The sequence below is a fragment of the Myotis lucifugus genome, unplaced genomic scaffold (assembly GCF_000147115.1).
Source record: "Myotis lucifugus unplaced genomic scaffold, Myoluc2.0 scaffold_444, whole genome shotgun sequence".
NCBI lineage: Eukaryota > Metazoa > Chordata > Mammalia > Chiroptera > Vespertilionidae > Myotis > Myotis lucifugus.
The window spans coordinates 120,501-179,157 of record NW_005871492.1 but is presented as its reverse complement, the minus strand read 5'-3'; the positions used below and the strand labels follow the sequence as shown (position 1 = coordinate 179,157).

Genomic DNA, 58,657 nt, shown 5'->3' with positions numbered 1-58,657 from the left:
AAGTTTTTCTGGCCTGGGTGCCTCGGCCTTTCCTAGCGCCGCCCCGGGAAGCCCACCCTAAAATTTTCGTGCAACAAAGTGGCTTTTTGGAGGGGCTCCCGCTTCCCGGGCCCGCCCCAATCAATGACGCGTACACGCCATTGGCTGCGCGGGGAGGGTGTGTGCGCCCCGGACCGCCCGCTGCCTCCGCTCAGCCAATTAGCGCGCAGAGCCCGTGGGCGCGGCCGCTCAGACACCCGAGCCTGCAAGCCAGAGGGGCGCGCCTGGGGGCGGGGGCGGGGCCGGCGCCCGGGATGCGACGTGTGGTCCGTGGCAAGAAGCTGGGCAGGAAAGGCGCATGAGCCGCCGCCAGGTCAGGCTCAACTGTGGGTGGGGGGCGCGTGATCACAGACCTGGTGTGTGAGGCGACTGGAAAGACGGGTCACCCGACCAGCACACGCCCTATAAGAGGAGAGAGATACAGTCTGGCATCTCCCAGTCATGTGAGGGGCCCCACTGGCAGGTCACCTTTCTGAAGCATCTGGGTTCTCACCTATTGTGGCTCAACCATCCTCGCCACGCTGATGCAAAATGAGCCACCGCAGCTGCTGCTTCCTTTATTCCAGGCATCGCAAAACCGATAGGATGTGGCTTTTACTAACCTCCTTTACAGGTGAGGAAACTGAGGCACAGGGCCCTTGGGAGATAGACTTACTTGCCTCGGGGCACACTGATACTAAGTGGCGGGTGGAGGAAGGAACCCGTGTGCGTCTGACTTGGAGGCCCTATTCTTTTCCAGATTACCCCATCCTGCCACTCTACCAGCCAGGAAAGTAGAAGGCAGGAGGAAATGAGCTTTTTCTGCAGCTGAGGGACTGATGCGTGGGTGAAACTGGGTGGGTGGCAAATGGGTAACCAAATGATCCTGGACATGTGTGGGGTGGGGTGGGGTGCGGTGGGGTGGCTTATGGGTGCTAAGAGGAATGGGAACCACAGCCACCACGGATGCCTAGCACCAGACTCCAAATTTATATACACTGTGGAAGCTGGTGTGAAATAATGACTGCAGCCGACAAGAGATTGGTGCTTGTGGAGAATAGCAAGCCTGCGGTTGGGGAGGTCACAGTGAAGGGAGGAAGATGAGGGTCTGCCATATTCTACTAGAAATTCATCCTTTTCTCATAAACAGTGAAGTGCCATCTGCAAAGTACCTATTAAACAAGTAATAAATGGTCGCTGTTGGGAAATAAGAATATACCAACAGGAAAAGCAAAAGCACCCATGATCCAGCCTCTCGGCAAAACGTCCTGAAAGCTGGGTACCCCCGCCAGCTACACATGCTCACCCCTCCTTCTCTGCACTCCAGTCAGGCTGGGGTCCCAAACCGCTTTGGTCATAGTCACCACAGTGACCTACAGGTTACCAGGTCCTGGGTTCTCATTACCTTTCTGCCTTTGTCTTACTACATATACCTCTGGGGATGTCAGGCACAGCTGACGGCAATCTCCATCTGGACACACCTTCCTCTGTTGGAGCCTGGGAAGCCCCGCCCTCCTGCTTTCCCTCTAACCTCAGTCTCCTGGCAATTCAGCCCTCGTTTTTTTTCTACTAGTGAGGAGGGCTGTCCTCCTCCCTCTTCTCTGATCTAGTTACATTCTCCGCTGGTATTCCCTCCCAGCCCCATGACTGTTATATCATCTACACGCTGATGACTCACACCTGTAATTTCACCGTGAAGACCTCTCCCAGAGCTCCAGACATATTTCTCCAGCTACCATGTGTCATGTCCACTGAAGTGACTGGCATATCTCACACTTAGCAGGTCCAAAGATGAACTCAACCTTTCTTCCCAAAACTATTTTCCCAGTTGTCTCAGCAAATGGCATCACCATCCACCCTAAGCCATCCTTGTTCCTTCCTGGCACTCACCCTCATATCTAGTCATTCCATCAGCAAGCAGTCATTTTGCTTTGTAATTGACCACTTTTCTCCATGTCCTTGGACACGTCCTAGTCGAGCCACCAACAACTCAGCCAGAGCCAATACCACACCATCCTACCTTGCCCCTTACATCTATTCATGCCTATCTCTACTCTGACCCCTATCTGCTCTCCTTCACTGAGAAGCCAAAGTGACCTGTTTACTATATATATACCATTCTACGTCTCTCTCTGGCTCAAAGCCACTTTTAATGGCTTCCAATCTTAGACGAAAATTCAAATCTCTGACAAGGACCACTAAGTCTATATAGACATTGCTCCTGCCTCCCCCTCCACTCTATCTTGTATTGCATCTTTCCCAGGACTCTGCTTGGCTCACATTGGCATGCGTTCCTCGGAAATAGCAAACTCTTTCTAACCCAAGGACCTTTACTCTTCCTTTTCCTTCTGTCTGGAATATTATTCTCCAACTCCGTGTGCAGCCAACTCTCCCTCCTCACTGAGGTTTAGCTTAAGTGTCACCTCCTCAGCGGACTTTCCCATGACCAGTTTATCTCAAGTCATTCCCCAAGTCACTATCACATGGCCCCGATTGATTTCCTATTGATTTTCTGTATATTGCTTTTCTTCTCACTGGACTGTGAGCTACAAGAGGACAGGATCCTTTATGTTGTCCCCTCATATCTGCAGTGCCTAGAATGGTGCTTGTCACATGGTAGGCTTGCAACAAATATTGGTTGGAAAAATTAATAGAAGAAATCTTAATATGTTTCACAGTTTAACAATACAGAGAGACACACACAGAGAGAGTTTATAGTTTTACATATTATTCCTCAAATCTTTTCCCACCTCTTCGTCTACCCTAGTTCACCCATCCAACATCTCTCACTTGATTACAAGAGCCTCATAACTGGGCTTCCCCCTTTAGATATAGAAACACTATGGATTTATAGATCTAGATATGCAACAGAGCTTAGAGGAGTGAAGTGATCAGCTTTGCTTTTTCAGAGCAGTAACTGCCTCCATGTGGATGGGGGAGGGGGGGAGGGAGCATGGAAGGTCAAAGACCAGACAGAGGCAGAAAGCAGCCGAAGCCCTGGGAGAGGATCAGGGCCTGAACCAAGGGGAGGGTGGGACAAGAGATGAGGTATGGGTTTAGATATTTTTTTAAATAGATTTTTATTGGTTTCAGAGAGGAAGGGAGAGGGAGAGAGAGATAGAAACATAAATGATGAAAGAGAATCATTGATGGGCTGCCTCCTGCATGGCCCCTACTGGGGATCAAACCGGTTTCGGCCGGGCATGTGCTCTTGACTGGAATCGAACCCAGGATCTTTCAGTCCACAGACAGACGCTCTAACCACTGAGACAAACCAGCTAGGGCGTGGGTTTAGATATTTTAAAGTCTGAGGTGGAATTGATGGCTGTGGTTAGGAGTGGTGGATGAAGAGGATTCCTACTCCCTAACCCAATAGGCAGGCCTGTGCTACAAAACCCGCTGGCCCCAGGCAGGTGGGACCAAACCCAATGAGTCATATCAGCTATGATCCCTTCTCCACACACTAATTTTGATTGTCTTCTCCACTTCCCTCTCTGGTCTTATTTTATGTGGACCAGATAATAATCACAATATACTTTAAGTGCATATTATCTCTTACAATGCTCCCAATCCTGGGAGGTGGTTGGAATAGGTTTATTTCAACCTCAATTTATACATGACAAACTAAAATGGGTTACTCACACAAGGCTGAGACTTGTGTCTTCAACTTTTCTGGCTCTAAACTTCATGCTTGGAGTTTATTATTTATTGATTCTCAGATCTCTCTCTCTCATTGAAGAGTGATGAGACATCCATGTAATTTAGATTCCATAGCCCCAAGAGAGAAATCAATCAGCAAATATTCATTAAACAAACCCTTACAATGTTTAGACAGTCTGCTCAGTGCTGTGAGAAATGCAAAAGAAACACAAGATGTGGTTCTTGCCCCTCAAGGATTATCTCTTTAATCAGAGGTATAAAATCCATACATAAAACAACGATTACGGAATGGAAAAGTCTATCATCGAGAGCCAAATGTGTGTGTTTCTTTATAGGTGATGGAGTTTGGGAGGAGGAAAAGACGAGCCCCAGCCAAGGGTGGTCTGATTCATACAAATGCCAGCCTGGGTCTGGCCTCACATAGGACTGACCTGAGCCTGGTGATTAGGCTTCAGGAAGCTGTTCTGGAAGATGTTTCTTTACTAAAGGACCATCATCTGCCATATATTCCTTTTTTAAATTAGGATTTATAAGTTTGCAGCGTCCTTTACATGTGGAATTATGTAGGGACTGAAGTGGGCCTGCCCTAAGTGTAAATACATAGGACTCCTCGCATCATTTTGTCTTTAATATTGGGTCCTAATTACCTGCATGGTTCAATTATAATGTATGAATTTGGAAGATTGGGAAAGAAAGGCATTGAAAAGCAGTTTAAATAAAAAAGTGGAAACCATGGGATATACAACAACCTCATATCAGCCACATGTGAAAACAGAACCCACTCAAGCTAGTTTAAGCAAAAAGGGAGTGTACAGAAGAATATTTAGTGCCTTTCAGGATCTTCAAGAGAGCCAGAGAATCAGGCTCAGAGGATAGCCATTCAAAAATGATATCTAAGTCGTACCATTGAACTCCACTAGTGGAAATGCTAGTGCTATGGCCACTGGGCTCAGGCATCTCTGCCCACACTACTGATGCTGGGCTCGGAGCCAGGACATGCCACAGCTAACTTTGACAAATATATTTTTATTGATTTCAGATAGGAAGGGAGAGGGAGAGAGATATAAACATCAATGATGAGAGAGAATCATTGAATGGTTGCCTCCTGCATGCCCCACACTGGGGATCAAGCCTGCAACCCGGGCATATGCCCTGACCGGGAATCGAACTGTGACCTCCTGGTTCATAGGTCGACACCCAACCAACTGAGCCATACCAGCCACGACAGCACCTCCTTCTTTACAGTATTTGCTTCCAAACTGACATCTTACAGTTAGTTGCCACACCCAGTAGTCACTGAATATGCTGCATCAGAAAATTTAAAGTGCCCTTAGACAAACTGGCTTCTTAAAATTCCAAAATATATCAAAAATATTAAAATATATAGCACATCTGTTCTCAATGGGAGGTATATTAGGGAGGAAGTGGTCAATAGGCTAAATGATGTAGTCGGTGTCACAGTAAATGAGGAAAAGGCCACTGTGAAATATTGCCAGGAGGCCCCCTCCAATACCATTCCAAATATTGAGGGCTATCATGTCTCAACCTGTCACTCTGAGAGCCACGGGGACATGTATCCCCCAAATCGTTTGCTTGAGAAGAGCATGCTGACGCTGGCATGGGAACACTGTGTGGTCTTGGGCCTTCCTGAGCCCCCATTTCCTCTTCTGCAAAGTGGAAATCATGAGATGGAATAGGCAAAGCCTCTAGTTCAGAGCCTGGTACATAGTAGACCCTGACTGCCAGTTTCCTAAATGCAACATTCATGTTATCAAGTCTTCTATGCAAAAAGAACTCGGCTGTTAAAGAAAATGTCAGCTGTCAGGAACAGCAAATGCAGAACCTCAAGAACATGGGAGAGATTGGTTTGTTGCCAATGGCCTGTGGTGCGCTTGTCTAGAGAGATGATTTCAGGAGGAAGGTTAGGCAGGTTGGCAGGGAAGGCACAGCCAAAAGAAAAGTAACAGAATCCCATCGGCACTCAAGACAGGCGCCTGGACTGGATGCAACATGGAGGACAGTTTGGTGGGGACTGAGACCGAGTCCTAGGGAAGGATGCCGAAGGTCTCTACTAGGCTTATGGCAGAAGGACAGAGAAGTGAAAGAAGTGAGAAAAGTAAGAGATGGCCCAAACACGTCCTAACCGGCTTGGCTCAGTGGATAGAGCGTCGACCTGCGGACTCAAGGGTCCCAGGTTCGATTCCGGTCAAGGGCATGTACCTTGGTTTCGGGCACATACCCAGTAGGGAGTGTGCAGGAGGCAGCTGATCGATGTTTCTCTCTCATCGATGTTTCTAACTCTATCCTTCTCTCTTCCTCTCTGTAAAAAATCAATAAAATATATTCTAAGAGAGAGAGAGAGAGAGAGAGAGAGAGAGAGAGCCCAAACAAGACAGGATAAATGATTGATGTGAGGGGTGGGGACAGAAAAGACTCCAAGACAGTGGTTCTCACCCTTGGCTGTTCTTTGAAAGAGTGGTGTGCCAAGGGGTGGGGGCAATGGACCTTGGGTATAGAGGCTGTAAGGGGTGCCTTACTGTAGAGAACTTAGAAACAATAATAAAACCTCCAGTTGGTCTGGTTTTGTATTAGCACATGGTCTGGCAATTCTAAACTACCAGTGACAAAATACAGCTTCCTGGACTACAGCTAATGCCTTCCCTGTATCGCGCCGTCCTGCCCTTACATATCTACTGCATTAGAATCAGCTGGGGAGCTTTTACAAATCCTGATGCCATATAAAGAATCAAGAAATTTGATTTCTTCTATTACAATAGTGAACAAAAAGACAAAATGTCTAGGAATTTAAAGGTACAAGGAAATCGGATGACTTAAGTAAGGAGGCTTAACAGTGTTTCACTGAATTTCATTTCCTCTTAAGTACGTCTTTAAATTGCAAATGCAATCCAACTAAATAATGCATTAAAAAAGGCTGATTCTAACATACAAAAAAGTAAAGAAGACTATCCCCCAAAATTCTGCAAACCATGAAAAAAACTTTGTTCATTTGCTAAGAAAGACTAAAAACACAAATGTCATAAATGACCCATACAAAAGTTTCTTTTAATCAAAGTCAAAAGACAACCTAGACAAAAACATATATCAGATACAAAAGGCTCATTTTCCTCCTAGATAAAGAGCTTCAAATTAATAAGAAAGAGAAATCAAGAACCCTTTGGTAAAGGACACAGAAAGTTCACAGGAAAAGAACAAATAGCTTGTTTGGTGTATGAAGATGATTAACATCACTCAGATAGTAAAATGAACATTTTAAATATACCATGTTTTACTCAGCAGCTTGCCAAAAATCAAATAATAATAATAATAATAATAATAATAATAATACACCTTACCTTACCCGTGGGAAAGAAATACTCTCTCTCCCAACACGTTGTTGATGGGAGAACACGGCCTCCATGAGATCAATTAGACACACTCCATCAGTTACAAGTACACCTGCCTGTTGACCCCGAGATCCCATTTTTCTCACCGGTATACCTGCATATGCTGTGTCAGATTATTCACTAGGGCATTGTTTGCCATAGCAAGGCTGGGACCAACCTAAATCCTATCATTTGGGGACTGGTTAAGTAGGGGAAAGCACATCCATACAATGGAATAACTTGGCTGCATATTTTTTTAAAGCTCTGTAAATATTAGTATGGAAGGATCTGCCAGATACAGTTCAGTCAAAAACACAAGATATTGAAGAGTATGCATATACAGTCATCATTAGTGTATAAAAGAAACTGAAGATAAAACAAGCAGCCCTAACCGGTTTGGCTCAGTGGATAGAGCGTCGGCTTGCGGACTCAAGGGTCCCAGGTTCGATTCCGGTCAAGGGCATGTACCTTGGGTGCGGGCACATTCCCAGTGGGGAGTATGCACGAAGCAGCTGATCAATGTTTCTCTCTCATCGATGTTTCTAACTCTCTATCCCTCTCCCTTCCTCTCTGTCAAAAATCAATAAAATATTTAAAAAAAACAAGCATATACTTGTGTATAGTCATAACCTTTCCTCTAGGTAGAGGAACTGGGTGACTGGGAGTCAGGCATGGGGAAGAGACTTGGTCATATAGTCTTTTTTTTACCAGGTGCAAGTATCATTTAGTCACACACAAAAATGCAATAAAATTAAGAAAAGCACCTACTCATGTAAAGACAACACAATAGATTGGAAAGGACATAGGGTTAGACACCTGAATCCACCAAAAATTTAAAGTTAAAAAAAGATGATGCCCAGGGTACACTCCAGTCTGATTACATCAGTGTGACCTAGGAGTCAGTATTTGTTAAAGCTCCCTGGTGACTCTAATGTGCACCCAATGATAAAAATCGCAGCTGTAGCATGACTGGGTGTTTTGACTTTAATCTTGGGGCTTAACCTGTGTCAGTCTTAGCATCTAAATCTGATTCTAACTCGGGCTAAGCACCTTGGCTTAATCCCCTTGCATGTGTCTGATTTTTTTTTTTTTCCTGTTCCTGACTCAGCAGCATCTGGTCCTTACCTTTGTAGTGGCCTCCTCCCTCCCCTCTCCAACAGCAGGAGCTGTTTTTATGAACTTGCCAAAAACCCAACTAAACTTCCTAACCGCCTGTCACTTCAATACTTCAATGATGGGAAATGTGTTACGGTATTTATGATAAAGAAGGCACTTGTCCTAGCAGAAATGACTGAGGGCCTTGTCTCTCTGTGCCACTCTGTCCTGGTGACTTCAGTTCGGATGGTTTCAGGTGCAAGGAGCAGAACACTTGAGCTCCAGCGATAAAGATATTTGTTGTTTCAAACAGAAAGCTTCCTGGGGGTGGGCCAGGCTGCAGGCTAGGTGAGTCAGGGCTCCAGCCCTTCTTTCCTAAGAATCTCCTGGCCCTGCCTTGCTCCTGAGTCAGCTTCATGTTCATGCTGACAGTGAGATGGCTGCAATGTGTCTAGATTTCATCCACAAACTACAAGATCCAGAGAAAGGAAAAGGAATTGTCTCCTCCTGGGTCTCTCCTTTATAAGGAAAAAACATTTTCTAAAACTCCTCAACAGCCTTCTTTCCCCCTGGATCTTATTGGCCAAATTGTCATATACCCATTCTAACACAGTTATCTAGAAAGAAGAATGGGATTCTCATGGCTGGTTACACTGTGATTCTCAACTGGGGTGATTTTCCCTCTCAGGAGACATCTGACAGTATCTAGAGACAATTGTGGTTGTTTCAACTGGAATCGGGGGTGCTACTGGCAGAGATGTGACTCACATCCTATAATGCATAAGACACCTCCACATAAAGAATTATCCAGCCCCAAATGTTGAGTGTCAAGATGGAGACATCCTGGCTTAGATTAATCAGGACCCACCCCTAGATTTGAGGACAGGGTCACTTTCCCCTAGTCATTTGGTAGATCCTAAACAATATCAGGGTTTTTTTAGGGAGAAGAAGAGATGACAGCCAACAATGTCCCCTATATTACTGTGTCATAGGTGCTGGGGTCTAGCATCTGCCTCCCACAGAGTAATCGAGGTGGGGAAGTTAAAAATTGATGGTCTAACCCGGCCGGTATGGCTCAGTGGTTGAGCATTGACCTATGCACCAAGAGGTCGCTGGTTCGATTCCTGGTCAGGGCACATGCCCAGGTTGTGGGTTTGATCCCCGGAAGTGGGGGAGGGGGACATGCAGGAGGCAGTCGATCAATGTTGATGTTTCTCTCATTGATGTTTCTTTCTCCCTCTCCCTCTCCATTCCTCTCTCTAAAAATCAATAAAAAATGTTTTTAAAAAAATTAATGGTCTAATCCAATAGATTACATGGATCTATAGTCCCAGAACTCAATGAGGCTAATATTCTTAATTTAATACTTATATTTCTGCAGAACTAGAAGGCTGGCACTCAAAATGACCATAGGACGCTTGTTCATTGGTCAGCAAGAGCATAACAAATTTGCTTCTCTAAATCTTAAGAGAGAGAGAGAGAAGTGTGATATTACTATTGGTAGGATTTTAGCCATTGGGGAAAATGCGAAGTTTTCTGCTCCCACTTGCAACATTGGTGGGTATCTCCAGGAGACATGGGGGTTCAAGGAGTCAAGATTAAAGTATCAGCTGAAACATCCAGGAGAATAATATATCCCTGTTCTTTGTTTTTTGCTGATACAATTATTTATTTAATATCTCTCTGAGCTAAAAACAAAACCATTAATTACAAATACCAACTTTTATGGCAAAGTGCAGGGTTGACATGCCATCCTAGGAATTGTGTACCTGTGTAGATTTCTGGTTACTAGGCCTCCGAAAATACCTTAAAAACATGCCCACAGAACAGGCACAGACTTTGGTGTCATCAGGACTCAGCCTCCCACCTCCTGTGAATGGCAGCTGGTTTCAATGCCAACATGACCCTGCCCCAGAGTTCTGTTCTAAAACTTAAAGTAGGGTTAATTCATTCTATGGCTCACATCCTTATACGTTATGGTTATTACCTATGGTAATAATTAGTTCTCGCCACTTAATATTTCTAGTTTTCCCTCTGCGTTCATATATGATTATATAACCCTGTCCCTTTAAATTTAGATGTGACTTGCTTTGGTCAATGAAAACCCCAGCAAGTGTACACAAAGTGTTGGGCTTTGAACACATGGAAGCACAGACACAGAGCCTCTGTCAACCTGTAGTGGACAAATAGTATAAGCAAGAAAAACCTTTGTAGCTTTAAGCCCCTAAGATTTAAGGTCATTTATTGCAGTAATGTATCCTGACAATTCCCAACATGTTGGCTTCCCTCCAGTCTTTTGTTTCTTCCTACATCTCCCTGTGTTGCTCCAAGTTTGCTCTCCTCCATCTAATTTTGGACTTCATTCACATCCCAATATCTACAGTGTGCTTTCTGGAGCCCCAATTTTGAGCCCAAGAACTTCCCCTGCATCCTCAGCTTCTCCACAGAACCTGGACTTTATTCCTGGGTCTCACCTGCCTCTCTTCTAGAGGTTTCTCCTCCCACAAAGTCCACCCTGAGTGTTGGGAGGTGAGATTGGTATTTCCAGATCAACGCTGCTTCTGCCCCTGAGTAAGAGTCCTTTAAGACTCACGACCTCGCCCTCACTGGTTTGGCTCAGTGGAATGTCAGCCTAAAGGGTCCCGGGTTCGATTCTGGTCAAGGGCACATGCCTGGGTTGCGGGCTCGATCCCCAGTAGTGGGCATGCAGGAGGCAGCTTATCAATGATTCTCTCTCATCATTGATGTTTCTATCTCTCTCTCCCTCTCTCTGAAATCAATAAAAATGTATTAAAAATTTTTTTTAAAAAGACTCAAGACCTCCAGCTGGATCACCCCAGATCTTTTCTCATTTTACTGATATCTGGTCGCATCTTCTCTTTCACTGCCCCCTGGGGCACCTGGATCATAGTTGCCTCTCTTCTACAAGTCCTGCCAAACCCCGGGTGACTTCAGTGACCTATGGACAACTCTCAAACACCCTGGCCTTATAGCTTCTTGACCTTTCCAAACCCAGTGGCCTTCACTCTTTGTACTCTGGTCACTCTGAGGCTACATCCTAAACCTTGTCACCGCTCAGAACTGCTTCCCTTCTGCAGTCAAAGCTGTGATGAGCACTGTGGAGGGACAATGAGATGACTGAGTAGGTTGAGCTACACTGGATCCTAAGCAACCTTCCACTTCCCAGAATACATATGTCAAAGAGCAGAGGTTCTCAAATTTTAATGATTTATTGTAATCACCTGGGGATCTTGTTAAAAGACAGACTCTGGTTAAGTAGGTCTGGAGTGCCCTGGCTAGTTTTGCTCAGTGGATAGAGCATTGGCCTGCGGACTGCAGGGTCCCAGGTTTGATTCCTAGTCAGGGCACATGCCTGAGTTGTAGGCTCAATCACCAGTTGGGGGTGTGTAGGAGGCAGCCGACTGATGACTCTCTTATCATTGATGTTTCTATCTCTCTCTCCCTCTTCCTTCCTCTCTGAAATCAATAAAAATATATATTTTTTTAAAAAGTAGGTCTGGCGTGACATTTGAGACTCTGCATTTCTCATAAGCTCTGAGGTGATGGCCATACCTCTAATCCATGGACCTTATTTTGAATGATAAGGAACTAAGTGTCCCTGAGACCCTAGCTGCCCTGTGCTTTCTGTTCGTCCTATGAGAAGAGCCCATGGCTACCTCTGTAAGTGCTAATCAGTCCCCATGGAACCTGCCCAACAACTAGAGACCTAACTCAAGGAGTCAGTGAACTGTGGGTTCTGCCTGGCCTCTTACATTTGACCTTTAATTTTTTAAAGGACCTCAGATATAAATTGCTATTCTTCAATGCATAGCACACTGTCATCCACCCATGAAAGGTCCCTCTATTTGTACTTTATTTCTTTTCATTTTCTTAAACCATTCAACCCTAATACCTGAAACTTTTTTCTGCCCAGCCCTTGTTATAGGCCAACACTATAATACATTTGATATAAGTTCTTAAATATGCAGGTTTTCACCCTTGTAAAATGAGTTTTGTATGCTTATGTTTTTAAATTATCTAAGTGATGTGCAATTTAAAAAAAAAAAAAAGCATGAGACCTTCCTATGTGGGCTTGTGTGGCTTCTCCTACAAGGTGGCTGGGATTCCTCTCTCTCTCTCTCTCTCTCTCTCTCTCTCTCTCCCTATATATATATATATATATATATATATATATATATATATATATCCCTTATTATTTGAACCAGCCCCAATGAGTCTCTGTTTCTTATGACCAAAATAACCTGAGGAACTCACTACCCTATGGGGTGGTTGTGAGATTTAACTGAGAACAGGATGTGGTGTCTAGACTTCCCGGGCCCATTGCCCCTTAACTGTTAGATTGTTGTGATTGGCAAAGGGCTGAATGAAGACTGATTGGGCCAGGATTAAGGGTTCAGTCTCCATAGGGCCAGTTCATTTTGCCAGATATCAAGAGCATCCCTAACACTAGCCTAAAATCTTTTTATCACCCCTTTAACATAATGATAGAAGTTAAAGAGTTTAAAACATGCAGCCAGGCTTTGTTAGACAGACAGACCAGTGGGCAGAGTAAAAAGCCCAGAAACAGACCCAGAGACACATAAGGGTTTAGTACTATTACATGCTTAACTTAGTTCTTCAAAGAGGCAAGGAAAAGACAGATTGACTAATAAATGGTATTGGAATATCAGGGTGGCCATCTGGGAAGAAAAGTTATTTTGGATTCTTATCTTACTGCTTATAACAAAATAAATTCCAAATAAGGCAAAAATGTATATGTAAAAACATTAAATTATATGAAAAAGTCATGGGAGAATTTTGGCATCACACAAAAACCCAGATGACGCCAAAGAAAGAGGAATTTAGCTACATTAAAATATTTTTAATTCCTCAAGATAAACCCACCATAAATAAATTTCCTTAAAATATAAGTAATTTTTATAAATCACTAAGAAAAAGACCATTGTCCCATTTGAAATAAAAAGGGGGGGAGGGCAAGACTATGAAGAATTCATAGAAAAGAAAATATAAATGTTCTAAATGAATAAAAATATACTCAGGATCCCTTATAATAAGAAAAATTAAAATTACAATGGCAATGCATTGTTCAGCTCACAGATGGGCAACATTGAAAGATTTTGGAAACTATACTGACAAAAATGTATGTAAACAAGCACTCTCATAAATTTCTCCAGTGTGCAATTGACAATCTTTATTAAATTAAAAATAAGCATGACCTTTGATTTCTAAGAATGTATTCACAAATGTATTTAAATATGTGTGAAATTACATATATCATTTTATTAATGTGAATTGTGATATGTCCAAGTAATGCAAAACTGTGCAGCTATAAAAAGCTGTAAAGCTTTTGGATTATTGATGCAGAACACATTCAGAGAAAAGAGCAACACACAGAACAATGTAAGAGGGGGGCGGGGAAGAAGCGTGAAAATACTAGTATATGCAGGTTTGTAAGTGCTAGACATCTCAGGAAGGTTACACAAGAAACTGACAGAGGGGAAGTGGGGACAGTGTGGGCATTGGAGGGAGACCTACCATTTCGTGTTCACCTTTTAATACCCATTGAATATTCTAGCATGTGCATCATTATAAAATGAAATAAAATTTTAAATAACAATAATAAATATTATCAAATGCTACCAGTTTTCCCAGCAGAAACTTTGGTATCCACTGAGTTATGGTCCTAATTTCTGTTGACTATATACGTGAACAAGCAAAAAAGGGGAAATTTAAAAAGGAAGTAGAAAAAGACTAGAGAGAGAAGGTCTGTTTTTATTCTGGGGTTTGGTTTTTTTGAGGCGCTTGGTGATGAAGTAATGCCTGCTTTCTCAAACAGGAACATGAGAAATGGATCTCCCTCTTGAGAGAGGCTACATGTAGCCTCAGAGAGTGGGTGCCAGGTCTCAAATAGGACATATGATTAGTGAGAGCCAGTGGAGGTTGGGGGTAGGGGCTCTTCAGCCAAGACAGTCAGCAAGACCAGGGGAAAGACATGAGCACAGGGGTTGTTGGTTCCGCAGTCATGACCCAGGTCAAGGGCCTGAGACCCCTCTGGAACGCAGTGACCAAAAGAAATGGCAACCTTCTGGCATGGAGAAGGGAGTACCCAAAACATAAATAAGTAGCAGAGGCAGAACACATAGGCTTGGAAGGGCAAAGAATATCAGGGTATGGAGTAGGAAAAGAAGAGGAGAGAAAAAGGCAGAGTTTCAGCGTGGCTGAGGTAGAGACTACCAATCTCTATTTTGTGTGTCTGGTGATCATATCAAGAGATAATGTCTTCAACTAATATTGCGCAGGTTGAGTTCACATTCAGGGTAATGATAGTGTGTTAATATTTATCCCCACTTAGAGAACGCTCAGCACACAGTTCTAAGAGCTTTGACAGATGGGACTCTCAGAGAAACACCCAGCATGTCAAGCTCCAAGTTTTCTCAATATTGATACCAGGCAGCTGTTTAATTCTTCCTTACCCAGCCCTGTAGGACCCTGTCCCCCTTACCCTTGAGACATTCATTCATTCATTCATTCATTCATTCATTCATTCTATGAGAATTCATTAACTGCCTATTATGCCAAGCACTATATCAAACCCAGAAAGACAGTAGTTAATGTGATAGATATGATCCTACCTCCATGGAGCCTATGGTTTAGGGAAGACACAGACAGTTAAAAAGTATAAACCCAAATAAATGTATAATACAAATTATATTACATGCTATGAGGGGGGAAATGTGCCCTGAGAGTGAGAAGCTGGCAGTCCATTTTAGATTATGTGGTCAGGAACAAGGGGTTCCTCGATGCACAGCTCCAGACACAGACATTGCGCACAGAACAGTGTGCATGGCAGAGTGGGGCCACAGTGACTTCCAGGAGAGGGAAAGGCATGTCCAAAGGCACCAGAATAGTAAACATTTCGGCACAGAGAAGCCACTGCTAGAAATACAAAATAGAGGCATCATAGAGGAAGCGGGTGGGGGGTGGGGGGGGGGAGCGTGGCAGGTGGGGAATGAGGCTCAGATTCATGGAGAATGTGGAAGGCCATGAAAGGAAGGTGGGATTTTTATTCTAAATTCAATTGGAAGGTTCAAGGCTACTAAGCAGGTGAGTAACATGGTTCAATGTATACATATATTTAAGACACTTTGGCTGCTGTCTGGAGCATGGATTAGAAGACAGCAGAATAAGAAGTGGTGCCCTAACCAGTTTGGCTCAGTGGATAGAGCATTGGCCTGTGGACCAAAGGGTCCCAGTTTCAATTCCAGTTAAGGGCACATACCTTGGTTGCAGGTTCCTCCCTGGCCTGGGGCCCTGGTCAGGGCTTGTGCAGGAGGCAACCAATCGATGTGTTTCTCTCTGTCTTTCCCTCTCTCTTCAACTCTCCCTAAACTTCACCGCAACATATCCTCAGCTGAGAATTGCCTGAAGAAGAAGAAGAAGCAGAAGAAGATGAAGAAGAAGAAGACGAAGAAGAAGAAGAAGAAGAAGAAGAAGAAGAAGGAGGAGGAGGAGGAGGAGGAGGAGGAGGTAGTGGAGGAGGAGGAGGTGGAGGAGGAGGAGGAGGAGAGGAAGGAGGAGGGGAGGAAGGAAGAGGAGAAGAAGAGGTAACCAGTTAAGAGGTCACAGAGCCAACCAGGCTAAAGATGAAGGTGTCTTGGCAAATGACAGTGGCTGCAGAAAGAGAGAACAATGGATGGAATTAAGACATGTTTACAGATTGAGCTGACAATAATTGCTGGTAGATTGGGTGTGAGAGATGAAGAATGACTCCAAGTTTCTGGCTTAAGCCAATGGGTAGTACCACTTATTGAGGCAGGGGAATGTGGGGAGATCAGATTTAGTGGTTAGGCCCAGAGTTACATTTTCCACATGCTAAACTAGAATGCTCATGATCATTTAAGTGGCGATGACAAGTAGACAGCTGACTCTATGAGTTTTTCCTTGTATCAGAGATCTGACTGAAGATAAAGTATGGGAGTTGTCAGCATAAGGTTGCATTTAAATCCTGGGTAAGGATGAACTCCAAGTCGGGGGTAGGAGAAGTGTGGACAAAGAAGCTTTATTTTCAAACCTGCTTAAAATTTTCAGTCTCCCACATATGTGGACCACACCACAGGAAGTTTTCCCAGAGCAGCTGGGAGCAAGTCCTCACCTTCATCTTTAACAGAACAAGACAGTGAAGCTAACTTCTCTCCTTACCAGCAGGTGTTGCACCAACTTGGTGTTGGTGGTGTCCTGGGCTGGAGTAGAATGAAGGCCTTGTTTCCCAGCATCTCGGCTCTCCTGTGTGAATCCTCAATTTATTCTCTACTCCTGATTCTGGGTCTAGTCACACCTTGATTCAAAGACCCTTTAATTGTCTCAGGGCATAATAATCTTACACTCTAAGATTTCAGGATGGATGCAAAACAAGGAACATGAAAGCACGCCAGATCTGTTTATACTTTTTAACTCTTCAGTTTCTCTGGTTGCAACATATCCTAGACTCAAGGAGAACTGAACTTACTAAGGGTATGCCAAATCTCTGTGGATCTGACATTTGTATTTTTTCTTCAATAGAGAGGATTTGGTTGAGCTTGTTTGTCCCATCCAATATGGCTCCCCTGTACTGAGTTAGGTTTTTCTCCTAGCCACCTCTCAATGGGTTGAGCTCCATGATGTCCAATCTGTATCTAGTTGCCTTTGGTATCGATAATGGGTGCAGTCAGTCATCCTGTATAATAAAGAGGTGACATGCAAATTGACTGTCACACCCTCACACAAGATGGCTGCCACAAGATGGCCAGCAGGGGAGGGCAGTCATGGGCAACCAGGGGAGGGCAGTCATGGGCAACCAGGGCAGCAGGGGAGGGCAGTTGGGGGCGACCAGGCCAGCAGGAGAGGGCAGTTGGGGGTGACCGGGCCTGCAGGGGAGGGCAGTTAGGGGCGACCAGACCGGCAGGGAAGCAGTTAGGCATCAATCAGGGGATTGGTTAGGGGGTGATCAGGCTGGCAGGCAGAAGCAGTTAGGGGCAATCAGGCAGGCAGGCAGGCGAACGGTTGGGAGCCAGTAGTCCCAGATTGTGAGAGGGATGTCCAATTGCCGGTCCCACAGGGATCAGGCCTAAACCGGCAGTCGGACATCCCCCAAGGGGTCCCAGATTGGAGAGGGTGCAGGCTGGGCTGAGGGACAACCCCCACCAGTGCACAAATTTTGTGCACTGGGTCTCTAGTTGTAATAGAAACAAGGTAAATTTCACTCAGTGTACAGGCCTGAGCCACTGTAATAGGTTGCAGTCCCTATTTGAGTGTTCTCATATCAGAAAAAGCTGAGGATACAGCCCCATGTAGAGCATTGACTTTGCCTGGTTCTACCTTTGAGGCTGTTACTACAACTCATCCTCATCTGAAGGTGCCAGGATGTGAATCTCCAGTCTGGTCAGATTGTAAAGTAACAAGACTGGCGACTTAGAAAGACCTTCAAGATGTGGGAAATTACTCTCTTTAACTGCCTCATAAAATCTTCCATTGGGGTGTCAGCTGCTCTATTTTACAACTCCTATCTGAAAAGCTCTATATGCATTTTATTTCTCTCAAACTTGAGAAAAAATTCTAGGAGAATTTCTGAACATTTTTTATATTTCTCTTAATTTTGAGTTGGGCATTTGGGTCCAAGTAAATAAGATTGATTCCGTTTTATAAAATTTCAAGTTAGTGCCCTAGCTGGTTTTCTCGGTGGTTAGAGCTTTGGCCAGAGGATTGAAGGGTCCCAGGTTTGATTCCAGTCAAGGGCATGTACCTTGGTTGCAGGCTGGATCCCCAGCACCGGTTGGGGCACATTCGAGAGGCAACCAATCAATGTGCCTCTCTCACATCAATGCTGCTCTCTCTCTCTCTCTGCCCCTCCCTTCACTCTCTCTAAAAATCAATGGGAGAAATATCCTCAGGTGGCGATTAACAAAAAATAAATAAATAAATTTCAAGTTAGTAAGGGAGCTGAGAATTTTGAGGTAAAACAAATCAAAGTAGCTTGAAGAGCCGATCAGTGACGAATCATTAAACTAACCGTATGCAAACAAGTTGAACTTCCCTTTAGAACTTCAAATAGCTAGCAGTCAGATCTTTGCGACATTGTAAAGAATGTCAGTGTAATAGAGGTTTGACCTTTTCTGTTCACTGGAAAAGTCACCTGTGCATTACAGATCCAATGGAGAATAGAGGAATGAAGGAAATTGTCATCATGATCAGAGCCATGTCATTAAGAGGCAATTTTCCACAGTTCTCAGGCATTTCTTCATATCTTGGGGGCAGACACCACTGTGCCTTTATTCCACACTATCTTTTTAAAAATGTCAGTATAGCAAACAGTCTTGGAAGATAGAAATAGTGCATCCCTCAAAGCACAGGCAAATTTGTTTACTGTTTGGTATAATAAAGATAGTGTGTCCCTTCAGGCCAAAGTTCAGGTAGGCTTACTGCCCATCAAAAAAGACCCTGAACTTGGGATTCTTCTCTTATAATGTAACCAACTACTTGTGTATACGTTACCTGGCTCTTTCATGTTACCCTGTGGAATACTCATACACATGCTTAGTACCTGGAATTAGCAGATTCCCAGTAAATACATGTTGCTTTATGGAACTCAAGAATCATTCCTTCTGTTTTCCCTGCCTTTCCACTCAATATTATAAATTCCTGATGTACCACATTATCTCTGGTTCTTAACTCATGCTATTTTAAGAAGTATTGAAATAAACATTTTCTAACTATTTCATGTACATACGACTTTGTATCTGAAGACAATATATTGTCTTTTCTAAAACATTTATCTCTCTCAGCTTTGCACAGTGGCAGTATCGAAGCCAATGAGGTTTATCCGAGGCGTGACTGTTGCTAATTGAAAACTTTTCCCAATACCCCGCCATGATGACTTGAAAAAATAAAATAAGATAAATATAAAACAATTATCTCTGGACTGTGGATCAATCAAATGAACATTGAAAATGCAGGGTGTGATCCCAGGTCTTAGAGTGGAGAGGAAGCCTGTGGCTCTATAAAGCTTTTCTTCTTTCTTCCACATTCTTTCTCCCACATTCTTTCTCTTGACTTGTCATGTGTTTAATTTACTATTGAATGTCATTCTGAGTACAGGAAATTAAAATTTTAAATTATTATCATGAATTTTACTGTTTACATTGTGCGATGTCAGTTATAAATGCACATAAAGACATTTAACACATACATGGAATCACTGAAATCACAGAATTTATATTTTGTAACTGGTACGTGCATATGTATGTCATTCTTACCAAGACAAAACTAACTCACCTGCTTGTATTTCACTTCCCAATGTATACATATTTCTACCAACCCTCTACCTTAGTAAGGGATGATGAGTAAGGGAGAACTGAAAGGAAAAGGAACAATGGGTTGCCCAATCTTATCCTTTCCTTCCATGTCATCATTTTTAGAGTAAGTGGTTGGCTGACACAGAAAGGATTTGATAGGGTTCCTTGATTGTTGTTGTTGTTTTCAATGCCTTCTTTCTGCACTTGCTACCTGTTGTGGTTGATCAGAAAAGTGTAGCTTCTGGGGCTATAAATGCCCTCACTTGCTCAGTTATTGACGTAACCCACTTACCTTGTACTCACTTTAAGTCTCACTGAACTCTTACTCATCATGAACCTGCCAGAATTCTGTGCTCATGGGGCATCATAAATGCAATACAATTGAAGCAGCAAGGAATGGTGGGCACACATGTTGCATGTATCTCCTCTGTTCACATGCATGCTCCATTTGTCCCATTGGATTTCATTTATTAAACCCAAGTTCAAACACAGAATTATTAAGAATTTCAAGATGCCAAGAGCAGAGCATTAAAGCAAGTGTAAGGTGCTTCTGAGTGTGGGCCCCTGTGTGACTATCCAGGTCACATGCCCATGAACCATAGATGTCAGTGATGAGACAAAGGGGCGTCATCAGATGGCATGGTCCTCAAAAGAGTTGGTTTCTGAAAAACAAAGGAGACAGTAGAAAAGTGATGTGTTAGGAACGAGTTTGGAGAATAGTGATAACTTCTGCTTCCTGGTAAATATCCCAGGAGTGCTGGGAAATATAGTGTATTCTCTGTTTGTAGAATACAAAATTTAATACAGATTTATTAAGTCAACCATGGGATCAGGGAACTTTGAATCCAGATATAGGGTGGATCAACCTCCTGATCGGGGTCCTTTGGACATCAAGGATTAGGAAGAAGACCCACAGAGCTCATTGGTAGGACAAGCTAGTACTGCTCCAAAGGAGAAAGGGCTTTAAAAGAGGGCAGAGGAAATTTTTGGAGGAAGAACAAGTGTTGAATGTGTTTCCCTCCACGTCCTGCATGGTTCAGGGTTCAGGACCTGGAAGAGGAGCTGCACACAAATGAAAGAGAAGAGACAAGAGATAATTTGGAAATATTGGGGGACCAGGCAGGCAAGTCCAACTCAAGGAGAAGGACTTCCACTGGTGCTCAGGCCTCACCAAGCTTTTATTGATCTGGGATATACCCATAGCATAGCCCATAGGCAGGCGACCCCCCAGCAACAGGCAGACTAGCTCATCAGCAAGGATTTACATAATAATAAATGGGGAAGTTGCTTCAGCTACCACTGTCTGGACAAACAGAGGTGGCGCCTAGCTCTGACCTTTGCTAGGGCTTCAAAGGCACCCAGCCTTGGGGGGGGGGGGGGTCTCTGTCTACGCTTATCAGCTAGTGAAGACAATAAACGGTTTCCCACAAACAAGATGCTAGAAGAATTCTGACAACCTTCCCCCAACTCCCTAGATGGGAGCTGGTGAATAAACAGCCTCATGCTCTCCAGAGAGAACCAAATTCTGTTTGCTTGTCTGGAACCTGTTACTATAACCAGGTTCCAGAGATATATTGAAATGGGACTTGAATTTGGAGTTTAGCAGACATTTGAATTTTTAAATTATAAGCAAGGCCCTGGTCAGGTTGCTTAATTGGTTGGAGTGCCGTCCTGTACACCAAAAGCTGGTGGGTTCAATTCCTGGTCAGGGCGTATATCCAGGTTGTGGATCCCCAGTCAGGACATGTATGGGAGACAACCGATAGATGTCTCTCTCTCTCTCTCTCTCTCTCTCTCTCCCTCTCTCAAAAGCAATTAAAATTTAATTAATTAACTAATTAATTAATAGCATGAATTTTACTATACTTTTACTTGAAGTTTGGTGGGACTAGCTGGGCTCAGGTCCAGAAGGAAATCTTGCTGTTAGAATTGCTTTGGGACCAGCACAAACTTGAGACTTGGAGATGCTCTGTTGAGACTCTTGTGGTTGTCACCTGTATTATTACATGTGCCTCTTAACCAGTCTCCCTGATGTCAGTCCCACTTCATATCCATGTACCAACTACTCTGTTATTATCTTTCTAAAATACAACCCCCAGTACCTTTGCATGGCTCATAAGGTCCCTCCCAATACAACCTACATCCTTCACTCCAGCCTTAGTCCTTACCACTATCCAGTTAGCTCCTCTCTAGGACAGCAGAGAGATGGCTTTCCCAAACAAGCCAGCCCCTTTGTGTCAACCTGCCTCATGTCTTAAAATCTTCTCTGCCTAGAATGTTCTTCTTCCCTCTCTCTTCTCTGACAGGTAAGAATCCACTGATGTACTAGTAAATTTGGTCTTCTAAAAATTATTAAATAAGTCCTGATTTGTAGCATGTGCCAATTTCTATAGAGTAAACACTTCCAACATGACTGATTTCAAGCTACCAACATTGTTTGTTGTAGGTAGCAAAAGTTTGGGTGATTTATTCTTCTGTTTACTGTCCTATAGTGACTTGAATAGTGCCCTCCCAAAATTCATGTCCACTTGGAACCTCAGAATATGACCTTATTTGGAGAAAGAATCTTTGCAGATGTAATTAAAGATCTTGAGATAAAATCATCTTGAATTTAAGGTGAGTCCAAAATCCAATGACTGATTGTCAGCAACTAGGAAGCTAGGAGAGAGACATCAGATGGTTTTCCCTCAGAGACTCCAGAACGGTGGTTCTCAACCTTCTGGCCCTTTAAATACAGCTCCTCATGTTGTGACCCAACCATAAAATTATTTTCGTTGCTACTTCATAACTGTAATGTTGCTACTGTTATGAATCGTCATGTAAATATCTGATATGCAGGATGGTCTTAGGTGACCCCTGTGAAAGGGTTGTTTGACCGCCAAAGGGGTCGCGACCCACAGGTTGAGAACCGCTGCTCCAGAAGGAACCAAGCCTGTAACACCTTGATTTGGGATGTCTGGCCTCCTAAACTACGAGAGAATAAATGTCTGTTGCTTTAGGCCAGTTTTGTGGTTATTTGTTACAGCAGCTCTAGGACTAATACAGTTGCATATTTCAAAATTTTCTATATAAACTATGTACTTTAACATAAATAAGTCTATAGCTTTTCTTTTCCCTATCTGTTAAATATTATGTCCTTATCTGCCTTCCCAACCTCAGTGCCTGTCCCTCCTCATCTCAGTATTCACTCTTCTCTAGTTCAATTCCACTGACATGCCACATCTTTACATATTCTGTCCCACAGATCTGGCTTCATGAGCATGTGACCATTGCAGTCACACAGGGCTTCACACTCAGAGGGCCCCATGCTTACAATTTAATACTCTGATCGCTGACTTGACATTCTTAATAATTATGTCTTTGAACCTGTAAGTAAAGTCCAATGGGATGTGCACCAGGAGCTTGAAGCCTCAGCCCATGTGTTGTCCCACTCCCACCACTTCCCTGGGATGAGTTCTTGGCCACCTGGTCCCTGACCTGGGAGTCCAATATCACCCTTCCCATGCCATGGGACACAGATCAAGGAGACCAAGGGTGCACTGAGTTGCTGTGAGTTCCTCAGGCTAGAATTGACACCTCTGACTCTCCATGACAGCTTCTGCCCTCTGCCTGGGCAACAACTGGGTCACTCCTCCATTGCCTTCCAGCCCTAGCCAGGGCCTGCATGAGTGGGGAGGGTCAAGATGGGCATGCTCCCTATAGGATGTGGTGGCAGCCATCCCTGCCCTGGCTAGCAGTGCCCTGGTGATGGTCTTTGGCAAGTGACTAGGTGGGGGCCTCTCACCCACCCCTGATCCAGGTTCCACGCATGTCCCTGCACAGAGGTTGCAATCTCTTGGAGTCACCCATCAGACATGGGTTGGGACATTGGGCCTCACAGTTTCGCTTTGTACCGGGCCCCACAAATTATGTAGCTGACTCTCCTGTTTCCTCTACCTAAGATGCCCTTGATCTCTTCTCCATTGTTCAGCACAAAACAATGTAGTAACTATCATTTATTGAGCTTATATGCTGAGCACTTCATTTTTTTTTATGTTGAGCACTTTAAACTGTAAGGAAGATGAGACATACAGAGATGGCTGTAATTCCAGGTAGTGTGGTGCAGAGTAAATGCAGGTAAAGTGGGGATGGCATCCGGGTGAGGGATCTGAAGGTCAGAGGTGTAAGATCTGGCCCCGAGGTAACTCACAGCAATTCAATGCACCCTTGGTCTCCTGTTCTGTGGGAGGCCCAGGTGGGAGGCTCTGTCCTTGGATAATGGGAACAAGCAGGGACAGCCACAGGGTCTGGAGAACCAGCAGAGAACACATTGTAACACTTAGAACTAGATGACTCAGTGCCTTCTGAGGACCTCTTTTGGGTTATTTCCAGATCTTTTTAGCCCAAAATGAGAAGCAACTAGATTTGAGCAAGCACTGTGAAGGCGGTCCCTCATAGCCACTTCTCTGGTATAAAGAAAATCCCAACTAATCATTCAGAGGCAAGTCCTCACCTCACTGCCACTATGTCAGAGAAGAGGACTTCTGGGACTTCGAGAACCAACCTGGTGGACCAGCCACCAGAGGATGGGCCAATAGATAATCACGGGCACTGTCTCTGTTTTGCGAGCTCACTGGGGGCAGAGAGCATTGTCCCTACTTGGGAACACTTTAGATCAGTGGTTTTCGGGCTTTAACATGCATCAAAATCACCTGGCAGGCTTATTAAAATAGAGCTGGGCTCTACCCCAGATTTTCTTTTTTTTTTAATATATTTTTATTGATTTTTTACAGAGAAGAAGGGAGAGGGATAGAGAGCTAGAAACATCGATGAGAGAGAAACATCGATCAGCTGCCTCCTGCACACTCCCCACTGGGGATGCGCCCGCAACCAAGGTACATGCCCTTGACCGGAATCGAACCCGGGACCCTTGAGTCCACAGGCCGACGCTCTATCCACTGAGCCAAACCGGTTTGGCCCAGAATTTCTTAAAAAAAAAAAAAAAATATATATATATATATATATATATACACACACACACATGTATATGTGTATATATATATATAAAATTTATTTCAGAAAGGAAGGGAGAAGAGATAGAAACATCAATGATGAGAGAGAATCATTGATTGGCTGCCTCCTGCACACCCCACACTGGGAGTCGAGCCCGCAACTCAGGTACGTGCCCTGACTGGGAATCAAACCATGACCTCCTGGTTCATAGGTCAACACTCAACCACTGAGCCATGCCTGGCCAGGCTACCCCAGATTTCCTAATACAATACATCAAGGATTGATTCTGAAATTTTGCATTTCTAACAAGTTCCCAGGTGAGGTCAATGCTGCATTTCTAACAGGTTCCCAGGTGAGGTCAATGCTTCCAGTCTGGTCAACACACTTTGAGAGCCCAGGCTTTAAACCCAGAGCAGAGCAGCTAAATAGCCTTTTATCAAAGGACTCCACAAACAACACTCCATTACTGCTGGCATTGGGCATCGAACTCCTGCCCCATCTACCACTTGCCCACATACCCCACCTTCCAGCCACATCTGACCTCCTGTGGTCTCCCCAAACCTTCCCCACTATGTCACATGTCCATGACTTTGTTATTTTTTAATGCAGAACCCTATAAAAATAAAATAAGAATCAACTCTAATTATAACCTATCCAAAGATAGCCGTCACTGACATTTGGGTGTGCCTGGTAAGAACTGAATGAGTTGCCTGCAAGTTACGTTGGAGGAAAGCTTGCAAATAAATCTCTCAAGTACCTGCTTTTAAATGTTGGAGTGTGAAGCAGCAGCCGAGCCTCAGGAAGGCTTTCTCTCGTGTACAAGGATTGCCCTCTTAATGAAAGTTTCCCAATTTGGGGAATAATGTCTTGTTTTTGTATAGCAATTTACAAAGCACTTTGGCATATGTTATCTTATTTGGGTTAAGTGTTTGCTGAATGAGGGCCCAGGACTTGCTCAAGTTCTAATCAACAGAATCAAGACTGGAATCCTGGTCTCTGGCTCCAGGCTCTGCCTTCCCACGGGGTGAGGTTTTCCTACCAAGGCCTCATCATTGTTACCACAACATGGTTGACCACTTCCTGAGATGGTCTCTTGACAAAAGCAAGCACACTGTCTGCCGCTTCCAGCAGCTTTTTCTTTTGTAGTGGTGTACCCTCCCCCACTCTGTCCCCACTAACCCCTGCAAGTGCCTAGGTCAGGGAGCTGGATGAGCTAGAAAACCAGGGCTCTAAATCTCACTGCAGTGACTACATGCATGTCCTCTAATTCCAGCTCAGGTCACCTCTCATCTGTCTGCCCACAGAATCGATTTCAACCTGACCCGCCTAGGACCCCCTACTTGAGCTTTCCCTGACATGCCCTTGGATGGTATCAGGTAGTAACGATCAGATCCTCAGACCTGTTATAGTTCTGGCTGAACTGGCTCCCAGACCTCTGAGCACTGGCTCTCTGGCTCTCTTACCAGCCTCTTCAACAGCCTCAGCTACATTCCTACTTCATTCTTCCTCCCTTCCTTTTCTTTCCTTCCTTCCCCTACTCATTCTTTTTTAGTCACTGGAGTCCTGCCTTCATCACTTACGTGGGTTTGCCCAACAGGCGCTTTGGGTCCATAGCTAGTTCAAGTCCAAAAAGCAAGTACAAGATTCACTGGTCTCAAACAGCAGCAGTGAGCTCTATCCCAGCCCCACTAAAGAATAGGAAGCTGGATGGAGGCCAATGGGCAGCATCTTCCCAGGGCCCAGTGTGAGCAGAGTCCTGAAGGTTCTGCAGTAGGAGAAGCAGGGAGTGGAGGAAGTGCATGTAAGGAGAGAACTGGAATAGGAAGTGTAATGGGGCAAGATCAGGCTAGCCCTGGCTGGTTTGCTCAGTGGTTGGAGTGTTGGCCCTGAAGGGTCGAGGGGCACATACCTCAGTTGCAGGCTTAATCCCCAGCCCCAGTCGTGGTTCGTGCAGGAGGCAACCAGAGGATGTGTCTCTCTCACATCAATGTTTCTCTCTCTCTGTCTCTCCCCTTCCCTTCTACTCTCTCTAAAAATCAATGGGGGAAAAATATCCTCAGTGAGGATTAACAAAAAAAGATCAGGCTAGATTTGGGCAGAGGCTAGATCACTCAGGGTCTTGAAGGTTCTGTTAAAGAGCCTGGATTATATTCTGTTCAAATTTCCTCTTTAATGAACTAGGAGGCAGAGAGATATTCTATACTATCAGCATGCATGACTTTCAGCAAAGCCACTCTGTGATTGCCAGTTGTAGTAGCAGTACTAGTAGTAGTAGTAATCTATATATATAAAAGCTTAAGCAACTGTTACAACCGCTCTACTGGAACAACCAGAACGACCAGTCAACCAGTTGCTATGATGCACACTGACCACCAGGGGGCAGACGCTCAAAGCAGAAGCTGCCCCCTGGTGGTCAGTGAGCTCCCACAGCCAACCTTCTAGGGTCCCTCCCCGCAGCTGGCCAGCCCCCCAATAGGCCTCAATTGCCTGCCAGGCCAAGGGAACCCACCCGTGCACAAAGCTGTGCACTGAGCCTCTAGTAATAATAATAACAGCAATAATAATGACAAAGATAACTAGTATTTATTATCTATTTTGTTTCCACCATCACACTTAGAAATGGATTCATTTTCAGCCTTTATTTGACCACATCTTTGCCTCTGAGACTGAAACCAGAAAATAGTAAAGATCAGAGGCTCTGAGCAATACTCCTGTATTTAGAACTTGTGACTTACAGCCACCTTCAGGGTGAGGAACAATCAGGCAGATTGGAGACTAGTTTCAAGAAAGTTAATTCTGGCATATTTTAGCCCCAATACTGTAGGCTTTATTTTATTTACTTTAAATATATTGACACGGAACCACTTTGGGATATGTAGCTAAATACTCTCCTGCTATTGAGAATTGAAAGGAATGCACTAAAGGCAGCCATTCTGGTCTATGCTGCTGATGGAATGCTATCATCTTTTACCAAGAGATGTCTTAACAGATGTCTTAACAGACAATTCCTAATTTTCAGAAAGCATGACCCAAGACCAACCACTCTAGAATCAGCATAGTCATTCATGGCTTTAGTCCTACAACGTTTGATTGGCTCATTTTCAACAATTTTATTCGGTAAGTTTTATCATTTAGTTATTCAATATTTCTCAACTGGGAGAAATTTTGCCCCCCAGGGGACACTTAACAATGTCAAGTAACATTTTTGGCTGTCACAACTAGAGGAGTGAGGGGTGGCAGGGTGTGCAGAGGATGCAACAGGCGCCTAGTATGTAGAAGCTGGCTGGAGAAGCTACTAACATCCTGTAATGCACTGGACAGCCTCCATGCCAAAGAGTTATCTGGCCCAAAATAGGAAGAGTGCCAAGGCTGAGAATCCCTGAGTCACACGGAAATACTATTTTAAGGTGACTATATTTTTGGCCCTAGCTGGAGCGACAGCCCACAGATTGAAGATTCCGATCAAGGGCACGTAACTCAGTTGCAGGCTCGATCCCCAACCCAGGTCTGGGCGCGTGCAGGAGGCAACCAATCAGTGTGTCTTTCTCACATCAATGATTCTCTCTCTGTCTCTTCCACTCTCTCAAAAAATCAATGGAAAAATATCCTCAGTGAGGATTTAAAAACAAGCAAACAAAAAAGATGACTATATTTTTTGGAAGATTCCGTGGGAGACTATATTGCTTAATACTCTAAATTCCCTGGATTCTTGGTTGATGATTTTTTATGGCCATGTTGAGAAATTGGTCACAACTCTTTGAAGTTTTTCCAGAAAAAAAAAATATGTTACAATCATGCTTTTGAATGAAGAACGTTTGAAGCTTCTACCTGCAGGTTGGAGCTTGTACTGGACACACCCAGAGTAGTTTTCAGGGCAGACTCTTAGCTCTCTGTGTATTCTGGTTGGTGGCTTTAACTTTCATAGAAGAATGTCCGCTCTACACCCTGTGTGGTTCAAGAACCACCCTTCGTCAGCATCACTATCTACACTCAAGTTCTTGCCCAAGAACATCACTGTAGCAGGGAGAGCTAGCAACCCAACACAGACGAACACTCCGTTTCACAGGCGAGCATCATTATCAGGCAGTGGCCGGCTTCTTTCTCAGCACAACCCCCACCAACCCCCTGGCATATAAACCCCTTTGTGTGTCACTTCTGGGCTGATATGGTTGAGAAGCAGGCTCACCATCACCTCGTCTTCCCACATCTGCTAATGGGAGTGGAACCGCAAGGTGAATGGAGCCCAGGTCCCCGAGTTACCCTCTGGAGGTGAGCAGCCCACCCATCAAGGAGACCTGCTTGGATGTTACATGAGCAGAAATACACTCAGGCTAAGCCACTGAGATTTTGAGGTTTGTCTGTTACAATAGTTAATGTTACCCAACCTAACCTCAAACACTTTACCACCCACTTTCTTAATCGGTTATAAAAATCACTGTTTATAGAAGATCATCTGAAGCTAGGGTCAGCAAACCATGGTGTGTGGGCCAAACCCCGCCTGCTGCCTGTTTCTGTATGGCTGCAGTCCACAGCGAGGAATGGTTTTCACAGCTTTAAATAGCTGGAGAAAAAAGACTAGAGAGACTAACATTGTGTGACACATGAACATTATGAAAATTCTAATTTTAGTGTTCCTTAAAAAAGTTTTATTGGACCCCAGCTACACTGGTTGCAGGCACATCCCCAGTAGGGGGTGTGAAGGAGGCAGCTGATCAATCTTTCTGTCATTGATGTTTCTAACTCTCTATCCCTCTCCCTTCCTCTCTGTAAAAAAAATCAATAATATATATATATATTTTAAAAGACACCATAATAATAGCAAACCACTATATAGCTCTTAATATGTGCCAGAGACTGTTCTGGGCACATCACAGATATTAATCCATCTAAACCACCAGACAATCCTTTGAGGGAGTTACTTTTACTATCATTCCCTTTTTCAGATGCCCAAACCAAGGCACCGAATGGTTAGTGAGCCTACACAGGGTCTCCCAGCTAGTCCATATCAGAATATGAACACCAGCACCTGGTTTGGAGTCTTTTTTTAACCAATACATTTTACTATATCTCTGCAGAGATAAATGGCTTTGGCTTGATTTTATTTATTCATTTACTAAGTCAATAAATATTTATTGAGTATCTACTATGTGCTGGATAGTTGGCTGGGCCCTGTGGATTTGGTGGTGAATGTATCCCCACTGTCCCTGCCTCCATGGATATGGTCCCTGCTACCATAGATTCATTTGCATTCTCATATCTAATAACATTTATATTGTCTGGGATTTTCAATATACAGAATGCTTTGAAAAACAATAGTGTACAAGTAGTGTAATAACTACCATTTATTAAGTGCATACCATATGCCAGGCTTTGAGCTTGTTTCTGCAAGTTCCTCACTTTCTAGTTCCCCACACAGCAACACCAACCTACCCCACCCCGCCAAGCCTCAGCCAGCCTTCCACAGCTCACCGCTGGGGCCCTTTAACCACCTTCCTGCTCAGGACCAGCTCAGATCCACCGTAATTTCTGTGTTCATTATTGTTTGGAAAAAGTAGAGGTTTTGGGGTAGGTCCCCTATTGGTCCCAGAAGTTGGAAGCTGTCATTATACTAGCAGTAAGTTGAATGATCCTTTCCTTTATCTGAAAAAAGACTGGAATTTATTAAAGAAGGGTTTTTTTAAGTATTTACTAACCAATTTTATGAAGAGACTTTAAAAATCTTATTGCTGTTATTACTAGTTACCTACACCACACCAAAAAAAAAAAAAAATGTTTACAGAAATCAAAACAAAAGAACAGTTTTTATCTCAAATTAGCCCTTCACCAAACTCTTTAGAACTGAGGTCATGATGTCTTCCCCCAAATGCATTATTCCTCCTCTATTCTCTATCTTGTTTAATGGCCTCTTCATCAAACTGGATCCCAAGGAGTATCCTCCCCTCCTCCCCTCCTTAGTCCACCCTTCTCTCCACACTCAGTTAATCCTTGTCTTCTCCTGTCAGTTTGGGGCACCATATCAATGGCCAGAGCCTGCTGTGTCCACATCAAGCTCCAGGATGACCCCATCTGAGACCAGCTCCAAAAGCTAATGCTGAGATTGTAAAAGGAAAAAAGTGATTCTTAAGGAACGAATTCTTCCTTCTGCTTTATCTTCAGCCAATCAGGATCCTGGGAGAATCTTGTTCAAAATGCTTTGGGGAAGAAAGGTGTGTAATTAAGTCTTATCTGTCATCTTAGCTAAATGTTTACAAAGCTCAAATTAAAATTCTGAGGTGGAACACATTCATTTTCCAAACAGGGGGAGGCCAGGCTGCTCACACAGCATGCTTCTCCCTCTCTCCCCAGAGCCAAGTCTTCTTCTGGGTGGTTAATCCCCAGAGGGCTGAGACTGCCCTGTAAAAGCCACTTGGCAACAGGTGCAACCACCAGTCTCTGGGAAGACTGGAGGCAACTAAGGACCTGACCTGGGGTTGGATGAGTAGAGGATGTGGGATAGGATTGCATTAAAGGCAGAGAACTGTTTTTGTTGTTGTTAATCCTCACCTGAGGATATTTTTTCCCATTGATTTTTAGAGACAGTGGAAGGGAAGGGGAGAGACAAAGAGAGAGAAACATAGATGTCAGAGAGACCCCAATTGGTTGTCTCCTGTGTTCGCCCCCACCAGGGATCGAGCCTGCAACCAAGCTACATGCCCTTGATTGCAATCAAACCCTTGACCCTTCAGTCCGCAGGCTGATGCTCTAACCACTTAGCAACTGGCTGGGGCCAGAGAATTTATTTTTTTAATAATTAACTTCATAGATAAATTCCCAGAAGTGGAATTGCTGGGTCATAAGGAGGTGGGTGGAGCTGGAAGAGGGTATAGAAAGGATAAATGGTAATGGGGGAAAAATAAAATAAAGAAAAAAATAATAAATCTTCTATGTGGATAATTATATCACCTACATGTTATGCTAGTTTGTCTTTTCCCTATTGCTGATGTGCCAAATCCATTGTGGTGCTTTTGAAAATAAAGTTTTATTGATACAAAAATAAACAAACTAACAAATAAGTAAATAAATAATTTCACTTCCTCTTTAACCTCCTGTGATGACTTCTGTTCTCACCACTCTCCAAAATTACCCTCACCAAGTCACAACTGACCACTTGCTTACCTCCTCCCAACTTGGGCTCCTGAGCTTTCAGGCCCCCTTTTTCTTGAACTTTTCTTCTTAATTGGTTCTCCTAGAGATGCCCTTTCACCTCTCATTCCCTCCTCTAGATCTGTTGGAGGCTCCACCTTCTCCTCTCATCCTCTAAATGCCAATATTTGCCAAGGATCAGTCCCTGGGTCTTCACTTGTCTCTCTCCACACCTGCTCCCTCAAAGAGACCACCACCTCTACCCTAATTGACCCCAACACTGTCTCCTCCAGGTGAACCATTCCCAGATACTGTCAGCACCTCTACCTGTAAAAACTCTCCTCAGTTTCTGTGCCTTTCTCAAGAGCTGTGCTACTGTTTTACCATCCAAGATCAAAACTGAAGGGTCCTCTCTGTCTCTTCGCTCTTCCTTGTCCTCCTTATTCATCAGACCCCAAGTTTGTCCACTTGCCTAGCTAAAACCCATCACTGTTTCCATTGCCACCCCTCTAAAATGAGACTTCAACATATGCCTACGTGAAGACCTTAGCCTCCTAACTGGTCTCTTTCATCACAATTCTGAGAGCTGTTTCTGGGCTCTATGAAAGGGCCATATTTGGCTTGAGTTCCAAATGAGTCATTTAGAGTCATTCTTATCACTTCAAACTTTGGATTCACAGCCTTTTAAGTCATATGCAAAGAATGAACTCACCTTTCATCCATTCCTGTCCCAGTGATATATTTGGATATTGGATTAATCTTCTTGTTGATAATTTAAAGTTCTAGACAAAACTTTTTAAAAAAAATTTTGAAGACACTGGAGGACATTGATGAACAGGCAGAGACTGTAGAGGATTTGACCTTTAAAGAAGAAAAAAGTGTTGAATAAGATCCATATTTATCCTATGTGTCCCCTAAGGATTGTACTGTGTGGTGTATGGGAATAGAGTTCATGTAGAAAGCATCAGTCTTGCTGGGCTAAGGAGTCAGAGGTCAGAGTTTTGAAAAGCAGTTGAGCATTGAAGGTGAAAATCCTGGAAAGAAGGGAGTCATAGAGGAGGAACCCCAAAATCTATGTGCAAAACCCCCTCATATCCTTGTATGACTTTGAACTAACCATGTTCAGGGAAAGAATCCAAGCAAACCAGCAGAAAGCAATGACTGCGTGGCTAAATGTCTATGCAGATATTTTAAGAGTTGTCTAATATTGAGGAGACTGAATTTTAAGTTCAAGTTTGAACTTCAAACAAACTTAGAGCGCCTTACTTTTCCAGTAAAATCCCATAAGCACCATATTTTAGGAATAAGAAATATATCCCAAGACTAAGGGCTAACCCTTAGGATTAGGGGGAAAATAGCCCTGTCATAATAGGACCAAAATGAAGCTTTTATAATAACTGAGTGTTCCACCAGTAATTTAACTGCTATCTAGGACAAAACTCAACTCTCTTTGGAGTAAGATAGCTAAATCTAGCACTTCTGCAATATAATATCCAATATTGAGTATATTACAAAAAATTATCAGACTAATGAAGAAGCAGGAGATTGTGACCAATAGTCAAGAGAAAACAGTAAATGGACACAGATATATTGGCAACCCATATGTTGGAATTAAAAGACAGGATTCTAAAATAACAATGATAACTATAATAAAGCACCTCTGGGTAGATATGATGGATGAAAGAATGGGAAGTTTCAGGAGAGAGATGAAAATTATTAAAAAACTAGAGGCCCAGTGCATGAAAACTCATGCACTCAGGGGGGTCCCTCAGTCCTGCCTGCACCCTCTCACAGTCCAGGACACCTCAGGGGATGTCCACCTGCCGGCTTAGGCCAGGCCTAAGCCATTAGTTGGACATTCTGGCAGTCAGACATCCCTCTGGCAGCCAGGAGCCCTCAGGAGATGTCCAACTTAGGCCAGGTCTAAGCCATTAGTCGGACATCCTTAGCACTGCCACAGAGGTGAGAGAGGTTCCCACCACCACCACTGTCCTGGCCAGCCATGAGCTGGCTTCTGGCTGAACGTTGCTCCCCCTGTGGAAGCGCACTGACCACCAGGGGGCAGCTCCTGCATTGAGCCTCTGCCCCGTGGTGGTCAGTGCGTGTCATAGCGACTGGTCGTTCCACCATTAGGGTCAATTTGCATATTATCCTTTTATTATATAGGAGGATAACTAAAGTTTTCTTTCTTTGTGAGATAGTAAGAAGTCTAACACATAGGCAATTGAAAACCCAGAAAGATATGAGAGAGAATTAAGCAGAAAGGTTTGAAAAAATATGGACAAAATTTTTTCTAAGTTTTACTAAAAACATCAATTTACAGGCCCAAGAAGCTCAGCAAACCTTAAGTATGTTAAATACAAAAGAAAAAACAACTATATTATCAGTTAAATTTCTAAAAACCACAGAGAAAGAGAAAATCTTAAAAGCTGCAAAAGGGGAGAAAACATTACATCAGAGAGAATCAATGATAAGAATGACAACTACTTTCTTTCCAGAAATGATAAGAGGCCAGAAGTTCATAGAACGATATCTGTAAAGTATTGAAAGAATAACACTGTCAAACTAGAATTCTATTTCCAGTGACAATATCCTTCAAAATTTAAGGTGGAATAAAGATATTTCAGGTAGCCCTAACCGGTTTGGCTTAGTGGATAGAGCGTCGGCCTGTGGACTGAAGGGTCCCAGGTTCGATTCCAGTCAAGGGCATGTACCTTGGTTGCGGGCACATCCCCAGTCGGGGGCGTGCAGGAGGCAGCTGAATCAATGTTTCTCTCTCATTGATGTTTCTAACTCTCTATCCCTCTCCCTTCCTCTCTGTAAAAAAATCAATAAAATATATTTTTAAAAAAGATATTTCAGGTAAATAAAAACTGAATTTATCATCAGTAAATTCACACATGAGAAATGTTAAAGGAAGTTCTTCAGGCAATAGGGAAATGATACCATATGAAAATTCAGATCTACAGGAAGTTATGAAGATCACCAAAAATGGTAAATATATATAAAAAAATTAAATCTTTTTTTCTTTTATTAAATTATTAAAAGATAATCAACTGTTTAAAACAAAAATAACAATCTGTTATGAGGTACCTACCTTTGTGGAAGTAAAATATATAATTATATCCAAGTACCTACTGTTTTTCTTTCCTGCTACCTAGCTATCCCTAAAGGATGAAGAAGGGCCCTTCAAATTGGCCACCTCGCCCACCAGCGTGGTTCAGTGATTGAGCATCAACCTATGAACCATGAGGTCACTATTGGATTCTCGGTCAGGGCACATGCGCAGGTTGCGGGCTTGATCACTAGTGTGGGACATGCAGGAGCAGCCAATCCATGATTCTCTCTCATCATTGATGTGTCTATCTCTCTCTCTCCCTCTCCCTTACTCTCTGAAATCAATAAAAATATTTTTTAAATAATAAAAATTTAAAAGTTGGCCACCTCAAGAACCTCAAATCAACTGCACAATTACTATTAATACTCTCTTTGGTTAAGAAGTAACTTCCTTCCCAAATTCTGTCCCCTTTGCAGGCCTCCTGATGTCTCCCAGGGCCTAGCCCACCCCGCAGTTATGTAAGGTTCCTAAGCTTTTGTTCGTTCTCCATAGAAGAAGAGCTCGTTGATTCTATTCGGAAACCAGGCAATGAAAGCCTCTTCTTTACAAGGCCTCCACATTTTGCTGCTTCTTTTTGAATAATTCCCTCTTCTCTTTTCTAGTTAATCCTTATTCATCCTTTGGATCTCAGCTCAACTATCATTTCCTCAGGGAAGCTCTCACTGATCTCTCCTCCATTCCCTTCACGCCACATGTCTGTGTCCATGCCTGCATGTCATGTACGGTCTCTCAGTTCCTCTGGGCAAGGCATCACCGTAGTCATTCCCCCAGAACCCAGAGGCTGAGCCCACAGAACCACTGCTGGGTTCATGGAATACATACCTACCTGCCTTTCAGGATGTTCATCTCTTCCGAGCTCTTTGGACCTTCTTGATGTTGATTGACCTCCAGTCTGAACTTCTCATCACCAACTGTGAGATTCTTCCTGCCAGGGCCACCTTCTTTCCCTCATGCTGGTCATAGCCAACCTATTCTGCTGCACCCTTTTGCCAATAAATGCCATGTTATGTCCATGTAAAACTGAGCCTTGGGGAAGGCCCATACTTAGAGGCAGGAGAAAGGCAAGAAGGTTTTCAGGCCAGGCAGGGTTAAGAACCCATCCTAGGTATTAACATGGTACTTTCATAGCATTCATGACATTATATTATCTTTGGCCTATAACCCTGTTCTTCATTGTATCCAGTGCCTAGCACAGAGTCTGGCTGCATATATGCATTCAATCAATATCTGTTGAATAAATGAGTAGTAAAAATTTGAAGAGTTCAAAAAGACCCAGAGGAAATGGACTTACTAAAGTGAAGGAAAGAAAGTTTTGAGAAAGTATTAGGAATTCTATTCTCCCCCTCCCCCCAAACCCCCACCCCCACCTCTGCAGCACTGGTGTGGCAGTTGGTTGGTCAGTCACCCTGGAAAGGCTGGATGAGTGCCTGTCCATTCCTGATGCCAAAGTACACCCTTGAAGGCATGCCTGCCCAAGAGCGTTTCAATGATGGTCCATTTTTCTTGTACTAAACGACATTACATAATGAGGCAAGTGGCATGACGGCCATTAAGGCCTGGGATTAATCAGATAACATACTCTTAGAATATTCTCTGCAATTATCTGAGTGTACTTGCCATTTACCTCTAATTCAGTGGTTCACAGTCCTGGTGTGACTGCTCTCACGGTGTCTCTAATTATTGCAAGTATATCACCAGACTCTCCAAATGATTCACCTTAATGCAGATTCCCAGTCCCACCCCAGGCATCTTTAATAGGACTCCCTGGAGTTGAGCCTAGAAACCTGCCTTTTTCCTAAAGATTCTCAGATGACTCCGACACAACACTTTGGAATCATTGCTCTATTTCAGTCTTCTTGTTTTCTGGATGAGCAAGCCGAGCCAGGAGGATGAAAATGACTTGCCTAAGTCACGCTGTGCCAGGATTAGGACGAGGATCCGGGCTTCCTGGCTCCAATTCCAATGCTCTTGCAACGACAGTGCACAGCCTCGGAGTCCCCAGACTCCTGCTCCCGCTTCTGGGAAACTGAGCAAGGCTTAATTACAGGAACCCTGCTTTTTCTGGCCTTGCTCCTAAATACCATGCAGCCTGAGGGGGCAGGGAGAGGGGTGGGCAGTGGGTGTGGTGTAATGTGATCAGCTCTGAGGGCCTTTTTCAGCCACAGAGGCAGAGGCTGGGAGCTGGGACCTGAGCCGCTGTCGCCCTGGTCTGCTGGGAGCCCCACCTCCCACCAGCTGTTTTCCTATCCAGGCTCCACTCAACCCCTCCCCACCCCATTTGTCAACAACTCGCAGAGATGAGAAAAAGGAAACAGCTATGCACGTGTGTCCTTGGAACAAATGGCACAGAGAAAGCAACCTAGAGGTTGTTACTGGAAAGGCTGCCTGAGCTGTTTCCATAGCAACGCGGACATCCCTGCCCTAGCAGCTACGTGCTGCCCGGCATGTGCACTTCCCAGGTCCTTGGAAAACACTGGACTCTCTCTCTCTCTCTCTCTCTCTCTCTCTCTCTCTCGCTCAGGGTTCAGGAATGAGTTGTTAATCCTGGTATTTAGATAATGATATCCGAGACATCCGTGGGACCTTGAGCCAGTGGGAGCTGAGGAAACACGTCTGCAGACCGTCCGGGGAGAGACCCAGAACTTGGGCACCTTCACATTCCTTCTGCGACAGGTGCTGGCACGCAGCCGGAGCTTAAATACTGTTGGATGAATGGCTGGGCACGGGAGTCTCTCGAAGTTCCTTTGCTCCTGGAGGTGCGAGAAAACCAGAGCAGAGCCTGCAGTAGGCCCTTCCCAAGGATGGAGGACGCATATCGATCTCCAAATCGCTCCTGGGAGCCTCCCCTCTGCGCTCCTCACACACCAAGTGTCTGCTGGCCTCTCTGAGCTGCAAGCCACCCTGCTAAATGGATGCAGGGCGGAGGAGGTCACTGTTGGGGGAAAGGGGACATCTGTAATACTTTCAGCAATAGAGATACATTTTTTAGAAAAAGAGTCAGTAACAGCCCAGCAGGGCGGGGCTCAGTGGTTGGATGGTGACCTATGAAGCAGGAGGTCACAGTTGGATTCCCCGTCAGGACACATGCCTGGGTTCCCGGCTCCATCCCCAGTGTCGGGGGCTGGGTCCCCAGCGTGGGGCAGAGGCAGCAGATCAATGATTCTGTCTCATCATTGATGTTTCTAGCTCTCTCTCCTCCCTACCTCTCTAAAAATAAAAACATATTTACAAAAAAAAAAGAAAAAGAAAAACAGTCAGTAACAAAGTGTTACCCCGCCCAGGGGCACGCTCCCCTCCCTCTTCAGAACCCTCCCCCCACAGCCCCTGCCCCTGAAGCACACACACTTTGGGAGGGAGGTATGCAGCAAAGGGTCGCCAAGAGTGGAATTTCAAGCACCAGCCATGAAGCTGTTTTTAGAAAAGGGGAGGGGATGCGTACAGTCCTGAAAATTATTGGCCTTCATAATCATAGCCTGGAGCATATTGAAAAACATAGATCGTCTTTATCTTCCTTTGAAAGTGGATTTCACATCATTAAGGGGGTATTTTATTGCTGTATGTTTCTCAGGGAACGCACTGAATGCAAGCTAGTTCCTTGGAAGCCCACAGCATTGCATTACGGCATGCAGTCAATGCATTTTCTTAAGTGGCTTTCATGTTTGGAAATAGCAAACAAGTCTGATGAGCAAGTCGGGTAAATAAGCCGGATAATGCCATTAGGGACAGAAGAGTCCTTGCAGCTTTAATCAAATGATAAAGACTTGGGGTTGGTTGGTTTGTGCGGTTAATGTTTTTATAGGGCCAATGAGTAATTCAGGAAACCATTTCAGGTGTGTCCCCGATCAAGCAGGGTCTCAGGCCCTGGGGATGGTGAGAAGGAGGCCTGGGAAGGGATGGGGCTCCCTGCCCTGGAGGTGAAAGGGGGTGTAGTCCACTGGGGAGACAAACAGGCAACCACAGGACATAACTACTTCCCCTCTCCCCACTTGGCCTCAGACCTCATCCCTTCTGAAACCCCCAATCTGCCAGCTCCTCCCCTTCTTCACTCAGTGTCCTTGGGCCCTGGAAACTGCTAGAGCAAACTCAGCCTCACAGCCTGCCATCCCTTGGGGTTCCTGGGGACCTCAAATCTGCCCACTGCTACCTTCAGAGCCTCCCCAGTGCTTGCTCTCACACAGCAGCTGCGGTAAATTTTAACCGCTGGTGTTTGCCCCGCCCCCACCACCCTCCGGGGCCACCATCTCCTCCCTCACTAGCAGCAGATAACTTATCATTTCCTCAGAAAATAAAGGCTGAGCAGCTGGAGCTTCCGGCTCCCACCCCAGTCAAGCCCTGGCCAAGGCAGCGCTCCAGGGCAGTTAGACAGAACTTCCTCCTTCAGAGGTGAAGGGCCTGACGGAGGCTTTGAAACCACAACTCCTCCCAAATGCCTTTCTGAAGATCCTGGTGCAGATGTTGCCCCCAGTCTGCTAGCAGACCCAGACAGACCTGGAAAGGCTCTGGGTGGGCGGCCGCCACCGAAGTTAAAAGCTGTGAGATTGCGGCAAAAAGTAGCCACAGGATATCCGACGACTCAAAAGCCATGGACCAGCTGAGTCCACACGACCGCTGCTGGATTCCAGGAATGCATACCTACCTGTCTAGTTTTCACCTGCCTGACAGGATGTTCATCTCTTCGGAGCTCTTTGGACATTCTCGCCCCCAGTTGTGTGTTCCAAGGACCGGTCCTCCCCTTACCTCGGGGAAGGAGATCTGCCCAAAGCTAAGGCTTCCCTGGTGATCCTGCTTTCCCTCCCCAAACAACTTTCTTCTGCCTCACATAAACATACCCGAGTCTTCCCCCAGCTGTTTAAAAAGGTGAGGGGATTAGCCCAGGAACATATATGCATAACCCATGGACAGACAACAGTGTGCTGATGGTCAGAGGGAGGGGGTTGGGGCTGGGTGGAGGGTGGGCAAAGGGGTAGAAGGCGGGGAACACCTGTAATAGTGTCAGCAATAAATAAAAATAATAATAAAAATAAAATAAAAACAAAGGCAGACAACAACAAACTCTTAACCCTCTGTTCCACCAGAGTCCATTTTATAGTGCTCTTTTCCTCCCCAGTGAAAGTTTATTTAGAGAATAAAGAATTATTTGGGAAAGGTTAAACATTCACAAGGTTTTCTTTTTAAAAATCAATATTAAGAAAGCACAACCCTAGCTGGTTTGGCTCAGTGGATAGAGCATCCGCCTGTAAACTGAAGGGTCCCAGGTTCAATTCCGGTCAAGGGCACATGCCCGGGTTGTGGGCTTGGTCCCAAGTAGGGGGCGTGCAGGAGGCAGCCAATCAATGATTCTCTTTCACCATTGATGTTTCTATCTCTCTCTCCCTCTCCCTTCCTCTCTAAAATCAATAAAAATATAATTTTTAAAGAAAGCACAGAGTGAAAAATGTCATTTTCACATTCCAGTCCTCTTCCTAGAGGCCACTTTTCTTACCATTTTCTTACATGCATAGAATTATGTCTATTTTATATCCTTTTTCTGTTTGGTTTTATTTTTTTGGTTGGTTGGTTGGTTTTTGGTGTTTTTTTGTTGTTGTTAATCTTCACCCAAGAATATTTTTTTCATTGATTTTTAGAGAGAGTGTAAGGGAAGGGGAGAGAGAGAGAGAGAGAAACTTCAATGTGACAGAGACACATCCATTGGTTGCCTCCCACACTCACCCCAAATGGGGCTGAGGATCTAACCTGCACCCCAGTCCATGCTCTTGACTGGAAATCGAACCTGGCCGAAGCTCCAGTCACTGAGTGACACTGGCCAGGGCTCCTTTCTCTGTTTTAAATTTGCTAAATAGCATAAATAGATCTGCCTTATTTATTATACATCTCCCAATGTACTCCAAAGTACACATAATAAACATATCAAAATTTATTTGACAATTCTTCTATTAACAGGTATTTGGATCTATCTTATACTATTTCAAAAACATTGTAGTTAATAATTTTATACACATGTCAATTTTTTTAAAAATATGTTTTTATTGATTCTAGAGAGAGAGGAAGGGATAGGGATCGAAAGGTAGAAGCATCCATGAGAGGGACCTTGATTGGCTGCCTCCTGCATGCCCCCTACTGGGGATCCTGCACCCCCAGCATGTCCCCTGACCCAGAATTGAACTGGGGACCTCTTGGTTCATGGGTCGATGCTCAACTACTGAGCAACACGGGCCGGGCTCCTTTCTAAATTCTAAAGTGGAAAGTGCTCTCATATAGTTGGCACCTGTCATATGTAGTTTGTGTTAGATAGACCTATTCTATGTTACTATAGAGTACTCATTCATTCAAGTAATCACGACTCAGCTCTTTGAAGTATAGATTTATTACCTGCCAGTTTATAGCAGTCATTTATGCATTAGAAAAGAATAGATCTGCCCTAGCTGGTTTGGCTCAGTGGATAGAGTGTTGGCCTGCAGACTGAAGGGTCCTGGGTTTGATTCCAGTCAAGGACATAGGCCCAGGTTGCAGACTCGATCCCCAGTGCAGGAGGCAGCCAATCAATGATTCTTTCTCATCATTGATGTTTCTATCTCTCTCTCTCTCCCTCCTTTCCTCTCTGAAATCAATTAAAAATATACTAATTAAAAAAAGAATAGATCTACCTTAATTTTCAGATTTGATTTTATTTTAAAAATAAACATTTTCAGTGGTAATTGGAAGTTCATACTTGCAAAGAATTTGAGTGAGTTGGGAGAGATTTTCTTTAGCACTTTAAAAATGCCTGGAATCCCCTTGACCTTCTCTCACATTGAGGCCAAGATAAGGGAAGTCTTTCCAGGATTTTGCTGCTTTCATTGAGTTCTAGATTCCAGGTACTAAGAAGTTATACCCCAGGTCCTGGAAGGTTTGCAGGATAAAGGACTGGTCCCAGTGGTGCTCTCTGAGCCATTTTAGGGAGAGACAGAGCAGCTGATCGATGTTTCTCTCTCAGTGGATGTTTTATCCACTGAGCAAAACCAGCTGGAGCTAAATAGATAATTCTTTTTTTTTTTTTTTTGTTTTACTTGTTGATAGATATGTATTTGTTGTCACTTGGTTCATAATTTTTATGTTTACCTTTTTCTTCTTCCTTGTTAAGGGCTGTTAGAATACACTTGGCTTAATTTACATCAGCTGGGACTCAGGGGGAAGGCAGAGCCATGCCCTGAAGGCGGGACCAGCCAAAGACTGGACACCACTCAGTAAATAGATAATTCTTAAATAAATTCCCCAGGTGGTTCTGAAGCTCAGCCAGCATTGAGAACCAGTTTTTGCATATTTAAGATTTTATCTTTTATATTTAAGTTTCTGATTCATCTGGAATTTGTACTAAGGTAAAGTGTGATATGAAACTCAACCTAGTTTTTTTCCTGAAGGCTATTCAATTATCCTAATACCATGTAATAAATCTAAACTACCAAAACTGACTTCAGAAGAGAGAAAAATTCCTGCTCCCACCACTTAATATCTGGGTGATTTGGAGCAAGTTATTTAAACTCTCTATGCCTCCGTTTTTTCATCTGTAAAATAAGGATAATAATACCTCATAGAGTTATTTTGAGAATTAAAAAGCTTCACAAATTTAAAGCCCTCAGAACAGTATTGGGCCTTAGTAAAATGCCATATTAATATTTGCTACTATATTTGCTACTATATTGGCACAGCAAATGAACATGTGCAGAGCCAAACCAGATATGATAAAATGTTATGTAATCGTTACACTTTTAAAAAGTTTAAGTGAAAAGAGATATAAAATTAACTTATCTAGATTTTTAAAAAATGTATATGGTAAACAAACACTAAAAAATACTAACATGTTAACAGTGGTTATATTTGAGTGAAGAGAGATCATGAATTCTCTTTCTTTTCTTTCTTAATGTTTCCTATATTTCTCCATTTGCCTACAATAAGCAGGTACTGCTTATATTCAGGGAGGAATGAAAAGTTTAAAAATTGCTAAGTAAAGGGTGTTAATCTGGATTCCATCCCTCAACATATATGTTGCCCTGCCCAGCACTATTCGCAGAGCTCGTTCTCTATGTTACATCCATGTCATGGAGTTTTCTGGGGAGTGAGGGCCCAGCATTAGGACTCTGCCTCCCGGCTGGTATGCAGGGAATTTTCTGGGCTATTCTAATCCAGCTAATTGCCCCTCCATCCAGCCTGCATTGTGCTATCACTGTATCAACCAGGTCATTAAAGACCTTATCAAAAGCCTTACAAATGTCTCCATTTGTTGGGTAAACAAATATGGATTGAATCTCTATTATGCTCCAGACTTTGAGTCTATCATGTTTCCTTAATAGGTGACTCTAGAAACAATATTAAGAAGAGAAAAAGGTCAGGCTGACATATTTTGTTTTTTAAAATCTCAGGCTGAATGCCAAAGACGGATGCTTTTTCAAAAGTCTCCCAAACTGTACTATTATTTTTTTTTTCCAAAAGCACTGGTTTTATTTATAGAGTCCTAACCACTCAGCGGCCAGAGGAGTGGGAGCGGTTCCTTTTTCAATCCAGGGGCCTCCAGAATGTCAGTCTGTTGTTACCAAACACACTGGCAAGTGGAGTCATGGATTTGGCAAACTAACTGCAGTGTTAAGTCTCTCTCTGCTGGAACAAGGTGAATGTCAATCTCTGCTTCTGTAAGAATCCGGAATTTAGGATCTTCTACTGTAACTACTCCAACTTCTATTTCTCAGGGTTTGAAATCAGTTGATAGAACAGTAGACAGGCATGTAATCACAGTTTCCACTGTCTGTTCAAATGTTGGTCAAATATTTTCTTCGCTTTTTTTCCCCCAAGAAAACTGGTTGACTTGGTTTAACTTCTGCTGCAGTGGCTTGAAACCCACAGTTGTAACCTGCAAGATCACACCTCACCTGAGGGCCTTGTTCTTCCTCTCTACCAATTAAAATCACACAGCATGCCCTAGCCAGTTTGGCTCAGTGGATAGAGCCTCGGCCTTGGACTGAAGGGTCCCGGGTTTGATTCCAGTCAAGGGCATGTACCTCAATTGCAGGCTTGATCCTCGGCCTGGACATGCCGGAGGTAATCACATAGATGTTTCTCTTTCTCTCTCCCCCCCCCCCCCCACGCTCTCTGAGAATCAATGTAAAAATGTCCTTGGGTAAAGATTAGCAAAAATTTAAAAAGTAAAATAAAATCACACATCAACAAAGAGGCCTCATTTTAGCCTCATTGTGCGTGTAGACCTGAGAAATATCAGCAGTTCTTTTACACAGCGCGTCCACAGGAATCTCATAGCCCCACTTGTCCTTCCAATTAGCTGCCTCATAGCATGCCCTCTGTACCTGAGACCTGCTAGCCGCTGCCATTCTGGCTGTCACACAGCCACTGTTTTTGGTTATCTTGAATTAGTGAGTCACCTTGCTGGAATCCAAAAATTTATCAGGTATTGCCACCCTGGTTAGTAGCCTTAAAAGCATATTCTAGCCCTAACCAGTTTGGCTCAGTGGATAGAGTGTCGGCCTGCAGACTGAAGGGTCCCAGGTTCAATTCCTATCAAGGGCATATACCTTGGTTGCGGGCACATCCCCAATAAGGGGTGTGCAGGAAGCAGCTGATCGATGTTTCTCTCTCATAGATGTTTCTAACTCTCTACCCCTCTCCCTTCCTCTCTGTAAAAAATCAATAAAATATATATTTTTTTAAAAAGCATATTCTACTTGGTAGGGCCAGCCATTGGGTGATAGAATGGTATTGTGGTGGTCAAAACCAGTGCTAGAACCACGAAACATGTTGGTGTACCCACTACGTCAAGTGCGTCTCTGGGACCGTAGCTTTGGCACCAGGATTATTATTATTTTTATAATCTAGTCTAGATCTTGTCTGTACTGAAGCCGAACTCAGCGAGTGGTATTTGAACAAGCTGTGTTCTTCTCAACTGCGCAACCAAATTACTTTTATTCAGCTCTCTTCTTCCTGGCCTCTGTCTCTCCCTAAAATGGCTCAGAGAGCACCACTGGGACCAGTCCTTTATCCTGCAAACCTTCCAGGACCTGGGGTATAACTTCTTAGTATCTGGAATCTAGAACTCAATGAAAGCAGCAAAATCCTGGAAAGACTTCCCTTATCTTGGCCTCAATGTGAGAGAAGGCCAAGGGGATCCCAGGCATTTTTAAAGTGCTAAAGAAAATCTCTCCCAACTCACTCAAATTCTTTGCAAGTATGAACTTCCAATTACCATTGAAAATGTTTATTTTTAAAATAAAATAAAATCTGAAAATTAAGGTAGATCTATTCTTTTTTTAATTAATATATTTTTAATTGATTTCAGAGAGGAAGGGAGGGAGAGAGAGAGATAGAAACATCAATGATGAGAAAGAATCATTGATTGGCTGCCTCCTGCACTGGGGATCGAGTCTGCAACCTGGGCATATGTCCTTGACTGGAATCAAACCCAGGACCCTTCAGTCTGTAGGCCAACACCCTATCCACTGAGCCAAACCAGCTAGGGCAGATCTATTCTTTTCTAATGCATAAATGACTGCTATAAACTGGCAGGTAATAAATCTATACTTCAAAGAGCTGAGTTGTGATTACTTGAATGAATGAGTACTCTATAGTAACATAGAATAGGTCTATCTAACACAAACTACATATGACAGGTGCCAACTATATGAGAGCACTTTCCACTTTAGAATTTAGAAAGGAGCCCGGCCCGTGTTGCTCAGTAGTTGAGCATCAACCCATGAACCAAGAGGTCCCCATTTCAATTCTGGGTCAGGGGACATGCTGGGGGTGCAGGATCCCCAGTAGGGGCCATGCAGGAGGCAGCCAATCAAGGTCCCTCTCATGGATGCTTCTACCTTTCGATCCCTATCCCTTCCTCTCTCTCTAGAATCAATAAAAACATTTTAAGAATTTAGAAGGAAATTAAATATATGGCCCAAAGTTCTTTGTAAAAGTGGTCCAGAGACATTTAAAACAATGCTGTCTCTAGCATGGTATCTTAGTGTGGCAAGTAGAAATTTTTTCCAGGGGTCATGGTTTGTGGAAGCATCTATTTTACATACACAGCTCAGGACTTCTGAGAGCTTAGAGAGCATGAGTTTCTTAAGTGATTCCAGAAATTTGATCTCTAACAGTGGTTCTCAAATTGGAGTATGCCTCAGAAGCCTCTAGAAGACGCGTTCAAATATGTCCCTACCCCAGGCTTTGTGACTCAGCAGGTCTGGGATGCCAAAGAATCTAAAAGCTAAGAAAAAGAAAAAAAAGGGTGAGGGTCACTCTTGTTGGGGTGCCTGATGCTTCTATCACTAGGTGCAGAAAGAGCAAAGGGGGAAAGCAAGACAGTAACAGCTAACATTTGAGAGAGGTTCCAACGTACTTATTCTTTTGTGCGTCGGTTCATTTAAGCTTCCATCAACCTGAGGAGACAGGTATCCTGATCATCATATTCACTATCATCATGTGCTTTCAACAGATGAGGAAACTGATACACACACTCGTAATTGGAAAAGCCCGGATTTGGACCCAACCGTTTCAACTTCCATGTTAGCATGGTTAACCCCACCTGAAGAATCTTCCTGATAAATGTGAACCCGCAGGCACTCACAACCTATCCTGAGGCTGGAGGCCTGGACCCCATGAGCACACACCCTCCTAGGCTTGTGGAACTTCTTGGCAGACTGAGGACAAGACTGTACAATCAACAAATATTGATTATAGGCCACATTGCCACGGGCATTTTATACACATTGTCTCTATTCCAATACCCTCCAAGATAGAGTTTTGTCATGTTCCCATTTCATACCTGTTGCAAGAATTAAAATAATGTACCTAAAATGAGCACTGAGTAGAAATTCATTCCAGTATTGCCCCTCCTGTAGACGCCTTTTGCTGCCTCTGGCTACATTCCCAAGCTTTAGGCAATGCTACAGTCAGTGGCTTTAGGCCTTTATTGCAGGTGCTCGCTGGGCTTCCTAGGTTGTGCTAGGGCCCAACACTCATATATTGCCATGGCTTCAAATCTGAGTTTCCAGGTCTTCTCCCACTCACGCCCCCCTGCACTCCCCCAGGAATCTGCTGATGATAGGGTGAGGTTAGGGGGTGTAGAAGGCTGAGAAGGATGTGAGCTTCAAGGAGCAATTGCTTTGGGACAGAGTTTCATGACTTGTTTGTTTGCTTTATTTTTAATTTGAAAACCACTGACTGTAGCATTGTTTTTATGAGGAAAAAAGTGTTTCAAGTTCCAGACCAGACACTTAGGACACAACCTGTTCCTACCGTAGGTAACAGAATGACATAATCAATGAGCCAGTGTCCAAATGCGGCAAGAGGCAGTGAACCAGTACCTGGCCCTGCAACCCGGACATCAAAAGCATTCCAAGCTCAAGAGTAGCTCATGTGATGGCTCCTTTTTCCTCTTTTATATAAACACATCTATTTATTCAACAATGGTTTATCCAGCCCTGCTATGAGCCAGCAGCAGAGGCCAGCATTGGGAATACTGAGAAGAGTAAATCCCAGGCCCCTCCTTCCAGCAGCAGTTAACCTGCTGGGAGGGATGAATGGGGAAGCCATGGAGTTCTGGTAAGAGGGGCAGGAGTGCAAAGACATGGAGGAGGGCTCCAAGGGGAATGATCAAACTTTGTGAGGAAGGTAATGCTGGACTGAGACTGAAAAGATGAATGTTAGAAGTGGGGTGCGTCCTAGCCAGTTTTGCTCAGTGGATAGAGTGTCGGCCTGCAGACTAAAGGGTCCTGGGTTTGATTCCAGTCAAGGACACATACCTCAGTTGCAGGCTGCCGGCCCTGGTCAGGGGCACGCGGGAGGCAACCAATCCATGTGTCTCTCTCACATCGGTATTTCTCTCCCTTCCACTCTCTCTAAAAATCAATGGAAAAAATATCCTTAGGTGAGGTTTTTAAAAAAAGAAAGAAAAGAAACAACAAGTGGGGTGATTCTAAAGTGCAGAGCACAGCATGGAAAGGCAGATAGAAGGCACAGGTACCGCACTGGACACCTGCTACCCTAATTTCTTCAGAATGAGAGGGTCATGCCCACAGTCTCTTGAACTGGCAGCCTCGATGGCCTGCTTTATGCCTGTGTTTCCAAGTTCCTCTATCCCAGCTCCTTTATCACTGTGCCTCATCTTCCATCAGACTCCCTTTTGGCCCATAGCTAGCCTGGACTTTGCCCCAGTATGGCTACAACTCTAGTTTGCCTAGAAGCCAATGCCCTGGACAAGTGAGGACAGGTATAGGTGTCTTCTCAGCTCTCCCCAAACCTGTTCCTCCCCACTAGGTAGCTCTGGGGCCAGTACTGCACCCTTCCCTGCTTATTCTTCCATAATGCCTATTCCTGTGCCTACCAGCGACACTGAATCCAGTGAGAGGGTAAGAAAATGAAAAGATAAAAAAGAAACAATTCTTGGGAAGTGGACAAAGAAATGAGCAGAGAAAATTCCAGCTAGAAGCTAACTGAAAATGGACACTGGTGTCTTCACTAAGAATTAAAAATAGAGCACTGACCCAGCCAGTGTGGCTCGGTGGTTGAGTGTTAACCTAAGAACCAGGAGATCATGGTTTGATTCCTGGTCAGGGCACATGCCTGGGTTTCTGGGCTCGATCCCCAGCAGGGGGCATGCAGGAGGCAGCCGATCAATGATTCTCTCTCATCATTGATTTTTTTTTCTCTCTCTCTCTCTCTCCCTTTCCCTTCCTCTCTGAAATTAATAAAAATATATATAAAAAGATAAAGCACTGGAGACATGTGAGCATAGGAGTGGCCACCACTGGTCCATACATATTTTCCTGTTCAGATTGTATCTTTGATTTTGATAAGAAGTTTCCAAAAAAAAAAAAAAGAGGTCAAATATGAGAAGGAGGGCAGTCTGAGGAGACAATTAGGGGAAGCACCACCACTGGGAATAAAGAGAAGAGCAAGAAGACATTGGGAGTCTCAGAACTGTCCATAAAAGGGGATCAAAGCAATAGAGAGTGAGACAGACTGGATTTTTTTGTTGTTGTTGGATGGTAACAGTCAATATTATGTGACATGGCCTGACCCCAACATTTAGAAATGAAACACTATTTTAAAGGGGCAGCAACAAGAGCTCACGAGATAGAAAATTTTATGCTTAGATTAAAGTACTTGGATGATTTAATTCAGGGGTCCTCAAACTACGGCCCGCGGGCCACATGCGGCCCGCCGAAAACATTTATCCTGCCCGCCGGGTGTTTTGCACTGCCTGTTGCTTAGCAGCCTACTAGTTTTTTTTTTTTAAACACTATTGTAAAGGGGCAACAACACGAGCTCACGAGATAGAAAACTTTATGCTTAGATTAAAGTACTTGGATGATTTAATTGCTGCAAGAAAGGACCAATATTTTATTATATACAGGTATCTAGTACATAATAAGCATTGAATAATATTAAAGACATATTGTGATTATATAGACCAGATGCCCAGTGAGATCAGATTAGATAATATCCAACATGATGGTTAAATGCTGCCATCTATTTATCATCACACATTCATGCATTAAATGGCTTCCTGCTATCTACTAACGGCCTACTATGAGCCAGAGGCAGGGAATACAGAGATGAGTAAAAGAGACAGAGACCCCAGGCTTCGTGGTAATTATAGTCTAGGATTTATTGTTCTCAACTGGAGGCAGTAACATCCATACCACCAGGGGACATTTGGACATAGGGGGCACTCTTGGTTATACATTGACTAAGGATCCTATTGGCATTTAGCTGGCAGGGAACTGGGATGCTAAACAGTCTACATTATACAGACTTTGACCACAGGCCAACAGTACTCCTCATGGTAAGTATTGGTAGTGTAAGATATAACACCATTTTTAGAGAGATTTTCTTCATAACAATGTTTCTTTTAGAAGAATAAATTTTTCAAATTCCTTTATAGTGTTATTACTTAATCTCATGGAATACTTTTCTTCAAACTTACACACTTTGGAAAACACCAGAATAGAGGTTAAGAACAGATACTTCTAGGTTTGAATCCCAGCTGTTATCACTTACTGGTTGGATTGTGAGAAAGTTAGTTAACGTCTCTGAGTTCCTGCCATGAGGTAAATAATAGCTAGCTCACTGAGATATGGCTGGATTATTAGGAGTACTAAAGGCAATGGGGTCTATGAATTGCCTTATATAGTATCTGGAAATATGGGTGTTAAGAAGAGGTGGTAGTATAGACATTGTGGCCCAGAAGTTTGGATGTGGAATAGATGATGTTATGGATAGATGAAGGGGGAATTGGGGACAGGGAATAGCTTCTTAAGGAATAAGGACTAAAGGGTACAGAGGAATTAGAAGGGGAGAAGAAGGCCCAGCAGGTGAGGGTGGACAAGTGAGGAAGTGATCCAGGCAAGAAGACACACCTGGAAGGTGTTATTCCTATTCTATTGCACATCCAAGGAGTGATTCGTTTGCCACAAAGATTCCCCTGAGCAAACAGTCCCTCATGATACCTCACTCTATTTCTACCCTGCATCTACTTTGTGCAGAAGATACAAACCTATTTCTTGTTCTCATGTGATTCTGCCTCAGATGATTCACCACTCACAGAAACGCTCACTGGAGGGAGAGGGTAGTGACTAAGCAAGGTCTAACCACACCCTTTACCTAGCCTTTCTTGGCAGGTCATCTCAGGGTCCCATCCCTATATTGTGAGGTCAGGAGCAGGGAGTCTAAGCAAATGGAGAGTTTGCTTCTACTCTGTATGGCCTTGCTTGTTTGTTTGCTTGCTTGACATGTGTACCATTTTGACAAGATTTCTGCAAAGTTCCTTCCTATCACTTACATTGGGCAGAAGTTGGCCAAAGAGTTCCCCCCACTGGTCATGAACAATGTTCTCTCATTCCTGAGGCATGTGCCAGATGCATAATACAGAGCAATGCTTTGGGTGTGTGCTTGGGGAAGGAGACAGAACCACGGGAAGGACACCTTCTTGGCCTTCATTTCATGCAGACCATTGTAGAATTTGTAAATATTTGTTGACTTCCTGCTTGTTGTAGGAAGTCCCAGCTCTCAATTTAAGTGTTGGTTCCACCCACCCATTAATGAAAGGCAACATCCTAGCTGCTGTCCCCACTCCCTTTGCCTCCTTCCCCAAATAAAAATATTCAGAAACTGGGTAAGAGTTGCCCCATTCTTAATCTCACCCATGCTTCCTTTCATTCTCACTGTTCTATAGAGATAGCTGCTCTCTGAGAAGGTGAGTTACAGCTGCCAGTCATGGCCAGTGGGGCGTACGTCTACCCAGTGCTTTTGGATGTCACTAGGCAGGTTTTCTTGGTTGGGTTTTGGCATCTGTCCTTGGCTAAATGCCGCGCTCTCAAATTGATCTCTTTGATCAGTGCCTGTGGGGCACTCTTAACTGTGGTGTCATTTGGTTTGTTCAGAAAGGGAAAAAAGTAAAGTTCTGCAACTATTCTTTCTTTTCCTTATTCACACTCCAGAGTGGATGGTCAGGAAGCATTACTTATGAAAGGACCTTGGCCTTTTATATTGATAAGGTCTTCTCCCTGTCATTCTATGCAAAACTTCATCTTTCTATTTATAGCAGGGATTTCATACCAGAAATGGCAATAAACACTCTCTGCAGGAAAGAGAGCTATGATGAATGAGTGATGTCTGCTTTGCAAGCAGAATGGGGAAGCGGCAACATGTATGCCATGTGTTTGCCATCCTTAGTCTATAACCAACTAGATTATAGAATTGCTTTTCCTATTTGTCCTAGGGCAGTGGTCGGCAAACGGCGGCTCGAGAGCCACATGCAGCTCTTTGGCCCCTTCAGTGTGGCTCTTCCACAAAATACCACGTGCGGGCGTGCATGTACAGTGCGATTGAAACTTCTTGGCCCATGCGCAGAAGTCGGTATTTTGTGGAAGAGACAGTATTTTGTGGAAGAGCCACACTGAAGGGGCCAAAGAGCCGCATGTGGCTCGAAAGCCGCGGTTTGCCGACCACTATCCTAGGGTCACAGTTCAACCCACTGTCTCTGTCATGGGAACCTATGATTAACTTTAAAAATTATTTTTAGGGGGGAATGGATAAAGGAAGGTGAAAGGATTAGCTAAAGAACATATATACATAACCCATGGTGTTATGCATATATGACAATATATGCATAACAATAGTGTGGTGAGAGCCAAGGAAGAGGGGCAGGGGCTGGATGAAAATGGGAGACATTGCAATAGTGTCAACAATAAAAAATTTAAATAAAAAATTATTTTACCTGGGTAATTATATTTTTTATCTTCATGCCACTCAATTTATTGCATTCAATCAAGGGATATTTATTGAGCTCAGCTATATGCCAAATGCTATTCTAAGACCATGACAAAAAAGCAGTGAACAAGAAAGACAAGACAAGCTCTCTGCCCTCATGGAGCTTATGTCCTAGAGCAGCGGTTCTCAACCTGTGGGTCGCGACCCCTTTGGCGGTCGAACGACCCTTTCACAGGGGTCGCCTAAGACCATCCTGCATATCAGATATTTACATTATGATTCATAACAGTAGCAACATTACAGTTATAAAGTAGCAATGAAAATAATTGTATGGTTGGGTCACAACATGAGGAACTGTATTTAAAGGGCCAGAAGGTTGAGAACCACTGCCCTAGAGTAAGGAGACAAACACTAAATAAATACATACATAAGAACATTTCAGGTAATAAGTGCTTCAAAGAAGCAGAGCATACCAATGTGATAGTGAATGAAAACGGATTTTGCTCTTTTTTTTTTTTAAGATGAGAGATACACTATGGCATGCTTGTACAACATTGGCAGAGTTGCTGTGTAGAAAGAAAAACTGTTGTTGCAGGAGAAAAATAATAACTACAGGAACTACTTAGATGCCCCTTTCTCTTCCACACCCACTCACTTCTCCAGAGCAAATCAATTTTTCTCTCTCCAACTGATCTCTTTGTAGTCTGCAGTCATCCACTTCTCTGTGCCTTCAGGGTTGCTTTCCATCACATATGCCAGGACCATCAGCTTCCCAAAGAAAAGCAGACATGAGAGCATGAGATGCCCTTTTTTAAAAAAAAATATATTTTATTGATTTTTTACAGAGAGGAAGGAAGAGAGATAGAGAGTTAGAAACATCGATGAGAGAGAAACATCGATCAGCTGCCTCCTGCACACTCCCTACTGGAGATGTGCCTGCAACCAAGGTACATGCCCTTGACCGGAATCGAACCTGGGACCCTTGAGTCCGCAGGCCGACGCTCTATCCACTGAGCCAAACCGGTTACGGCGAGATGTCCTTTTATATGTTTGGGTATTTTTCTATTATCTGGATCATTTGTGTGTTTTTAAAGTCAATTTAACTGTTTAATATGCTGTCACCAAGGATTTCTTCTATCGTGTTTCTTCAAGAGAATTCATTTTATTGATCTTTTCTCCCAAATAATCCTTTTCAACTGTTTTGACAACAATAGCAAAGGCAACTCTCAGAAAACCATTATGGTCATAAAATAAGCAAACATATAGTATTTATTAGCAGAGAACTTTGGGAATCCCCACATGGATTTCCTAAACTTTGTGAGCTCAGCCAGGTCATGCATAGCCATAAGGAATCTTTTGAATCCCTTCGCCCAAATCCAGGCTAACTCCAGGCCCAGACTCAATCTTGACCCACATAGTAATCTTTTTCTATAACTTCTAGAACAGAGCCAGCCTAGGCCCACCCCAGGGCAGAGTCCTTCATTAAACCAGCTGCTCTAGAAGAAGAGGGCCCAGTGCCAGGAGGTCTCAAAAGAAAGAATCTAAAGAAATATCAACAGAAAAAAGGAATGAATGCAGGAAAGTTTTAATCCTTTCCTGATTCTATCACTGTGGCCCAATTGTTTCCTTGACTTTGACCCATACAAAGCTCTTTCTTTTCTTCCTCTTCTTCCTTTTCCTCCTGCTCTTCCTTTTCCTTCTCCCATGTGTGTGAAAAGACAGAGAGGTTCTCTTGGCAGAGAGGGTCATTGGCTCTTTCTAGACATTTGAGTGTGTCACTAATATAAAGCTGACAGATGGCAACTGAGAACAATCAAATTTCCCACTATTTACATGTACACTCAAAGGGGTGTACATATTTTCTTTTTTTTTAATATATTTTATTGATTTTTTACAGAGAGGCAGGGAGAGAGATAGAGAGTTAGAAACATCGATGAGAGAGAAACATCGATCAGCTGCCTCCTGCACATCTCCTACTGGGGATGTGCCCGCAACCCACGTACATGCCCTTGACCGGAATCGAATCTGGAACCCTTCAGTCCGCAGGCCGACGCTCTATCCACCGAGCCAAACCGGTTTCGGCACATATTTTCTTACTCTTACATTTCAGATATGGAGATTATGGTGAGTCCCTGAGACCTGCACATCATAACAAGGCACTTGTTTGTGATTCTTTAATGGAGAAACAGCTCAGAAGAGTTCTTCAGGCAGCCAGGTACAAGATGAGTTTATTCAGAAACTTTCCATTTGCTATGAGTTAGAATCTTAGTTAAAAATATCTCCTATAGCCTAGCTAGTTTGGCTCAGTGGATAGAGCGTTGGCCTGCGGACCGAAGGATCCCGGGTTCGACTTCAGTCAAGGGCACGTACCTCAGTTGCTACCTGGCCCTGGTCAGGGCATGTGTGGGAAGCGACCAATCACTGTATTTCTCTCACATTGATGTTTCTCTCTGTCTCTCCCTCTCTCTTCCACTTCCTCTAAAAATGAATGGAAAAATATCCCCGGGTGAGGATTAAATATATATATTTAATACTGATAGCCCTGGCCAGGTGGCTTAGTTGGTTGGAGTGCCGTCCTATACACCAAAAGGTTGCTATTTGTTTGTTAATGTGTTTTTTTTTTAATATGAGAAAATTTTGAGCTCTTAAATGATTTAATTGCCAATCTTTTTCTTTGGGTTTTTGTTTTGTTTTGTTTCTTATTTTTGCCTTTGCATTATGATAGTCTCCTTCATCCTAAGATAATTAAATCATCAAGCTAAATTTTCTTATAGTGTATTTGATGGTTTTATTTATATTCATATATATGGCATAGGTCAATAAGCTACAGCTGTCAGGCTTAATCCAGCCAGCTACCTATTTTTTATAAAGTTTTATAGGGACCCAGACACACTCATTTGTTTATGTATTTCCATGTCTGCGTTCACACTACAAAGGCAGTTAATTAGTTGTAACAGAAATGGTATGGAACACAAAGCCTAAAATATTTATTATCTGGACCTTTACAGAAAAAAATTTATCAACTCCTGGTATATGGCAGTAATACTTACTTTAGTTCTATGTATTAAATAGTCAGTGCTTTTTCCCACTGATTAAGTGTCACACTTATTAGATATAAAAACACAGACACACAGACATAATACAGGCTATTTCTATTAATCTTGCCTATTTCTATAATAGGATCATACTTTTTAAAAAATCTGTAGTTTTAAAATGTTCAAAAGCTGATAGTAAAAGTTTTTCCATTATCACTTAGAAATCTTATTGACCATCTTTAAATCTATTCTTCTCAGTGACATTTTGTTAAATTTCTATATTTGTTATGAGCATTTATATATGTGTTTATGTGGACATATGTACTAATTTATCTTGGTAAATACCTAGAAGTAGATGGAATTGCTGGATCACATGGTAAGTGTACATTTAACTTTATAATAAATCACCTATTTTTCTTCTATTATATTTCAATATTTTTTTCTTTTAAGTTGTTTTGATTTTCTCTTCCCCAAAACCCACTTAGGCCTATGCTGGATCTCTTCTGACTGCTTTCTACATTTACTATTTTCTCTTTAATCCTTTTCCATCTTTATTTCTAATCCATTGTATTATGTTTCCTCATTTCTATCTTATGCTCTGCCACTGTCATCTCCTCTTCAATGTTGTCCAGTTCTTCTCTAGTTGCACCCCCTGATCTCGGAATTTCTAACTCAGCTTGGCCTTTGCTATGTGTCCCTGTTCATAGTAACTTTTGCTCCAGCTACTGCACTTTACAGTATAATTTGGTAGCCATTTTGGAAAACTGTTGTCATTATCCACCAAAGGTCACCTCTCCGGGAAAGGTTGTTTCCCCAGGTGGGGATTTTCCCCTGGAGTTAGGGATTTACAGGACTAAGGAAGGGAATCAGTAAAACCCCTAACTAAGTGCCAGGTGGGTAGTTAATCACTTTAACTACGAACAATCACACTTAAACTACATAATCTTTATTTAGGATAATCTCCTTCAGTTACTTCCTTGTAGCTTAATAGAACAATAGAGCAGTGACCTTGGACTGGAGATAACAAATGCCCTAACCTTTGGAATAGAATGGGTAGGATTAAAATCAAATGGTATAAATACAGATGTAACAGGAGAATAAAGGGAGAACCTCGCTATGCTGATCAACTGAACGCTGTCTCCGTGTCATTCCTTCTTCCCCGACTCCGTCCACACCTTCGGGAATCCCTGGACCTGCTGGGGCTGGACCCCAACATTCTTCAGAAACAATTATTTATTAAGTCATATCTCAATGTTCTGTTCTCTATATCTATTATATTCTCTCACATGATTTTTCCCCCTTTCCTCTGCTTTCTGGGAGAATTTCTCCAGCTTGCTTACATCTTCTCTGTTATCGGTTTTGGTCTTTATTGGCTCAATGTGCATCTTAAAAATTTGTTATCTCATTCTCTTATCTCCGAGTCATTTCTGTCCTGTCTCATAAAGATCACACTTCTTTTACTCTACTGAGGACTCCAGAAATTTCCTTCTGGAATCTGCAGTAAATTATTTCTCAAGATATATTTAGACTGAATCTTCAGCCTGCTCTTTCCTTCCCATTATATCTGTATTTTATTTACACGTTCTATATTAAATTGTTTTGCTCTTTGTGGTTTTCCTTTTTTTAAAAAGTTTTTTTTAATTTAAATTCTTTATTGTTTAAAGTATTACATATGTCTCCTTTTTTCCTCCCATTGACCCCAGCTGTTCCCACTTCCCAACACATTCCCTTACCCCCCCTACTGTCTGTGTCCATGGGTTATACTCATATGCATGCATACAAGTCCTTTGGTTGATCTCTTACCCACCCATCCACCCTCCCCTTGCCTTATTTCCTCTGAGGTTGGACAGTCTGTTCAATGCTTCTATGTCTCTGGCTCTATTTTTTTAAAATATATTTTTATTGGTTTTTCACAGAGAGGAAGGGAGAGGGATAGAGAGTTAGAAACATCGATCAGCTGCCTCCTGCACACTCCCCACTGGGTATGTACCCGCCACCAAGGTACATGCCCTTAGCCAGAATCGAACCCGGGACCCCTGAGTCCGCAGGCTGGCACTCTATCCACTGAGCCAAACCGGTCAGAGCATCTCTGGCTCTATTTTTATTCATTAGTTTATGTTGTTCATTATATTCCACAAATGAGTGAGATCATGTGATATTTATCTTTCTCCAACTGGCTTATTTCACTTAGCATAATGCTCTCCAGGTCCATCCATGCTATTGCAACATATAAAGAGTTTTTTAATCCACTCATCTGCTGATGGGCACTTAGGCTGCTTCCAAATCTTAGCTATTGTAAATTATGCTGCTATGAACATAGGGTGAATATGTCCTTTCTGATTGGTGTTTCTGATTTCTTCAGGTATATTCCTAGAAGTGGGATTACTGAGTCAAATAGGAGTTCCACTTTTAATTTTTTGAGGAAACTCCATACTTTTGTCCACAGTGGTTGCAACAATCTACATTCCCACCAGCAGTTCAAGAGGGTTCCTTTTTCTCCGCATCCTCGCCAGCATTTGTCATTTGTTGATTTGTTGATGATAGCCATTCTGACAGGTGTGAGATGGGACCTCCTTGTTGTTTTGATTTGCATCTCTCAGATGATTAGTGACTTTGAGCATGTTTTCATGTGTCTCTTGGCCTTCTGTATGTCCTGTTTGAAAAGTGTCTATTTAGATCCTTTACCCATTTTTTATTGGATTTTTTATCTTCCTTTTGTTAAGTTGTATGAGTTTCCCATAAATTTTGGAGATTAAACCTTTGTAGGAGATAACATTGGCAAATATGTTCTCCCATGCAGTGGGCTCTCTGTTGTTTTGTTGATGGTTTCTTTTGCTGTGCAGAAGCTTTTTATTTTGATACAGTCCCATTGGTTTATTTTCTCCTTAGTTTCCATTGTCCTAGGAGCAGTGTCGGTAAAGATATTGCTACAACATATGTCTGCTATTTTGCTGCCTATGGCTTCTTCTAGGATTTTTATGGTTTCCCGTCGTACATTTAAGTCCTTTATCCATTTTGAGTTTATTTTTGTGTATGGTGTGAGTTGGTGGTCTAGTTTCATTTTTTTGCTTGTATCTGTCCAATTTTCCCAACACCATTTATTGAAGAGACTGTCTTGACTCCATTGTATGCTCTTGCCTCCTTTGTCAAATATTAATTGAGCATAATGGCTTGGGTCGATTTCTGGATTCTCTGTTTTCTGTTCCAATGATCTATATGTCTGTTCTTGTGCCAGTACCAGGCAGTTTTGAGAACAGTGGCTTTGTAATATAACTTGATATCTGGTGTTGTGATTCCTCCAACTTTGTTCTTCTTTAATCATGATTTTCATCATCATCATCATACTAGAGGCCCGGTGCACAAAAATTTGTGCACTGGGGGGAAGGGGGGTCCTCAGCCCGGCCTGTGCCCTCTCGCAGTCTGGGACCCCTCAGGAGATAACGACCTGCTGGCTTAGGCCTGCTCCTGGGTGGCAGAGGGCAGGCCCAATCCCTAGGTGCAGCCCCTGGTCGGGCTCAGAGCAGGGCTGATTGGGGAGTTGGGGCGCCGCCCCCTGTCATGCACAGAGCAGGGTGGATTGGGAGGTTGCGATGCCAACCTCAGTCACACTCAGGGTAGGGCTGATTGGGGGGTTGGGGC

The 58,657-nt window shown here is 43.4% G+C and overlaps 2 pseudogenes; one reads left to right on the top strand and one right to left on the bottom strand.

The window, feature by feature from the left end:
* The first annotated feature begins 18,992 nt into the window (after nucleotides 1-18,992).
* Nucleotides 18,993-19,150, top strand: LOC111823284 (annotated as a pseudogene).
* Nucleotides 19,151-43,299: 24,149 nt separating this feature from the next.
* LOC102425198 lies at nucleotides 43,300-44,203 on the bottom strand (annotated as a pseudogene).
* Nucleotides 44,204-58,657: the final 14,454 nt, after the last annotated feature.